This window comes from Chiloscyllium plagiosum, unplaced genomic scaffold, assembly GCF_037043375.1.
Source record: "Chiloscyllium plagiosum isolate Xiang-an unplaced genomic scaffold, Cpla_swu_hap1 HiC_scaffold_46, whole genome shotgun sequence".
Taxonomy (NCBI): Eukaryota; Metazoa; Chordata; class Chondrichthyes; order Orectolobiformes; family Hemiscylliidae; genus Chiloscyllium; species Chiloscyllium plagiosum.
The window spans coordinates 21,011,922-21,084,010 of record NW_028270184.1 but is presented as its reverse complement, the minus strand read 5'-3'; positions in this window follow the sequence as shown (position 1 = coordinate 21,084,010).

Genomic DNA, 72,089 nt, shown 5'->3' with positions numbered 1-72,089 from the left:
CCCAAGTGAGGATTCCTGACAGTAGCTACAGTGATTGTGGGCTCATGTTAAACACAGTGGTGAGGTGGTGGCTGCAACAGTGCTGACAGGATAGGCCCGAGGCAGGAATCCAGGTACCGGCAATATTGTGGACCTGGGACAGATCTATTTGCACTGGCAATGTTGTGGGCCTGGGGCAGGACTCCGGGCACTAGCGATGTTGTGGGTGTGGGGCAGGACTCCTGGCATTGGCGATGTTGTGGGCGTGAGGCTGGATTCCTGGCAGTGAGCCAGTGACAGAGGCTTTGTGGGTTTGGGCTGGATTCCTGGTGATTGTTGTAGCAGTGGAAGCGTGTTGGGTCTTGAGCGGGACACCTAGTGGTGGTGGCTGTGGGGGCAGTGTTGGGAACACAGAACAGATGACGTGGTGGGTCTGTAGCAGGGCTCCTGTCAGTGGCAGGGAGGCAGCTGTTGCATTGGTGGGTCCAGATCCTATACAAAACTCACAGAGCTATGAGGAAGGAACAAATGAACTCTGTCTTAATTATATCTTCTTATACATTCAGTACTGGAGTGTGGTGACAATTAGTACTTTTCATTGCAAGAAGGAAAAATACACTGACAATAAATTATTAATTAATTAATTCATTCATTCAAATTACATCGTTCCAAGGTTTGGTGACCAGAACCCAACACAATTGGTACAATAGCTGTGGCTAAATGATTTCTGATACAGTTACAACATAACCTCCCTGGTTTTGTATGTAATGTCCACATTAAAAAGCTAAGTATCCCATACAATACACTACACAACACACATGCACACACATGCGCGCGCACACACATGCACACACGCGCACACATGCACACGTGCGCATGCACACACAAAAATAGAAGTTTCAGGAAAAGCTTAGCAAGTCGGCAGCATCTATAAAGATAAATCAGAGTTAACATTTCAGATCTGGTGACCCTTCCTCAGAGCAGTATCCCAAAAGCTTTTTCAAACACTTTATCCGCTCTCCTGCTGCCTCCAAGTTTCTGTGGAGGTGAACTCCAAAGTTCCTTTGATCCTCTGTGTTTCCTGGAGTCCTACCATTTATTGTGTACTCCTTGTCAAAACACATTACCTCACATTTTACAGAATTAAATTCCAGTTGCCAATGCTGTGTCTGAGCTACCCATCTATATCATCCTGTAGTCTGAGACATCTTTTTGCCTCACTATTTACCACACCACCAATGTTTGTGTCATCTATAAACTTGCAAATCAAACCTCCTAAATTCATTTCTAGATGATTAATATGCAATTAAAACAGCAAGACACAGGCTTTCTGTCAAGTTTGCGTGCGTGTGTGTGTGTGCGCGCGTGTGTGAATGTGTGTGTGCGCACATGTGTGTGCGTGTGCATGTGTGTTGTGTAGTGTATTGTATGGTATACTTAGCTTTTTAATTTGGACATTACATACAAAACCAGGGAGGTCATGTTGTAACTGTATCGATATCATTTGGCCACAGTTATTGTACCAATTGTGTTGGGTTCTGGTCACCAAATCTAGGAAGGATGTAATTTGAATGAATGAATTAATTAATTAAGCCAAGTTTGGAACCAAATTGCCCTGGATCACATGAAGTGTTGCAGTCCGAAACATTGTCTTTTCTACTCCTCAGATGCTGTCTGACCCATTGTGTTTTCGCGGCTCAACATTTATTGACTCTGACTTCGAGCATCTGCAGTCCTTACTGTCTCCTATGCAAGACCTTGGCAAAAGATTTACCTAATTCTGTGTATATGACATTGACAGCACTACTCTCATTCACAAATCGAGTCACCTCCTTGAAAAACCCAAACAAATGTGCCCGACATGACATTCCCATGACAAAACTATGCTGGATTTAGCATGACCAAATCACCTAACCTGCATATCTTTGGACTGTGGGAGGAAACCAGAGCATCCAGAGGAAACCCATACAGACACAGGGAGAATCTGCAAACTCCACACATACAGTCACCCAAGGAATTGAACCTGGGTCCCTTGTACTGTGAAGCAATAGGGTTAACTACTAAGCTGCCGTGCTGCTGTTGTTAAACATAGGATCAGAGAATCCTTACAGCATGGAAAGAGACCATTCGGCCTATCGAATCTGGATCAACTCTCAGAGTATCCCACCTTGGACTACCCCCAATCCTATTCCCATAACCCCACATCTACCATAGTTAACCCACTAAGATGGTAAGGGGTAGGTTAGCGTGGCCAATCCACCTAATTTGCACGTCTTTGGATTGTTAGAGTAAACTGGAGCACCTGGCAGAAGCCCCCGCAGACTCATGGAGAATGTGTAAACTCCATACTGACAGTGACCCAAGGCTGGAATCGAATTGGGCCCCTGGCACTCAGTGCTAATTACTGAGCCACCGTGCTGCCCATCTTTGAGGGACTTGAAATCTGTGTGGGTAAATGGCCATTCGAATGCACAAGCACGATGTGCTCTCACCACTGAGTGGTTTCCTTTTCGGCAACCAATATATACCTAACAAAGCATATATACCTGCACTGTCACACCGTGCTGTGCTTCCCTTTTCCCTTCTCAAACATTAACAGTGCAGCCTCAGGACTGCTGCCTACTGTTGCTGAGGTTATGGAGTGACAAAGCAATGATCATGAAGGATATAAACATAATTTGAGCTGCCTTTAAAGTTGCATTCCACCCTCCCCCACCCCCGGCCCAGACGCTTAAATCTTGCCATTGGGAATTGGTTAAAAGAATTTAAATATCGGGCCTTTCAATATTAAGGTACACATTCCTCTCCAAATACTGTAAACCTCCAAAGGTCAACCCATGAATACTGTTAAAGAGTAAAATAAAAGACTGGAATAGCCTACTCTCGTAAGGCAATGATGAATGGTGTTAAAGTATTATAGCCCATTGCGTATACATTACTGAGAGATTACATACGCACGTAATTACAGATGTCTGAGAGCAGGAAATAAAAGACACAAATAATTAACTTTCCTCCCTGGAGAAATCTCTAAGGCCTGTGCACAACTGAAAAATGAGTTTAACAGTCACAAAAGAAAAGGAGACTGTGTGTCTAACTCTGATATAAGGGATGTTAAGATATAATCGGGCACATAGGATTTCCAAAGATAGTGACACAATCCCCGTCACAATATTCAAGTAGGGAGACAAGTAAAAATAGCTGTAACTACAAATTTGTCTCCCTGCTGCCTTTCACAGGACCATGCATTGTAAGGATGGTTCTTAATACCTCCTCCCAGTGGCTAAGGACCCTCTTCCAGAGAGGCAAAATAGACGTAATATTCACTATCCAACAAATGGGGGTAGGCAATAGCCTTGTGCCGTTATCACTAGCCTATCAATCCAGAGACCTGGGTAATGTGGCCGGGTCTCGGGTTCAAATCCCCCCATGGCAAAAGGGGAAATTTGAATTCAATAAATATATGGAATTAAGAATCTAATGACTACTATAAATCCATTAGGTGAAAGTGAAGACTGGAGGTTGGAATAGTGCTGGAAAAGCACAGCTGGTCAGGCAGTATCTAAGGAGCAGAAAAAATGTTGTTTCAGGCAGGAGCCCTTCCTCATTCATTTTCTGCTCTTCGGATGCTGCCTGACCCATTATCAATCCATTGCCAAGTGTCAAAAAAACCCATCTGGTTCACTAATGTCCTTTAGGGAAGGAAACTGCCATCCTAACCTGGTCTGGCCTACTTTTGACTCCAGACCCACAGCAATATGGTTGATTCTCAACTGTCCTCTGGGCAATTAGGGATGGGCAATAAATGCTGCCTAGTCAGTAATGCCCTCATCCTGCTAAAGAATAAAGAAAAAGACATTGAACAATAAAGAGAGAAAAGAAAACAACTTCTATACATGTTTTCTTCCCACCTCAGAAAAGCTTACGACTGTCACTGACAATGCTTATGGGTTGCTTGCGTAAAATTGAGTTGCGATCAGAAAGTTTTAATCATCCTCTGTTGACTCCACAATCATCCACTACAAATCCACCTTAATGGAAACTGGGATCAAACAAAGCTGTGTCATTTCACCAGTTCTCTTCTCAATTTACCTCGCTGCAATATTGCAGCCCACCACCAGAAATCTCCCTGAGGTAACAGTGGCTGAAGGACCTGAACTTAAGGGAATTTATATTTGCCAGGATTTGGTGTTGGAGAGACTGTTAGGTCTGAAGGTTGATAAGTCTCCGGGGCCTGATGGCCTGAATCCCAGGGTACTGAAGGAGGTGGCTCGGGAAATCGTGGATGCGTTGGTGATTATTTTCCAGAGTTCAATAGATTCGGGGTCGGTTCCTGAGGATTGGAGGGTGGCTAATGTTATACCACTTTTTAAGAAAGGTGGGCGAGAGAAAGCAGGAAATTATAGACCAGTTAGTCTGACCTCAGTGGTGGGAAAGATGCTGGAGTCTATTATAAAGAATGAAATTACTGCACATCTGGATAGTAGTAACAGGATAGGACAGAGTCAGCATGGATTTATGAAGGGGAAATCAAGCTTGACTAATCTTCTTGAATTTTTTGAGGATGTAACTCTGAAGTTGGACGAGGGAGATCCAGTAGATGTAGTGTACCTGGACTTTCAGAAAGCTTTTGATAAAGTCCCACACAGGAGGTTAGTGAGTAAAATTAGGGCGCATGGTATTGGGGGCAAAGTACTAGATTGGATTGAAAATTGGTTGGCTAATAGGAAACAAAGGGTAGTGATAAACGGCTCCATTTCGGAATGGCAGGCAGTGACCAGTAGGGTACCGCAGGGATCCGTGCTGGGACTGCAGCTTTTTACAATATATGTTAATGATATAGAAGATGGTATCAGCAATAACATTAGCAAATTTGCTGAAGATACAAAGCTGGGTGGCAGGGTGAAATGTGATGAGGATGTTAGGAGATTACAGGATGACCTGGATAAGTTAAGTGAGTGGGCAGATGCATGGCAGATGCAGTTTAATGTGGTTAAATGTATGGTTATCCACTTTGGTGGCAAGAACAGGAAGGCAGACTACTACCTCAATGGAATCAATTTATGTAAAGGGGCAATACAGAGATCTGGGTGTTCTTGTACACCAGTCAATGAAGGCAAGCATGCAGGTACAGCAGGTAGTGAAGAAGGCTAATAGCATGCTGGCCTTCATAACAAGAGGAATTGAGTATAGAAGCAAAGAGGTTCTTCTGCAGCTGTACAGGGCCCTGGTGAGGCCACACCTAGAGCACTGTGTGCAGTTTTGGTCTCCAAATTTGAGAAAAGACATTCTGGCTATTGAGGGAGTGCAGTGTAGGTTCACGAGGTAAATTCCTGGAATGGCAGGATTACCTTACATTGAAAGACTGAAGCGACTGGGCTTGTATACCCTTGAGGTAAGGGGTCATGGTGTTAGAGGGAAGGCGCTAGCAAGGATAGGAGCTTGACTGTCTAGCAGAAAGCAGAGTGAGGAAAAAGGGTCTTTCTCAAACGATGATGGCAGCCAGTGACAAGCAGAGTTCTGCAAGGCTCAGATTTGGGCCCACAACGTGGTACTTTATACATTAACGATTTAGATGAAGGAACCGAGGGCATTCTGGCTAAGTTTGCAAATGATACAAAGATAAGTAGAAGGACAGGTAGCATTGAGAAGATAAGGAGGCTGCAGAAGGATTTAGACAGGTTAGGAAACTGGGCAAAGGAGTGGCAGATAGAGCACAACGTGGGAAAGGGTGAGGTCATACACATTAGTCGGAAGAATGGAGGAATGGGCTATTTTTGAACTAGGGAGATAATTCCGAAGTGAGGAGTGCAAAGAGACTTAGGAGTCCTAGTCAAGTATTCTCTCAATGTAAGCTTGCAGGTTGGGTCAGTAATTAGGAAGGCAAAAGTAATGAAGCCATTTGTTTTGAGAGGACTTGAGTATAAAGGCTGGAATGTACTTCTGAGGCTCTCTTGGGCTCTGGTCAGACCACATTTGGAGCACTGTGTGCAGTTTTGAGCCCCATATCTCGGGAAGGATGTATGGCCCTGGATTGTGTTCAGAGGAGATTCACAAGAATGGTTCCAGGAATGAAATGTTTAACATGGTGGGCGGCACGGTGGCACAGTGGTTAGCACTGCTGCCTCACAGCGCCAAAGACCCGGGTTCAATTCCTGCCTCAGGCGACTGACTGTGTGGAGTTTGCACGTTCTCCCCGTGTCTGCGTGGGTTTCCTCCGGGTGCTCCGGTTTTCTCCCACAGTCCAAAAGATGTGCAGGTCAGGTGAATTGGCCGTGCTAAATTGCCCGTAGTGTTAGGTAAGGGGTAAATGTAGGGGTATGGGTGGGTTACGCTTCGGCAGGTCGGTGTGGACTTGTTGGGCCGAAGGGCCTGTTTCCACACTGTAAGTAGTCTAATCTAATCTAAATCTAATCGGAACATTTGAGGACTCTGGGTTTATACTCGATTGAGTTTACAAGGATGAGGAGGTAACGAATTGAAATTTACAGAATACTGGATGGGCTGGACAGAGTATATTTGGAAAATGTTTCCATTATTCGGAGAGACGAGGACTCAAACGAACAGCCTTAGAGTAAATGAAAGAACTTTTAGAATGGAGGTAAGGAGAAACTTCTTCAGCCAGAGAGTGGTGAATTTTGGAATTCATTGCCACTGAAGGCTGTGGAGGCCTGGCCATTGAGCATATTTAAGACAGATAGGTTCTTGATCGTCAAGGGCATCAAGGTTACAGGGAAAAAGTGGAATAATAGAAACTTATCACCCACGATTGAATGGTTTAGCAGACTCGATGGGCTGAATGGCCTAACTTCTGCTCCAAACAGAATACTGAGACCTCCTTACAAATTTGTTTCTCAATTCTCCACTGACTATTGGGGGTTTAAATTACAATCCCAATAAGGTGATCATTCCTTTCTTATTTCTGAGTTCCACACAAATAAATTCCATGACTGTATTCCAGGAGTATCCTACCTAAGTACTACTGTAGTGTAATCCTTCCTCAAAATCATTACTCTCCCTCCTCTCTTGCCCCCTTCTATCCTTCCTATACCCTGAAACATTAACCTGCCAGTCCTGTCCCTCCCTTAGTCACGTCTAAGGGAGGCACGGTGGCACAGTGGTTAGCACTGCTGCCTCATAGCACCAGAGACCCGGGTTCAATTCCCGACTCAGGTGACTGACTGTGTGGAGTTTGCACATTCTCCCCGTGTCTGCGTGGGTTTCCTCCGGGTGCTCCGGTTTCCTCCCACAGTCCAAAGATGTGCAAGTCAGGTGAATTGGCTATGCTAAATTGCCCGTAGTGTTAGGTAAAAGGGTAAATGTAGGGGTATGGGTGGGTTGCGCTTCGGCGGGTCGGTGTGGACGGGTTGGGCCGAAGGGCCTGTTTCCACACTGTAAGTAATCTAATCTAATCTAATCTAGTCTCTGTAATTGCTATGATATCCCAGTCCCATGTTCCTAACCATGCCCTGCGTTCGTCCAAATTACCTGTTAGGTTTCTTGCATTTAAATGAATGTAGTTCAGTTCATCAGTCCGACCTCGTGATCTGCTTTGTTCCTGCCTGTACTGACTGTTTGACTTACTCCTTTTCCCAACTGTATCAGTTTCAGCCTGCTTTCTTTCCTCACCATCTCCCTCGGTTCCCGTCCCCACTTCCAACCCTCCCACCCTCATTTATTGGTTTAAATCCTCCTGAGCACCGGCAGCAAATCGACCTGCCAGCATATCAATCCCCTTTGAATTAGGTGCAATTTGTCCTTCTGTTCCAGGTCACTTCTACCCCCGAAGAGATTCCAATAATCCAAAGATGTGAATCCTTATCCCCTGCACCAGTTCCTCAGCCATACATTCATCTGCTCTAACCTCCTATACGTACCCTCATTAGTTCGCGGCACTGGGAGTAATCCAGATATTGTAACCCTCATGGACCTCCTTTTTACATTTCTGTGTAATTTCGTATATTCTCTCCTCAGGATTCTGTCCTTATCTCGTCCTATGCCATTAGTTCTAATGTGTACAACAACCTCCTGCTTGTAACAATCTCCTTTGAGAATATTCTGTATCATCTTTGAAATATCCTCCGTCATGGTTCCAGCGATGTAATGTTAAAGTACAGACTTGAGATGGCCCAGAGAATCCCTTATGGACTCAGACCTGTAAGCCTTTCTCTTGGTTCATCCCAGAGATCGTACTGTTTGAAAGTCTGGAATAAAAAAAACCTCTTACAGACAGATTAGTTTCATTTTAGTCATCTCCTTCATTTCCCAATTGCATCACTGTTTCAACATAACACTGATACCGATAAGCTAAACTAAGTAGGTTCTCATAAACTAAGAGAGTGGGGTACCAGCTCTTCAAGTGCCCCAGCAGGGTACTCTGATGTACTGATGCAAAGTGGCTTCCTTTATACAAAAGTTTACAAAAACATTGCACGTTCTTAGTTCGACAGATAACAGTGAAAGACGATAATTTATAAGGAAGAATAGTTAATTTACAGGTCTGTGTATGCTTGACTAATCACTCATACACGCCCTAAGCCATTCATCAGGTGGGAAAACATATCCAGACGAGTTAGGCGCCTGCTAACGAGATAAACTCGTATCATGAAGACGTATCAGTGTGAGCTAATTGGAGAGTTCATAAGGTAACCTTGCACAGCTCACATGTCTCACACAATTGTTTTTCAAAATGGCTTCTTAGCAAGGAGGGCAAACTTTTGACCATAAAACGGCTTCCTGACACATTGTACCAGAATCTCTTCAACGTTAGACTTAGAATAACTATTTTTTTTTAACTCGGAGCAGACTCCTGCTTTTTAAGCACTGAATCATTCTCTACCTGAGGGTGAGATGTTCCCATAAGGTTGCATTTAAACTGGTTCATTGGTCTTTGAATTAAACATGCTTTCATTTCAGGTTTGAGATTCAAATTCAAATAAGATATTTCTACTGGCTTCAGCAGCCTCAGCACTAAGTTGGTCTCTCTCTCTCTCTCTAGTGTCCTTTTGAACTCTCCATTCAGGGTCTTGTAACCGCAAAGATGTTTATTATCTCTGTGTCTGCCCAGCTTTCAAGGGGTAATAAGAACCCATTCTAATTGAAAGATCCTGACTGTCAATTACAAGGCTTTCCATAGTACTGAGTTTCATTTCAGAGTCAGAATCAAACACTGTCATTAATTTCACAAGGGAATGGCCGTGAATGTTATCACTTGGCATCATGTTCACACTGATTCACTGATGCTAAGGCAAATGTTCTTAATTGTCTTAAAGCATCCTGTTATCACTTGGTGAGCACAGATCTTCTGCATTCTTTGAGATTCACCCTTTTTCTGAGCCTTCCTGCTTGTTTATTTTATGGTATTCAGCAAATGTGTTCTATAATTCAGCATTACATTTTAGTCTAAATGTGTAAAGACAAATTTTAAGGCTATAGACTTTCACAGCAACACACTATTCTGATTCCTCTTTGCTGGCCACAGAAATGTCTGTCTGTGCCTCTGACTGGAGAGTTCACTATCACAATAGATCGCTTGCACCCTTTTTTACATTACAGCCAGTCTCGCTACCAGAAATCTGGCTGTCAGTGCTGCATTACCCTGAGAGTCCACCATCCCATACCTTTTCCAAAATAGCATACTTGTTTGAGATGTGGATAGCCACAGGAAAAACATACCCAGCTGAGTTAGGCGCCTGTTAGCGAAATATACTCCTATCATAGAGGTACCAGTCTAATCTAAGGAGCTTGCACAGCTCACATGTCAGATACAATTGTTTTACAAAATGGCTTTTTAGCAAGGAGGGTAAACTTTTGATCATAAAATGGCTTCCTGACACATTGTGCCAGAATATCTTCAATGTTAGGCTTAGAATATCTTTTTGTTTTAGCTAGGAGCAGACTCCTGCTTTGTAAGCACTGAATCATTCTGTACCTGAGGCTGAGATGTTACCGTAAGGTTGCATCTGAACTGATTAATTAGTCTTTGAATTAAACATGCTTTCTTTTCAGGGTTGTGATTAAAATCTGCACTACCTGCCTCCCTCTCCTTTCTTTCCTGGAATTAACCCATCTACCTTACTGTATCTATGGTTTTTCTCCCTGCTTACAGCTGCAATCCATCACACCCCAAGCTCCTGTAAATTCCTCGTTGCCTCTGACTGCTGTTCCAGCTGATCCATGTGATCTGGTAGGATTGGAAACCAAACACATTTCGTGCAGATATAATCATTGGTAATATGGTAATTCTCCCTAATCTTGGACATTGACAGGAAGAGCACATCACTGTTGAAAAGGCCATCTTTGCACTTTAACAATCTACAAACCTAGAAAACAGCAGTCTAACTGCTCCAAAACTCCTGCTCTAGACTAGCTTAGTAGCAATGTTTTTATATTTTTTTAAAGTTTACTCAAGAGACATATCTCAATAACAACATATAATCAAAAGAAAAACAACTCTACTCACTATTGTAGGTTTACAAAAGAAAACCAGTGATCTTATACTTTAAAAAGCTACTTAGCTGCTCCCCTGCTGTGAGCTCACACAGGCTTCTCCAAGGTCAGCTGTAAACTTTGCTCTTTGTTTTATTTTCTTAGAATAAATTCCGATGTCTAGAGGTCCATGAAAACAGATAGCAAAGGCAGCAGCTGTGCAAGTTAATGCTGGGTCAGGCTAGTGTAGGTTTCTTTCTCCATTTGCATCACTTCAAACTTGGTCACTGTCCTTTATCTGTTTTCCTTCTTTTCCTTCAGGGGTGGCACAGTGGCTCAGTGGTTAGCACTGTTGCTTCACGCGCCAGGGACCTGGATTCAATTCCCAACTCGGGTTACTGTCTGTGTGGATTTGAACATTCTCTTTGTGTCTGTGAGGGTTTTCTCCGGGTGCTCCGGTTTCCTCCCACAATTCAAAAAATGCAGGTTAGGTGAATTGGCCATGCTAAATTGCCCATAATGTTCAGGGATGTGTAGGTTAGGTGCATTAGTCAGGGGTAAATGTAGAGGAGTAGGGGAATGAGTCTGGGTGGCTTTGTATCATTGCTTGGTATCAGGATCTCTTTTCATGGGTTCAGTTCAATCCTGAAGATTACGAAGAGACAGGTAGGGAGCCTATTGCCAAAGTTATTAGAGTGTCTAACTCACTCCTGATACCATAACTCTTGTATGGCTGGACCAGGCCATCTTCTTATCAATGGTTGGCCCAGGAAGTTGGCCAACATGCATTCAGAGCTGATTAGCCAATGGGAGATTGGTAGATTTTCACTTTTTGGAGACAATCATTTCCTACCGCTTGTGGGACGCGAATGGTACTTGTCAATTATCAGATGTTATCTCACTGTGTATGAACAAATTCAGAAGTCAAACAACACCGGGTTACAGTACAACAACCGTATTTGAAATCACAAGTTTTCAGAGCACTACTCCTTCATCAAGTAAAGGGGAGGAGCTTTCCTCCACTTCACTTGAAAAGAAGCAACTCTACAAATTCTTGTGATTTCAAATAAACCTGTTGAACCTTAATCTGGTATCGTGGGACTTTTGTTTGTCCACCCTAGTCCAACACCGGCACCTTCACATCACTGTATATGGACACGGACCTCTTCATTATCTAATGAAGTAAATGGGCTGAACATTTCAATTATGATCAAACATCTCCACTTAGGAAATGACAATGGGGGAAGGGCACTGGTGAGGCAGCTGCAGATTTTGAGGCTTAGGACATGACCCTGAAGAATTCCTATGGAGATGTATGGGCGGCACGGTGGCACAGTGGTTAGCACTGCTGCCTCACAGCGCCAGAGACCCGGGTTCAATTCCCGACTCAGGCGACTGACTGTGTGGAGTTTGCACATTCTCCCCGTGTCTGCGTGGGTTTCCTCCGGGTGCTCCGGTTTCCTCCCACAGTCACAAAGATGTGCGGGTCAGGTGAATTGGCCATGCTAAATTGCCCGTAGTGTTAGGTTAAAGGGGTAAATGTAGGGGTATGGGTGGGTTGCGCTTCGGCGGGTCGGTGTGGACTTGTTGGGCCGAAGGGCCTGTTTCCACACTGTAAGTAATCTAATGTATAATGGCTGACGTGATGGCCCTCCAACAGACAGAACCATCTTCATTTGGAGTCAGTATGAAACCAAAGAAAGTTGTAATCTCATTGACTCTTTTCTGAGGGCTCCTTCTTGTGAATATGTGGATATATATAATCTGTAAAAGCTACATATTTCTTTTCAGTCATTAAAATGTGACTGTAAAAGTAGGTGCAACTGGTTGAGGAACAAATAATCAATGTTTCTATGAATGCAATCAAACAATCCGGAGATTGGGGCACGACAGAGTTAACATGTCCTTATGTTGGAAAGTCAGACGCTCCAGTACAATAAAAACAGCAACGCGTGACTGTGTATGGACCTCTGGGTAGGGAAGAGAATGTTTGTCATTCTCACACTAAAATAAGAGAACTGCTCACAATTCTTGAAATGACATAGAGAATGCAGATTCAGGCTGAATTGAATATTTATGATGAAGATAAAATAACTCGTTCATAATTTTTTGTATTTACATTGCCACATCCAAAGGTGTGTGTGTGTATATACATTTTATATATAAAACACATACACACACATACATCTCGAATTTTGCTGAGAGAAATTTGAATACTGTGCTAAAGTTGGGTATGAAATGTCAAAGGATTTTCTGATGCAATGTTACTTCCATGAATGAGAGAGCCAATAATATGGAATGCTTATTCACTGTTCAAAAACGTGGCAACAGAAGAGGCTTGTGTAATATAATAATATATAAAACTTTTGGTATTCTGGACTGTTAATACTATGTAATGCTCTCCAACTCAATTATTAATCATAGTCATAATATTACAGGTACATAAGTTAGTTATTTGATGAAACATTTTATTCATATTACTTATTAGCATTTTCATTTTTATAGATTGCCTTTAAACTGGTTGGCACACATTTCTCATTGAAACGTCTTCCTCCCGTGAAGGATGCATATCACAAAACAAAGAGCAGAAATCACTGAAACATTAGCTATGGAAAAATCAAAAATTATCTATGGACAAACTGATTATCAAAACCTAATCAGGTACAGACTTGAAATAGTGCGACCATGCCCAGTTCAAATCAATCCTTATTAATGTCAAAACAATAAATTAGAGTAACCATGACCCACAGCTTGCCCTAAACTTGCTGGAAGATTAATCAGTCTCAACTATTTGAACAAAAGTAATATGTCTATGGGGCATTTGACTGAATCAACATTGCTGCTCTGCCATTTTCCCTTTATAAAAGTAACCACATCAGTTTATTTCCATTTTGGAAACATAGAACATAAACATAGAACATAGAACACAGAACAATACAGCACAGAACAGGCCCTTCGGCCCACGATGTTGTGCCGAACGTAGGTGAAAAATTTCCCATTTGTACTCCACGATGTTTCTGTGTTCTGGACAAGACGAACATTCCTCTAAAACATATCAGGAAATAGCCTGGACTCTAATTTTTATCTTATTTAAAGGCAAGCGTAAAGTACTGTATTACAAATATGATTTGATTAGTCAAACACTCGGCTTTAAGCAAAACACAATTTTTTTCTTCTACCATAGTTAATGTACAAATCAATAATGAAGAATTGACATAACTTTAACTCTGTCGAAATTCATAACAAATTATTATATGATTTATTTATGACTCATCAACTCTACCAATACAGCAGCATCCCCAAAAGCATATTTGGTGAAGGTAAATTCATGAAAATAGATTTCCCTCATTTGCTATCTCCTCTAATCTCAGAAGGAACGCTGACAGAATGAATCTAGCAGCGGAGAGAGAGCTGTATCCAGAAGCTTCAATCCAAAGCTCAAACTTCAATAACTGTCAGCCCTGTGTGAGACCGACTCTACCCACTCATTTTTCTTTTGTCTACTTAAAAAAAAACTTTCATCTATTTACTCTGCTTCCCATGGAGCAGGTACCTTGGCACCAAATTTCCAAACACCTCTTCAAAAGCAACAGGACACAGCAAATTCCTCTTAAAGGTAGATATCATCACAATTGTCAGCTCCATTAGTGGAAACAACATAATTATCAGTTGGACAACATAAAAGGATAACAGCATGAAAGGTCAAAGTGTGAAACATCCTGTTTGACAAAGTTGTTTGATTCTCTATGGGACAGCTACTGACACAGCACTCCAGATCTCAGCGTTTGGCTTTTGAAGTCTCCACCATAGTACTGTGCATCCTTTGTACAAATAGTACAGCTTACATGACGTTTTGACAATCAAATAATTTCAACAATTTAGGATGAACTGTTCTCACAAATATCATGCCTCCACACATCTATTGATTGTTGAAAACCTGCAAGATCATTGATGCCAGCTGTGCTGATCCTCACCTATCACACCATAACCTGCTGAACCACCAATTGTTGTAGCTGGGCTCCCATTTGGAGCAAGGTGCCTGAGCAAGATGCACCAACAAAATCCCTTTACATCAAGCAATGGGAAACACCAGATATCACTGAGAGGTGGACTGTTACAAAACCCACCTGACCGATAACAGGCTTTGAGCTACCACAGACAGAGCGTGGTCTCGCTAAACACTTCCTTGAGCAGTCAGAGCTGAGGCTCAGACAAACTCTATCAATGTGGCCTCAATGCAAACCCATTCTGCACAGTACAGAGAAACACACAATGTTGAATTTTACTGAAGAGACTCCTAATCAGCAAACTATTCACTTTAAACTCAGAGAGCGAGGGCAATATTGTCTGTCATTGAGATTTGCCTTGCTAAATGGAAATAAAATAATTAGCAATTGTCCAGTGGAAATCAGTATGATTTAGTCCAGTGATTTATACAACTGAAGTTGTTACAAGACTTAGCAGGAACGCCAACAATTTCAAAGATGGTATAGTATATTTTTGCAATTACTTGTCTTGTAAGATACATATTGTTTTTTGTTAAACAACCTTTCCCTTCCTGCTGCTGGCAAACCATTGGAATTAGAGAATTATCTAGAAATTGGACTTTATATTGTGTGGTATCTCCAAAGGGGAAAATTTAAACACACCTGGTTACGACAATAGGTTTAATTTAATGATATGATATCATTGAGATTTACGGCTGTAGTTGAGTACACCAAAGACTGGATTAATCTGATCCTATGAGGTCTAAAATGTGAATTGTAATTTGTCTTCAAACAACAATACTTGCATTGTTTCATGTGCTATCAGCTCAATCTATATATAATTTATTTGATATTCTTTTGAATGATGAACTTCATTTTGCCAGCGATATTCAGTCATTCCATATGTCATGCTGTAGAACTCCATGTGAATTGTTGCACTGTTATACCATTGCTTTCCTCGTTAATTCAGTTTTACAACTCATTTGAGAAATCCTATATGTGAATGAGCACTCTGGTGCAGAGCCTGAATTTGATACTGACCACATCAACAACTGGAATGAACACTGGGTCACATTTTCTCAAAACAAAGACAAAAAAGAATTCAGAACCTTAATTTCAGAATCATAGAATGATTGCATCATAGAGGACAGAGGTGGCCCATAGATCCACTGAGTTTGTAAAATTATGCAAAACGCTACAACAAGTCTCACTTCCCAACATTTTTATAAGATTTCAGTGCTCATCCAAGTGCTTCTTTAAGGTTTTGAGGATTCCCAACTCAGTTACTGTTATGATGGTGTCACTTCACGAAGTTAATTCTGTCCATGTTTAGTTTTTTTGAAGAGAGAGATCATAAAGGCAGACGTTCTGAAGAGATTTAGTTTAACAATAGAAGGGGAACAGCCAGTTCTCTCAGTTCAGGTTCTTTCTAGTTTTAACTTAACTGTAGCAGTCACAAAATGTATGTATGCAGGAGAGTGGCATGCTTCAGTGTGGAGCCACAGGAGGTGGCGGAGATTGAAATAATTATTTTGCATCAGTGTTTGCTGTGGAAAAGGACATGGAAGATATAGAATGTTGGGAAATAGATGGTGGCATCTTGAAACATATCCATATCACAGAGAGGAGTTGCTAGATGTCTTGAAACATATAACAGTAGATAAATACCATCAGTGGCGACCTCCAAGTGAAGCGAAGCTGTTGTCTTCTGCTTTCTCTTTATAAAGCTCCTAAATGGGTTTCCTGGGGTTTGTGGTGATGTCATTTCCTGTTCATTTTCTGAGGGGTTGATAGATGGCATCTAGATATATGTGTTTGTTTATGGCATTGTGGTTGGAGTGCCAGGCCTCGAGGAATTCTCTGGTATGTCTTGGCTTAGCCTGTCCCAGGATAGATGTGTTGTCCCAGTCGAAATGATTTTTTTTTTCATCCGTGTATAGGGAGAGAGGGTCGTGTCTTTTTGTTGCTAGCTGGTGTTCGTTTTCCTGGTGTCTAACGTTCTTCCTGTTTATCCTATGTAGTGTTTGTAGTAGACCTTGCATGGAATTTTGTCGATGACGTTGGTAAAAATTTTTTTGTGAGCAATGGAGGAATGGGACTAGAAAAGGAAACAGTGACACACTCCAACCTCAGTCAGAATAGACATGAGGAGAAATTCTCCAAGTGGGAATTCATTCAAGTGGGAATTCTCTTTCGCAGAAGTTTGTGGTCATTTTATCTTTATATTATATCGATGCTGGCTTCATCTGATTTTCCATGGACAGGTCAGTCAGGACTAATGCTGCATGGAGAAAAAAGTGTAGCTGGGACCACAATGAGATGAGCCACGACCTTAATTACTGGTGGAGTAGTGTCAAAGGGACGACTGGTCTACTTGTGTCCCTCAGCCCGATGTTCTGATGTTCCATTCAGCCCTCCAGATTTGCTACACAGGAGCAGGTCAAGGCCACTTCGCTGGTTAGGTGTATTTTTGGAAAGGTACTTGGAAAATCCAGGCTGAATCAGGAAGTGAGCCCCACCACCCAATCCCTTTTTCCAGGTTCCCCCTCTCTGTAACTCTCTGGGTTAGGGAATTCCAGACTTTCACTACCTTCTGAAAGAAGACATTTATTTGCATTCAGTTTGAAATCGATATACCTTATTCTGTATCAATATCCCTGAGTTCGAGACTCTGCCCTGGGGTCGAAAAACATGCGCAAAATCTACCTTGTCAAGACCCGCCTTTGTCTTGTATGTCACATTAATATCACCCTCATTCATTCCAAACACAATGAATAATCGTCTCACCATTTTAGATGCTTAACCTGTACGTCTTACTCCGTCCAAGTTTATTTTTCACCCTCTAATCTGGGTGTCCGTGCTTACTGTCATCTGCCTGAACTGCTCGCAAATAAAGCTTTCACTGGACTTAGGCACATGTGACAATAAATCTAATAAGTTAATTATTTCTCACCCAGCAGTGTCTCTTTTGCAAATATGTGATCGTCGATAACCCTCACGTTTCATCCTTCCTTGTCTCATAGCACCACATTTTAAATACTCATTTCCATCACTGTCTCCTCGTGGTGTCTTCATCTCATGGGTTATACTGGTAATATTGTTTGAGCTGTGTCTGTGTTAATGAGATCATGCCTTACAAAGGAGATCATACCTGTTCACAACGCCCCAAATACTCTCTTATGAAGGCCCTACAAATACAGGAAGACGGCTTTACTTATGCACTTGAATCATATTACAATGAAGGGCAACATACCATATAAGATGCTCAATACTTAACGTCCTTGGAGGTGCATTTTTTTGTGACTCACGCTCAGAGACATTCAGGTCCTTTTGAAAAACAACACTTCTCAACCTTGTACCATTTCATCAATGCAAAATGAGATACATGCTGCTTAATTCTCGCATCCAAATCATTTCTATGCCTTGCAAATTGTTGTGGTTCAAACACCGAAACATGTGATATCTCATGAGTAACTGCCTTTGGTACATACAGTGCATGAAGCTCAGTATTGCTTCCACTAACCGATCCTCAATCTATGTGGTGCATCTAGCTTCCCGTCCGCAACTTATCAATGTACTCTAATTTTCTTCGATCACTTGTTAGCAACAATGTAAAAAAACATTCTGCAAATTCAAGTACGCCACTCTCACTGGTTCCCTTTTGTGGATGGATCAACTAACACAAACTCCACAGGTTTCCCAACGATGATTTCCGGTTTCTAAATCTAAGCTGACTCGACCAAGTCACACCATGATTTCCCAAGTGTCGAGTTATAAACTTTCTCGCAGAAGGTTCTAATATTTTCCTCAGACGTGACAACAACGTACACGTTCTTTTTTGTTTCCCCCACCACTCCGGTTTTAAATATTTAGGATTGCAATAGCTACTTTCCAGTCTGCAGGAACCATCATTTCCAGAGTCTAAAGAATTTTGAAAGCTAATCAATATTTCTTCCTTGTCATTACAACATTTAAAAGACATTTGGATACGTACATGAAAAGGAAAGGTTTGGAGGGATATGGGCCAAGTGCAGGCAGGTGGGACTAAGTTAGTTTGGATTGGAATGGTCAGCATGGACTGGTTAGATCGAAGGGCCTGTTTCTGTCCTGTATGACTCTATAACTCTTTCACTTGCTGTATTGCCACTTCCCTGAAAACTCTGGGATGGAACTCATTTGGTGCAGTAACTTGCCAACCTTCAATTTACTTAGTGTTTTTGTAGTCTCATCAAGCACGGTTTCTTATTTTGACCAGTCAGTCTGTCCCATAGTATTTCTGGAGATTTTCTGTAACTTCCGTTGTTGAGACAGCATGAAGGTATTACCCTCAGCAGGAGGCAGAGATGCTCCGTCACTGTGTGAATTAATCGGAACAATGCAATTGGGAGATGATGGACGTGACACCCACTCCTGCTCAGAAAGTTCTAGAATCAAAACAGTTCAATGAACTGTCACTTTCTGATCACTGACAGCATAGTCCTCTCTCTCGTGCGAGGTTACAGGTTATGCTGAAACAGATGATGCAAAGCTGTGACTAACTCATTTTAGAATCAAACTGACTTCACACCGTGCCCCTGGCATTGGGCAGGTCGAGGGGAGAAAAAGTTTGCAATCAAAATATGTGTAACAAGAAGAGTTGCCAGAAGAGAATTGTAACTGGAAAGGTGTGGATGATGGTTTATTCAGAAACAGGGTTGAGGCAGAGTTGGGATATTGTGAAGGTGGGAGTGAACAGGTTTTGTGGTAGACGGAATTTGAGATAGAAATCAGCTCAGGACAAAATGGGGTAATCGTAATTATGAACAGACCACAAGCAGTGCATTGATCTGTAAACTAGGAGAAGTTACCCTTCCAGCATGTAGAGCTGTGTACACCACCCCAGTGCATTAATCAGTAAACCAGGAGGAGTTACCCTCCGAGCATGCAGAGCTGTGACCACCATCCCAGTGCATTTGTCTGTAAACCAGGAGAAGTTACCCTCCAGCATGTAGAGCTGTGTCCATCACACTAGTGCATTGATCTGCAAACCAGGTGCAGTTACCCAGCCAGCATGTAGGACTGTGTACACCACCCAAGGGCATTTCTCAGTAACACTGTGTTACATCAATGACCTGCTTTGGTAAATTTGTAGTCCATGCTGGAGGTGACGGGATGTGCAGCTCCCATGCATTTACAGCTCCATATATACATTGTGCCATGACAAGGGGGTGCTGTGGGTCTGAACATCACCGCCAGAGAGAGAGACGGCGGGGGAATCAGTTTAAATACTAACAAAGAAAGGATTTAGGGAAAAAGAGAAAGTGAGATGAGACAATTTCATGGAAAATCACAGGTTTCAGAATGCTGAAATGAATATATTTCCACAGAACACTGCAACATGAGCCAGTATTCTCAGGAATGAATTGTAAATGGGATATTGGAGTGAGTTCAAACGATGGAGTTTTGGATGAACATTTGTCCTGCAGCTTTGTGACTAGGAGCGAAGTCATCAGATTCTTCACCTCATTGGGCTGAATCTAACAATAATTTGTCTCAGTTACATTTTCATTGAGTGTGACAGAGGGATCGTCTGCACGAGGCCGAACTAGTTTCCTTGTGCTATCTTATCGAACTCACCTCATTAACTACCCTCCACCCCATGGTGTCCCTCTCTTTCAATGCCAGCCGATTCTCCCAACCATCATGGTTGGAGATGCTAAATATTGCCCGGATGCACCTGGAAATTCAATAATCCCGGGCAATGGTGCCAGCTTTAAAAGGCCAATAGGCACACGGTTGAGCTTTCTCCGTTCAGAGCTGCCCTGCACAGTTTACCCTGAGCATGGCAGATATGGAGAAATTACACCACGATTTGCCGAAAGCAGCACGAAGATCCTGGTGGATGGCCTATTAGAGAGGGGGACCATTCTCTTCCCAGAGTGGGCCACACCAACAGACCCACCACGCATGGTCTGAGCTTACCACCCAGCTCAGTCTGAAGAAATGACCTGCAATAGTGGGCAAGCATCAATAACCTTCCCCACTCTGTCAGGACAAGTGTCACTGTATTCTCTCTGCTCCCTCACATTCACTGTATATCTGTTATAGCACCGACCTCCGAACAAGGTTCATGCTCCACCACTCTTACAACTCTCTCTCTCTCTCGTTCTCTCTCTCTCTCGCTTTCACAACACCCCCACACAATGATAGAATGTTGTGAATAATGCCGATTATGGAATATTCCAGATAAGGTTCCAAATAATACCCAATTTCAGGCAATTTTCAATGCCCCGGTATACACCAAAAAAGGGGAAGGAGTTGATATGTAATTTCATTGTCTCAGAGCTTCACAATGTCAGCACGAGATACACCAGGGAGCCATTAACCAAGGCCAGGTAAAGATGCAGAGGGACAGAGAGATTCATTTTTAAGACAGAAACAGACAGTTTAATTAACTGAGGACATGTTGCAGAAATCTGGAGAAAAAGACTGGGTAGTGGGTCTAACTGGAGGATTAAACCTTTAGAGTACAAAATTATAAGAATGAGAACATTGAATAAAGGTATTTTCAGATCAGCTGAAATGGTTTGTTACATCAAATTCTGAATCGGTTTCACAGAACACTTCAAACAACAGAAATTGGGACAACACCAGCATAGAGAGCTGTGCAGGCCATGCTAGTGTATTACTCAGTAAACTGGATAATCTGCCCAGCATGAGGAGTATTGCAAAACTTTACTATCATATGGGAACGATACACACATCAAATACACACAGTAGGGGACGATTTCTATTTCCATTGGACCTGTATAAGTGTGTGTGTGTGTGTGTGTGTGTGTGTGTGTGTGTGTGTGTGTGTGTGTGTGTGTGTGTGTGTGTGTGTGTGTGTGTGTGTGTGTGTGTGTGTGTGTGTGTGTGTGTGTGTGTGTGTGTGTGTGTGTGTGTGTGTGTGTGTGTGTGTGTGTGTTTGGGGAGCGTGTATTTAAGTTGGTTGAATGTGAAAATCATTGCTTGAGAGAAAATATACTTAAAGGAAACGAGGTTAAATATGACCAACTGGCAGGGATTTGGATAATTGAGATAGAGAGACTGAGGGAAGTTTCATGGACAGATGAGTTAAAGTGTTTGAGAATATTAAAATAAAGGCATTGCCACACACAATAGCGATGTAGATCAGTGTGCACACATGGAGGACAGATGGATGGGATTTTGGTCTGAGTTCGAATCAGATTTGGTTCGGCAGGTTTCAACCCGAGAGTGTCAGCAGCAGATTGTTGTCATCATTAATTCTGTATTTCACAGCTCGAGGTTCAAACAACAGATGGGTTAAGCCAGTGAAGGACATTCTGGAGCAGTGAGTCGTTAAACTTAATAATGGTCAGGGCATGGTGTCAGGAATCAGCTCATGGCCAAAGGGATCACTAAAGTTGTGATTCGTCTGTGTCAAACAACACCTGCAAGATCACTTCCGAGCCACTCACCACCATGAGTTTGAAATATACCGCTGTTCCTTCACAGTCGTTGGGTCAGAATCCTGGAAGTCCCTCCCTTACTGCATTGTGAGTCATTCCACTGCATCTGGACTGAGGCAGGAAGGAAGGAAGCTCACCTTCCCAAGGGCAAATAGAGCTTGGGTGTGAATACTGACCAGCCAGCGATGCCCAAATCACCGAAATTAATTTAAAAGAAAAAATATTGGCCAGAGATGGGATGGTGTCCCGAGAATGAAGTGTAGTTTATAAAGATCATAGAGTACAATGACCTCCACGCTCCCAATATTTAAATAACAAGGGTGAGAGACAATGATTCACATCTGAAAGTGAGTATGTCAACGTGGAGACCCATGGGTAACACTGCCAGAGGAAGAGACAGTAAGGGAACAAGTTCCTTGATGCAGTTAGTAGTTGTCTGCAGAGTGAATATCTGGATTCGGAGTCTCAACATGAACAATAATAGTGGCAAGATGTGAAGACGATATGAAAGAACAGTAATACAGTCATAACTGGTTTACTGAGAAAAAAAACTCTGAACAGTGAGACTTACCAGGGATAGATAGATAGGAGAGGATAAAAAATACATTGAATGATGAGAAATGCTTAACTGATCCGCGATGATAATGGCAACCAATCAACATATGTCGAAAGAGACTAAACATATCTGGATAAACTTCTGTCCTTTGTTATAACATTCCAGTCCAATATTTTCAGATTCTGATCAATTGTTGGAACATTCCAGTCTAATGTTCTCGGATTCTCATCGCTCCTCCCCCTCTCTCTGGAGCTTCGGTTCCCTATTAGTTCAGATCGGGATCATGTACTGAATCTTCCAACCCTTCTGGGATCACCAGCAGCTTTTGAGTGCTGCCACTAAAAACAAAACGAGAAGACCTGTTCTGGGAGGGCTGGCCACTGCCCTTCCATTGTTAACACGGTTTTAATAAAACCTGAAGGCCTCCTCAGTTATTTACGTCTGCCATTTCCAGGCGGCAGTTCGGCATGTATGTCTTTAAGACCTCTGTTCAAAAAAAGCCCCACGAGAAAATAACCTTTTTAAAGTGACAGGATAGTCATAACCCCCCTTTGAAAAAAATTGAACCATCAATATACAACGATAGCCTCATTTTAAACCCTTTATTCTTATTGTTACAGTGGACTGCAATACAAACATATTGCATTGACACTAAACATGCAAACATTCACAACTCCATTCTATTTCAGTCAGTTTACTCCAGTCACAAAATGCCACCGCCTTTCTTCATCCAAGTCTTGACACCATATCAGCAAGTACGGTTTCTCTTCCTGTCACCTGTATAACTTCTACATTGAATGGCAACAACAATAAATGCTATCTGAACAGACTGGAAGTTTTCTCCTTAAATTTCTCCAAACATATTTAGGTGTTATGATCAGTATTTCGATTTGTCTCAGACAAGTTGTTGGCAACTTAAATACTGAAATGTTGTAATGCCAACACCAAGCTCAAGGCCTTCTTCCCAATTGTGAAAAAATTCTGTTGATGGTCTCAACGACACGTTACATAATTGAGCAATCATCTCTCCAATCGTCCTTGTGAATGACATATCTCCTCATGTCTCAGCTTAAAAGGTTTACATGTTTATGTATGCCTTAATGCTGTAACCTCAATGTGCGTTTAACCAGGGACGCGAGTTTAGATTCCTAAAACGCTGTCTGTGGGCTTCTGGCCCAAGCGCATATACATTTCAGATATGTTTCTTCACCGCCTCATTCTGATCAGATTCCGCCTCTGATAGTGATGCAAATACCTCACTCCTTATATCTCCCAGCTTTGTTTGGATCAACGAAATTGATATGGTCATTGGTCAGTGCATTCGTTTAGCCACTTTCTCAAATGAAATTAAAAAGGCTTTCGCATCCTTCTCATCAAATGTAGACAATGCCTACATGTATTTAACCAGATCAACATCAGACCTTTGGCTACCATAGGTTTGCTCCTCCTCACTATCCTCCCGTGTCAGCCTACCATCGACCTTCACCTCTGCCTTCTAAGTCGACTTTCCTGTCAAATTGTTAACTTTTGACGTTGAAAGTCTCTCTCTTTCTACTTTTCTTCTTTTTTCCTGTCTTTCTTCTTCCTCTCCTTTTCTTTTAATTCTACTTTTAATCATATTTCAAACTGTTTCAATTCCTATTAGTGTTCAAGCTGCTTCATCTGCAATTGAATTCTACCCATTTCCAAAGATTCTGATGGTGTTTCCACAAACATTAAAATGCTAAGCTGAAGCTGTATCATCTCTCCTTTTCTCACAGAGGGTTGTTGTGGATTGATGGGCCAAATGGCCTATTTCCACACTGTAGGAATTAACGTTCTGAACCCAATTTGCAATTGTCAATTTCGAATCAGGCAAGAGTGCCCAGTTTGCTATGAATCAGACCAGACAGCCTTAAAATACTTTAAGATGGTAGCCTGGACGCTAATCTTGTCTTATAGTGAAGGTAGATGTGAAACGGGTGTTCCAGATGTGATTCGGCTGGTCAAAGCACACAGGTTAAAACAAAACATAATTTATTTAAGCACTCGAATAAAAGCACATACAAAAAAGAAGAGGGATGTGGATTAACTTAACTACTGGAAATCTTAACAGAATCATAGATACAGTACCTTCTACTAATGAACTGTTCCAATGTACTAACATCCCATAAACTCATCCCTTGGCAAAAAGACACGTCCAAGGTCAGTCAGACTTGCATGCAGTTCTCCAATCCAGGAGGAAACAGCATCAAGACAGATTTCAGAGAGAATAGCAGCTCGGGATCATTTGCTGAAGCATCCAACCCTGCTCCCACTCCAGGCACCTGGTGATTGTTACAACTCAGAAAAACTGGAAAGCCTGATCTGTGCGAGCTGACCATTCTTATCACGATTTAAAACTGAATCCTAAAAGCATCCTATGTTATTTAGTTCAGCAGGTTGCAGTAGGCAGTTCGACCATTAAGATCTCCCTTAAAAGAAAAGGAGCAAATACCCTTTCTAAAGTGACAGCATTGTCAGAGATGTAAGACACCTGGTCCTTTAAATTAATACTCAAGGGGCTTCCTCGTGTTACTGACCACACGATCAACTCAGAGGGACAAACACAGACTTCATACGTTCAGTGGACAGGCACAGATCATCTATCAAAGACGTGAGTCAATAATGCCGAAACCCCAATCAAACATGGAGCATCACTTGGGACATAGCGGGATGTATGTGATCCTCACAAAGCGCAGCCCTCCACTCCCTCCACTCCAACCCCAACCTCACCATCAAACCGGCAGACAAGGGAGGCACAATGGTAATTTGGCGCCTCCATCTTTACACCGCTGAAGCAAGACGCCAACTCGCGGAGACCTCCTCCTACTGCCCCCTTGACCATGACCCCACCTCCCACCACCAAACCATCATTTTCCAGACCATCCATAACCTCATCACGTCAGGGGGTCTCCCATCCACCGCCTCCAATTTCATAGACCCACAACCCCGTACTGCCCGTTTCTAAATCCTTCCCAAAATCCACAAACCCGACTGCCCGGAACGATCCATTGTCTCAGCCTGCTCCTGCCCCACCGAACTCATTCCTGCATACCTCTACACTGTCCTGTCCCTCTTCGTCCAAGAGCACCCCACCTACATTCGGAACACCTCCCACGCCTTCCACCTCCTCCACGATTTTTGCTTCCCCGGTCCCCAACGCTTTATCTTCACGATGGACATCGAGTCCGTATACACTTCCATCCGCCATCACGAAGGCCTCCAAGCCATCAGCTTCTTCCTCTCCCGCCGACCTAACCAGTACTCTTCCACTGATGTCCTCCTTCGACTGACTAAACTGGTTCTCACTCTTAACAACTTCTCCTTCCAATCCTCCCACTTCTTCCAAACCTAAGGAGGAGCCATGGGCACCCGCATGGGCCCCAGCTATGCCTGCCTCTTCGTTGGATATGTGGATCAGTCCATCCTCTGCAGCTACACTGTCACCAACACCCACCTTTAACTCCGCGACATTGATGATTGTATTGGCGCTAACTCGTGCTCCCACGAGGAGGCTGAACAGTGCACCACTTTACTAACACCTTCAGCCCCGACCTTAAATTTACCTGGACCGTCTCAGAATCCACTCTCCCCTTCCGAGACCTCTCCATTTCTATCTCGGGCATTCGACTCAACACAGATATTTACTACAAACCGACCGACTCCCACAGCTAACTAGATTACACCTCCTCCCACCCTGCCCCCTAAAAAAACACCATTCCATACTCCCAATTTCTTCGCCTCCGCCGCATTTGCGCCCAGGAGGACCAATTCCACTACAGAATAGCCCAAATGGCCTCCTTCTTCAAAGACCACAATTTCACCTCGACGATACTCTCCACCGCATCTCGTCCACTTCCCGCACCTCCGCCCTTGAACCCCGCCCCTCCAATCGCCACCAGGACAGAACACCACTGGTCCTCGTTTCCCACCCCAACAGATACATCGTACCATCCTCCGTCATTTCCACCACCTCCAAACAGACCCCACCACCAAGGATATATTTCCCTCTCTACCCCTATCAGAGTTCTGGAGAGACAACTCCTTCTGCAACTCCCTCGTCAGGTCACCCCCACCAACCCAACGTCCACTCCCGTCCACGCTTTTCCAGCACCACACTTTTCAACTCTGGTCTCCAGCATCTGCAGTCCTCACTTTCTCCTGGTTGATCACACACCGGGAAATGAACAACAGCCCAACATGCACAGCCCTGTCAATGGAGCACCACATGGGACTCTTCAGGAAGTGAACAGCAGCCTCACACATACCATTTCATTGTCTCTGAGCTTCACAATGTCAGCACGAGATACACTAGGGAGCCAATAACCAAGGCCAGGGAAAGATGCGGAGGGACAGAGAGATTCATTTTAAAGACAGAAACAGACAGTTTAATTAACTGAGGACGTGTTGCAGAAATCTGGAGAAAAAGACTGGGTAGTGGGTCTAACTGGAGGATTAAACCTTTAGAGTACAAAATTATAAGAATGAGAATAAAGGTATTTTCAGATCAGCTGAAATGGTTTGTGACATCAAATTCTGAATCAGCTTCACAGAACACTTCAAACAACAGAAATTGGGACAAGACCAGCATAGAGAGCTGTGCAGGCCAAGCGAGTGTATTACTCAGTAAACTGGATAATCTGCCCAGCATGAGGAGTATAGCAAAACTTTACTATCATATGGGAAAGATACACACATCAAATACACACAGTAGGGGAAGATTTCTATTTCCATTGGACCAGTGTATGTGTGTGTGTGTGTGTGTGTGTGTGTGTGTGTGTGTGTGTGTGTGTGTGTGTGTGTGTGTGTGTGTGTGTGTGTGTGTGTGTGTGTGTGTGTGTGTGTGTGTGTGTGTGTGTGTGTGTGTGTGTGTGTGTGTGTGTGTGTGTGTGTGTGTGTGTGTGTGTGTGTGTGTGTGTGTTTGGGGAGCATGTATTTAAGTTGGTTGAATGTGAAAATCATTGCTTGAGAGAAAATATACTTAAAGGAAACGAGGTTAAATATGACCAACTGGCAGGGATTTGGATAATTGAGACAGAGAGACTGAGGGAAGTTTCATGGACAGATGAGTTAAAGTGTTTGAGAATATTAAAATAAAGGCATTGCCACACACAATAGCGATGTAGATCAGTGTGCACACATGGAGGACAGATGGATGGGATTTTGGTCTGAGTTCGAATCAGATTTGGTTCGGCAGGTTTCAACCCGAGAGTGTCAGCAGCAGATTGTTGTCATCATTAATTCTGTATTTCACAGCTCAAGGTTCAAACAATAGATGGGTTAAGCCAGTGAAGGACATTCTGGAGCAGTGAGTAGTTAAACTTAATAATGGTCAGGGCATGGTGTCAGGAATCAGCTCATGGCCAAAGGGATCATTAAAGTTGTGATTCGTCTGTGTCAAACACCACCTGCAAGATGACTTCCGAGCCATTCACCACCCTGAGTTGGAAATATACCGCTGTTCCTTCACAGTCGTTGGGTCAGAATCCTGGAAGTCCCTCCCTTACGGCATTGTGGGTCATCCCACTGCATCTGGACAGAGGCAGGAAGGAAGGAAGCTCACCATTACATTCCCAAGGGCAAATAGAGCTTGGGTGTGAATACTGACCAGCCAGCGATGCCCAAGTCACCGAAATTAATTTAAAAGAAAAAATATTGGCCAGGGATGGGATGGTGTCCCGAGAATGAAGTGTAGTTTATAAAGATAATAGAGTACAATGACCTCCACGCTCCCAATATTTAAATAACAAGGGTGAGAGACAATGGTTCACATCTGAAACTGAGTAGGTCAACGTGGAGACCCATGAATAACACTGCCAGAGGAAGAGACAGTAAGTGAACAAGTTCCTTGATGCAGTTAGTCGTTGTCTGCAGAGTGAATATCTGGATTCGGAGTCTCAACATGAACAATAATAGTGGCAAGATGTGAAGACGATATGAAAGAACAGTAATACAGTCATAACTGGTTTACTGAGAAAAAAAACTCTGAACAGTGAGACTTACCAGGGACACCAACGATAGATAGGAGAGGATAAAAAATACATTGAATAATGAGAAGTGCTTAACTGATCCGCGATGATAATGGCAACCAATCAACATGTGTCGAAAGAGACCAAACATATCTGGATAAACTTCTGTCCTTTGTTATAACATTCCAGTCCAATATTTTCAGATTCTGATCAATTGTTGGAACATTCCAGTCTAATTTTCTCGGATTCTCATCGCTCCTCCCCCTCTCTCTGGAGCTTCAGTTCCCTGTTAGTTCTGTCAGTGATGCTCCCGCTCATACTATGGCATACATTGAATGGTGCCCATTTATCATTAGAAGATACCTTTCATTGGGATAATTACAAAACATGGAGACTGACATGAATCACAATCACTGAACAAACAGGTTCAGTTAACTCTTTCTTTACATAACATTTCATATCACAATAAAATGGAATATTTACTCAGCGTGGATGGAATGGATGAGGATTACTGACGGATGGACTATAAATCTTCCTATTTTTAACTTTATCCTTGTATGTGAGGGTATTGCCAGAACACTGCAGGGCTGTATATGTCCCACTCTGTGTATAAAGGAGTCAGGGATAAAATAACAGACCACCTGCAAAAGATGCCTGGTGGGGAAATTTCTGGATACATTAACAAAAGAGAGAAAATGAGGATTGCAGACGATGGAGATCACAGTCAAGATTGTGGTGCTGAAAAAGCACAGCAGGTCAGACAGTATCAGAGGAGCTTAGACATTTCTTGCTTAAGCCCTTCATAAGGAACCACGCTTGTGGCTGAAGGATGCTGAGAGTTAAATTGGGCGGGGATGGGGTTGGAGCAAGGTAGATGAGAATGTGATAAGTAGATGAATTTGGGGTTAGAGGTGATATCTCAAAGAGGAGGGTGGAGTGGATAGATGGGAAGGAAGATGGACAGGTAGGACACATCATGAGGGTGGTTCGGAGTTGGAAGATTGGATCTGGGATAAGATAGTATGGCGGAAATTAGAAAACTGGTGAAATCCACAATGATCCCATGTGGTTACAGGGTCCCATGGCAGAAGATGAGTGTTGGAGGAGCGCCAGGACCTACATGTTCATGACGGAGAGGGAGGGTGAGTTAAAGTGCTCAGCCACGGGGTGGTGGGGTTGGTTGTTGTGGGTGTCCCAGAGATATTCTCTGAAGTGTTCCACAGGTTGACGTCCTGTCTCCCCAATGTAGAGGAGACCTTGGGAGCAACGGATACTGTAGACGACGTGTGTGAAAGTGCAAGTAAAACTCCGAAGGATGTAGAGGGATCCACTGGGGGCTCGGATGGAGGTGAGGGGGTAGGTGAGGGTGCAGGTTTTCCAATTCTTGCGGTAGCAGGGGAAGGTGCCAGGAGTGGAGGGTGGGCTGGTCGCTGGCGTGGACCCAACATGGGAGCCGCGCCGGGAATGTTCTTAATTGAACACAGATCGGGGTGGGGAGGGATATATATCCCTGGTCGTGGAGTCTGTTTGTAGGTGGCGCAAAGGGGGAGGATATCTGGATGTTTTGTAGGGTGGAAAGTGAGCAGCAGTGGTGTACTTTCCCTGTTGCATTGCTAGGGGCGGGATTTGAAGAAGAAGGTGTGGGAAGCAGTTACGATGCTCTGGAGGGCACCGTCGACCACGTGGGAGGGGAAATTGCGTTTTGGCAAAAGGATACCATCTGGGTTATATGCTGCGTTCAGGGTGTGGTGCTGGAAAAGCACAGCAGGTCAGGCAGCATCCAAGGAGCAAGAAATTTGGACATTTCATGCAAAAACCCTTCATCTGGAATCGGTCTTTTGCCTGAAACATCCGTTCTGCTGCTCCTCCGATGCTGCCTGACCTGCTGTGCTTTTCCAGAACCACACTCTCGACTCTCATCTCCCACATCAGCAATACTCACTTTCGCCTACACACTCGGTTCAGCTACTTCTGTAATACCTCCTTTAATTCTGTTCTCACTGCTATAGGAAAGCTGTTGTTCAATTTTAAATGTTGTAGAAATTATTTACAAGTATGTTGACGGTGTTCGGGGCAGGGGCGAATGATGTTGAGCTACACAGAGAGTATGAATGGACTGGGCTATATTCCCTGGAGCATTGAGTCTGAGGAGTGATCTTACTGAGGTTTTTAGCAGCGAATCCCGATTCTCCAGGGTGAGAAATGCCGAAGGCCAGGGAAATAGATAAGACAGTTTTACTCACATTAAAACTGGACAATTACTCACGAGACAACATTTTGCCGAACTATGGAGGGAGATGAAAGAATGGGACTGGTTGAAGGAGTCAGAATTTGGAGGATCAATCACATGAATGAGAACAATAATAAAGGCATTGCCAGATCAGCTGAAATGATTAGTTATATCACATTCCCAATACACCTGGCAAAACCAGGCCAGACACCACAAACCCAGAGGAGATATCTGTTGAGCATGGAGCACTGTGTAGACCAGGCTCGTTTACTGCTGAACACAACCCTGCAATTGTTCCAGAGTGGAACACTGTGCAAACCAGGCTGGTGTCATGTACAATTCAACACACAATCTATCCAGAGCGGAAAGGAATACAGACCACAAGCAGTGCATTGATCTGTAAACCAGGAGAAGTTACCCTTCCAGCATGTAGAGCTGTGTACACCTCCCCAGTGCATTGATCTGTAAACCAGGAGCAGTTACCCTCCGAGCATGCTGAGCTGTGACCACCATCCCAGTGCATTTGTCTGTAAACCAGGAGCAGTTACCCTCCAGCATGTAGAGCTGTGTCCATCACACCAGTGCATTGATCTGTAAACCAGGTGCAGTTACCCAGCCAGCATGTAGGACTGTGTACACCACCCTAGGGCATTTCTCAGTAACACTGTGTTACATCAATGACCTGCTTTGGTAAATTTGTAGTCCATGCTGGAACTGACGGGATGTGCAGCTCTCATGCAATTACAGCTCCATATCTACATTGTGCCATGACAAGGGGGTGCTGTGGGTCTGAACATCACCGCCAGAGAGAGAGACGGCGGGGGAATCAGTTTAAATACCAACAACAAAAAGGATTTTGGGAAAAAGATAAAGGGAGATGAGACAATTTCATGGAAAATCACAGGTTTCAGAATGCTGAAATGAAGATATTTCCACAGAACCCTGCAACATGAGCCAGTATTCTCAGGAATGAATTGTGAATGGGATATTGGAGTGAGTTCAAACGATGGAGTTTTGGATGAACATTTGTCCTGCAGCTTTGTGACTAGGAGCGAAGTCATCAGATTCTTCACCTCATTGGGCTGAATCTAACACTAATTTGTCTCAGTTACATTTTCATTGAGTGTGACAGAGGGATCGTCTGCACGAGTCCGAACTAGTTTCCTGGTGCTATCTTATCGAACTCACCTCATTAACTACCCTCCACCCCATGGTGTCCCTCTCTTTGAATGCCAGCCGATTCTCCCCACCATCATGGTTGGAGGTGCTAAATATTGCCCGGATGCACCTGGAAATTCAATAATCCCGGGCAATGGTGCCAGCTTTAAAAGGTCAATAGGCACACGGTTGAGCTTTCTCAGTTCAGAGCTGCCCTGCACAGTTTACCCTGAGCATGGCAGATATGGAGAAATTATACCACGATTTGCCGAAAGCAGCACGAAGATCCTGGTGGATGGCCTATTAGAGAGGGGGGCCATTATCTTCCCAGAGTGGGCCACACCACCAGACCCACCGCGCATGGTCTGAGCTCATCACCCAGCTCAGTGCAGTGTCTGCGGTCTGAAGAAATGTCCTGCAATAGTGGGCAAGCATCAATAACCTGTGTAAGAACCTTTATTTTGTGATACCTTGTGGAAAATCTCTGGAAAGCCTCGTGTCTACCATCCCCCCTTCATCACGTCCGCACGTTGCATTCTCAGGGATCTCCAGACTGGTTTCCTTTTGTGGATGCATCAACTAACACAAACTCCACATGTTTACCAACGATGATTTCCGGTTTCTAAATCTAAGCTGACTGTCCCAAGTCACACCATGATTTCCCAAGTGTCGAGTTATAAACTTTCTCGCAGAAGGTTCAAAAATAGTTTCACTTTCACAAAACCATGTTGTTTCTTCATCATCTGATTATGCACTTAGAAAACTAGTGCCTACGAATAAACCTGTTGGATTATAACCTGGAGGTGTATGATGTTTAACCTTTTCATTTGTGGTAATCAAAGACGGGACAACTGTGAATATGGAGGGGGTGGGGAGAGAGTGATAAATCAATTTGTGTTTGACACAACAAATGGCCGAGTGGTTGGCAGTGAGGAGGAAGGTGTTAAGTATAGACTGTAAATAACTCTTGCCATCGGACTGATATTTGTGGTACTCCAGTTATTTTTACTCCAGTACATTTTATCACAAAGATCAATTCATCCTGACTCTCGAATTTCGATGTGTTAACTAACCATCATCCCATGCTAATATATTACCAGTCATATTATGGGCTTCCTTCTTGTGTAAGAACCTTTATTTTGGAACACCTTGCGGAAAATCTCTGGAAAGCCTCGTGTCCAACAGTTCCCTTTATCAAGTCTGCTTGTTACATTCTCAATGATCTGCAAAAAGACTTTGCATGATTTTACAGGGAAAAATATAGTTTCCATTTCACAAATCGACACTGACTCTGCGTGAAACTTTTCTAAATGCCCTGTAATTCCTTTCTAAATAACAGACTCTTGCAGATTCCCAGCAATAATGGTGAGGCTAAATGGTTCCTGCATTCGTCTCGCTCCTTTCTTGAAGACAGTTGCCACATTGGAGATTCTTCAGTTTGGCTGGAACTCTCCTGTAACCCTGTTATATTACACACAGTTCCACCAGTCACTCTGTACCCACTTCTTTTAAAACCAGCTACGAATTACTGCTGACCTGCCTACCCTTAGTCTTATCTGTTTGTTTAAAAGCGTGTTCCTTTTGTTAGAGACAGTTCAAGAACTTCCCGCCTATTACCATCTTGTTTATATTATTGAAATACTTACAGTGCCTTCCCCTGTGAGGAATAATGTAAAATACTGGTGTAAATTATCTGCCTGTCCCCCGTAGCCAGTTTCCCAGTCACACTCTCCAAATTTCCTTAATATACTTTCCTCACTTTCTTTCTTCCAAAGGTCACACATTCATCTTGAACTCTCTTCATATACTCGGAATAGCTCGAGATGCTTGTTTTTATATTTCTTGCCAATTTACTTACATCATGACTTTTCTTCCCTTTCTCTCACTTTCTAGATTCATACAGGCATATCACACACAAACAGACCCTTTGACTCAACTTGTCCATGCTGACCAGGTTTCCCAAAGTAAACTAGTCCCATTTGCTTGCACGTGCCCCATATGCCTCTAAACATTTCTTATTCATATGCTTGTACAAATGTCTTTGTAATGTTTTAGCTGTACTTGCATCTACCACAATTCCTCTGGCAGCTCATTCCAGACACACATCATTCTCTGTGAGAAAACATTGGCCATTTGTCACTTTTAAATCTTCCACCTTTGACCTGAATGCTATGTACTCATGTTTGAACTCCCCTATCCTGTGGAAAAGACCTTGGGGTAATTCACTGTATCCATGCCTCTCATGATTGTATAAACTTATATAATGTAACCCCCCAGCCTCCTACAATCCACTTGATACTAATCTCAAGAACAAGCATTTAAAGGGAAGCACTGCAAATTTGAAACAGTATTCAAAACGACAAGTAAGCAATCTTCATACTGTGATTTGTTTTTCTCCATGTTACAATACTAAGGCAGCATGAAACTCTTACTAGTGCCAATAAGAAATCAAACACCTGAATTTGTTTGTCTAAAGTGGGTGATGATCTCGACAGTGAAAACATATCTCTGGCCAGATCTGTGTCAGAAACAAAATTATAATACCACACGGACAGCATGCAGTTGCCTTCAGCAGAGTGAGATGAAGGCTGAGTATACACTTGGAAATTTTAATGAACTGTGAGTTCAGTGCGAAGGGGGAGAGGTGTTATCTATAAGGTTTACAACAAGACGGAAACTTTCCGGAATGAGATGTGAGTGGGAAGTGTAAAATGGCATAAATGGAGAACCCGAGCCGCACTGAGACTAGTACATGCCTGGTTTTTCTTCAATTATTCAGAGGGAATATGTGGCTGAACACATGAAAAATGAAGGCTGAATCCATTCTCCCAGTTTCTCCGTCTCTGTTGTTTCTGTTCAATGATGTCACATTCCAGTGAGCAGCCTGTGGCGTGACCTCCTTTTCCTTCAAACCAGAAATCCCCTAACTACGGTGGACAGGGCCTTCAGCTGTGAATATCCCATCTCCCGAAGCATCACCCTCACTCCGTCCCCTCCTTCCCAGAACAATTATAGACCTCCCCTTGTCCTCACTTCCTATTGCACTAGAATCCACATTCACAGAATCATCCTCCACCGCTTCCACCACCTCAGTGGGACTGCACCATCAAACACATCTTCCGCTCCCGTCCAATGTCAGTATCTCACAGAGACCATCCCCTCTGTGACACCCTCCATCATCCCGAACACTTCCCCACTCCCCAATTACACCTTCCCATGCAAATGCAGAAACTGCAACACTTGCCCATTCACCTCTTCCCTCCTCACTTTCCAAGGCCCCAAACACACCTCCCAGGTGAAGCAGCATTTCATTTGCACACTTTCAATCCAGTGTCCTGTCATTGCTGCTCACAGTGCAGTCTCCTTTACACTGGGGAGATTAAAGAGACTGCATTGAGGAAAACTCCCGCTCTGGAGGAATAATCCTGACCGTTTCACTGCTTCCCATTTCAATAATCTGCCTTGCTTTCATGCTAACATTTCGGTCATGAGCTGCTGCAGTGTCTCAATGAAGCATAACCCAAGCTTGAGTAACATCTCACCTTACACTTTGGTACTTTAGAGCCTGTAGGCGTTAGTATTCAATTCCATAACTTCACAGCCTAAACACCATTACGGCTGCTCTCCAATTTTCATGCATTTTCCCTCCTGGCCTCCCTATGACCTTGTGTGTTTATGCCTTCTTTATTTTGCACTCAATAGAGAGAAACCCTTTCCCCATTCATATCTTAATTTAAAGCTATTTCACATCGTCTGCTCGTTCACCACTGCTAAAAGCCCATTTTATCTTTTTGCCATGCCCTCTTTTCCCCGTCATCCACCCCCTCACCTCTGTCAAGGGATTAAAAAGCCCAATTTCCAATCCTTTTCAGTTCTGAAGAATTGTCACACGAGACTTATAACGCTAATTCTGTTTCTCTGTCTCTGCAGATGCTGCCACACCTGTTGAGTTTCGCCAGAAATGAATAGGTACTGAATAAATTTTCAATTAAACAAATAACTATGGATACTGGAAATAAAAGTGCAAATATTACGGGAAAAACTGGGAGCTTTGTGGAAGGGTCACTGGACCTGGAAGATCAACTTTACAGTCATTCGACAATATGTTGCCAGACCTGGTTAATTTCTTCAGCAATTTCTGTGTTTGAACAAGTTCCACAGACGTCTGTCAAAGTTGCTCGAACGCCCTGTCCTACATGAAGCACCGTACACCGGGAAGTGGACAATAACACAAGGTGCACACGTTTATTGGCTCTGAAACTACATAAGTCTGGGATCACTGACACTACAAAGCTCTAACCCATGGCCAGGGAGAGTGAAAGACACTCACATCAAACACAGATGATGATATAATCGGAATGGAAAAAAATCAGGTGAATATGTTAAAGGGTTTAAGAGAGGTAATAAATCGGAGGGAATGACATTAACGAGAGACCCTCAGCGGAATGAGAATATGGAAATGGAAGTGGTACCACAGCAGAAACCAGAGTAGGTCACAGAGTACGGGGCTGATGTGTGAATGAGGCCTGGTGTGAACTGGGGGACAGTCAGTAGAATTGAATTGCAGATATTGCAACTCAAAAGGGGCATTCATGTGGTTCTGTAGGCCACAGCTGCAGCAGAATTATATTCAATCATAATTTGTAACTTTTCCCTCAGGATAATCCCCCAGACTACAATTACCGTCAAACTGATCTATGGTTCAGTGACGAGTGGGTGAACATGCCAGGGTCAAAACCATGTGCAGCTAAAGCTGATGACAACCCAAAGTCCTGTACAGTTACAGTGACACACCCTTATTCCTGTACACAAATCCTTCAAAAATGAAGGTCAACACACTATCTTCCTAACTGGTTTTTCTTCCACAACGAAGCAATCACAGAAGCATAGACTCTGTTCCGTCAAAAAAAAAACCCAGCATGATCTACATTAGTCCTACTTTCTTTATTAAGATCCATAGCCACAAATGTTATGGTACTTCAAGTGATGGTCCAATTATTATTTAATGGTTGTGAGGTTTCCTGGCACAACTAACCTGTCCTGAAGTTTATTCCTGACCCCAACACCCTCTGGGTGAAAAGCAACCTTCAAATCCTCTCTAAACCACAAACCCTTCACTTTAAAAGTCTGCCTCATCTTCTTGGTCCTTTGACTAAAAGGAACAGCTACCGTCTATCCACTCTGTCCATGCCCCTCGTAATCTTATCCTACTGAACCACGTCCCCTCAGCCTTCTCTGCTCCAAAGTAAACAACCTGCGTTTATCCAGCCTCTCTCCATAGCTGATATGCTCCATTCCAGGGAACATCCTGGTGAATTTCCACTGCACCCCTCCAGTGCAATCACATCTTTCCTGTCATGTGGCTCGCAGAACTGTACACAGTATTCCATCTTGGTCTACCCACAATCCTGTATAACTCTTACAATCTCTGTCTCGATTAAAAGATTTGTATCTGCCGCAGATACAAATCACTATAAATGCCGGAGGAAACATCACAGAAGCGCTTCACAGGAGGCTCCCAAACACTGAGGATGTCACCTAGACAGGGGACGAAACGTCAGCAACACAAATTCCCAGCTCGGCGAACAGAACCACAACATTATATCTGGATTTTGAGAAGCAATTGCAAAACGTGCCTCAAAAAAGATGAATATGCAAGACAAGAGCACATTGTGTGAGGACAAAAAGTGCTCGGAGAGAGGATTGGCAAGCTTTCAAAAGCCATGATGTGAAGGTGCTGGTTTTGGACTGAGTTGGACAAGGATAAAATCCAAACGGCACCAGATTATAGTCCAATAGCTTGACTTGAAAACACTTGCTTTTGTGAGCTGCTTCTTCAACAGGTGGTAGGGAGAGACGAAGAACTTAGAGACAGGATTTATAAGCATCCCCTCTCTGCAGCCTCTGCTCCATTTGTTGTTCATGTTGCAGAACCAGATGCTGTAACTGCAGTTCCCATGCTCTGTTCAGAATTGGGTCACCATATCCTCAGGTCTCCCTGAATGTCTGAGACTGCTCACAGCACAACCTCCAGCAAACCATCCCCAAACCAAACTTTTCAATAACAGGAGTCAGTCAGAAGTTCCCTGTTGCAAGTGTTTAAAGAAGGCAGCCTAAACCCTAACGTTTCCTTATTTTAAATGTAGACATGAATTGGATGATCGAGATGTGTTGTGACTAGTCCAACCACTCAACTTTGAGCAAAATGTAATCCAATCAAACGCTCTAGTTAAAACACAATCAAAGAGAAGATCAATTGGGGATAGCTTAACTATTGGAACACTTGTGCAAACAATACGTATAGTGTCTTCTACTAATTAACTGTGCTAATACAGGAACATGCCATAAACATGCCCCATGGCGAAAACGTAAATTCCAACACAAAATCTTACGTGCAGTTCTCCAATCAAGGAGCAAGCGCTTCAAGGGAGTTTTCAGAGAGAATAGCAGCTGGGGATCATGTATTGAAACTTCCAACCCTTCTGGGAACCGTAGCAGCTAAAAACAAAACGAGAAAGCCTGGTGTGGGAGAGCTGGCCAGTGCCGTTTCATTGTTACCACTGTTTTAATAAAATCTAAAAGCCTCCTCAGCGATTTACTTTAGCCGCCTTAAGGTGGCAGTTCGGCTTCTCTGCCTCTAAGACCTCTCTTCAAAAAAACCTCAAGAGAAAATAATCTTTTAGAAGTGACAGTATTGTCACAACTCCCCCTTTGAAAAAAAATAAACCATCAATATACAAAGACGGCCTCATTTTAAACCCTTTATTCCCACTGTTTTAGTAGACTACAATACATATATATTGCATTGACACTAAGCACGCAAAGATTCACAACTCCATTCTATTTCAGTCAGTTTCCTCCGGCCACAGAACACCTCCATCTTTCTTCATCCAAGTCTTGACAACTTTTCAGCAAGAACGGTTTGTGATCCTGTCATCTGTATAACTTCCAAATTGAATGCCAACAATAATAACTATATCTGAACAGATTATTAGTTTTCTCCCTAAATTTCGCCAAACGCTTTAAGAACGTACCTCGACGCCAAAGGACTTTTTGCAGCAGAGAGCGGCGGGTGCTGGGCGGAAGTGAACATAGAACATAGAACATAGAAGAATACAGCGCAGTACAGGCCCTTTGGCCCTCGATGTTGCGCCGATCCAAGCCCACCTAACCTATACTAACCCACTATCCTCCATATACCTATCCAATGCCCGCTTAAATGCCCATAAAGAGGGAGAGTCCACCACTGCTACTGGCAGGGCATTCCATGAACTTACGACTCGCTGAGTGAAGAACCTACCCCTAACTTCAGTCCTATATCTACCCCCCTTAATTTAAAGCTATGCCCCCTTGTAATACCCGACTCCATACGCGGGAAAAGGTTCACACTGTCAACCCTATCTAACCCCCTAATTATCTTGTACACCTCAATCAAGTCACCCCTAAACCTTCTTTTCTCTAATGAAAACAGCCCCAAGTGTCTCAGTCTTTCCTCATACGATCTTCCTTCCATACCAGGCAACATCCTGGTAAACCTCCTCTGCACCCGTTCCAGTGCCTCCACATCCTTCCTATAGTATGGCGACCAAAACTGCACACAATATTCCAGATGCGGCCGCACCAGAGTCTTATACAACTGCATCATGACCTCAGGACTCCGGAACTCAATTCCTCTACCAATAAAAGCCAGTACGCCATATGCCTTCCTCACCGCACTATTTACCTGGGTGGCAACTTTCAGAGATCTGTGTACATGGACACCAAGGTCCCTCTGCTCATCCACACTACCAAGTATCCGACCATTAGCCCAGTACCCCATCTTTTTGTTATTCTTCCCAAAGTGAATCACCTCACACTGAGCAACATTGAATTCCATTTGCCACCTTTCTGCCCAGTTCTGCAGCTTCTCTATATCCCGCTATAACCTGCCACATCCTTCCTCACTGTCAACCACTCCGACTTTCGTATCATCCGCAAACTTGCTCACCCAACCTTCTAACCCCTCTTCCAGGTCATTTATAAAAATGACAAACAGCAAAGGTCCCAAAACAGATCCTTGCGGAACACCGCTAGTGACGGCACTCCATGAAGAAACTTTGCCATCAACTACTACCCTCTGTCTTCTTCCATCCAGCCAATTCCTAATCCAAACCTCCAACTCACCCTCAATGCCATATCTCCGTATTTTCTGCAGTAGCCTACCATGGGGAACCTTATCAAACGCCTTACTAAAATCCATATATACCACATCTACCGCTTTCCCCTCATCAACCTCCTTCGTCACCTTTTCAAAGAATTCAATAAGGTTTGTGAGGCATGACCTGCCCTTCACAAAACCATGCTGACTATCCTTGATCACATTATTCCTATCCAGATGTGCATAAATCCTATCCCTTACAATTCTCTCTAAGATTTTGCCTACAACAGAAGTGAAACTCACCGGCCTATAGTTACTAGGGTTATCCCTCCTCCCCTTTTTGAACAAGGGAACCACATTTGCTATCCTCCAGTCTTCTGGCACTACTCCTGCAGACAAAGAGGACATAAAAATCAAGGCCAATGGCTCTGCAATCTCCTCCCTTGCTTCCCAGAGAATCCTAGGATAAATGCCATCAGGCCCAGGGGACTTATCTATTTTCACCTTTTCCAGGATTTCCAACACCTCTTCTCTACATACCTCAAAGCCATCCATTCTACTTATTTGTGACTCAGTATTCACATCGACGACAATGCCCTGTTCCTGAGTAAATACTGAAGAAAAGTATTCATTCAGTGTCTCCCCAATCTCTTCCGCCTCCACACGCAACTTCCCACTACTATCCTTGACTGGACCTATTCCTACCCTAGTCATTCTTTTATTCCTAACATACCTATAGAAAGCCTTAGGGTTTTCCCTAATCCTACCGACTAAGGACCTTTCATGTCCCCTCCTTGCTGCTCTTAGCTCTCTCTTCAGGTCCTTCCTGGCTACCCTATAACTCTCAATCGCCCCAATTGAACCTTCACGTCTCATCTTGAGATAGGCCGCCCTCTTCAATTTAACAAGGGATTCCAATTCCTTATTAAACCACGGCTCCCTCGCACGACCCTTTCCTCCCTGCCTGACAGGTACATAATTATCAAGGACACTCAATAGTTGCTCCTTGAACAAGCTCCACATATCATTTACACTCTTGCCTTGGAGTGTACTTTTCCAAGCCACACATCCTAAGTCATGCCTCACCGCATCATAATTTCCCTGACACCAGCTATAACTCTTGCCCTGTAGTACACACTTATCCCTCTCCATCACGAGAGTAAAAATCACCGAAGCCGGTCGGGAAGATAAGTGATTGTTATTTGAGTGGGAGTGTTCTAGACCACAGGTCCTACAAAGGAGGGCCTCCTCTAACCTAAATTAAAAGTCCACAGACTTGCCCCAAAATGAGGGTCCAAGGAAGTTCCTGTGGAGTGAAGAGTGAGGCTTTAACTCAGGAGTCTTTGACAAGGAGGTTGACTGACGCCACAGTTGAAGAGGGTGAAGACATGACTGCCCAGCTGGCTCAGTGTGCTATGTGCTTGATGTGGGAGGTCAACGACTCTGGTGTGTCTGGCTCGTATAAGTGTGGAAAGTGTATGCACGTTCAGCTACTGACAGAGAATATTGCAGCACTGATGAAAGAACTCGAGGTCCTTAGGCTCATCCGAGAGTACGAGATCTTTCTGGACAAGACCTTCAGCGAGGTTATGACACCGACCATACCAGAAGAGAGCAGAAGTGAACAGACGATGAGGAAAGCAGAGAGGAGACAGGTGCAAGAGACCCCGAGGGAAGTACCTGTCAGGAACAAGCAGAATCTTTTGGAAACACTACCGGCAGATGACACTGCTAGTCCGCGAGGCGGCCAGGTCTGTCAATCAACAGTTGAGGTAGAGGCAAAGCGGAAGCGTCAGACATCGCACAAAGCCGTGGTAATAGGGGACTCCATAGTGAGAGGAACTGACCGTGGTTTTTGTGGCAGCAGGCGGGACTTAAGGATGGCGTGTTGCCGTCCTAGTGCCAGGGTTAAAGACATCACAGACAGAGTGCAGGAAATCCTCAAGGACGAAGGTGAAGAGCCAGAGGTGGTGGTACATGTCGGCACAAATGATGTCGGGAAGAAGAGGAGGAACGTACTACAGCGGGACTTTGGAGAACTAGGAAGAAGGCTGAAAAGCAGGACGTCCAGGGTGGTTATCTCCGGTTTGCTTCCAGTTCCTCGGGTTGGTGAGGCCAGAAACAGGGAGATAATGGGCTTGAACGTGTCGCTGGGGAACTGGTGCAAGAAGCAAGTATTTAAATTCTTGGATCACTGGGGTATGTTTTGTGGTAAGCTTAAATTATACAAGAGAGACGATTTGCACCTTAAGAGGTTGGGGACCAGCATTCTGGCAGGCAGATTTGCTACAGCAACACATTTGCATTTAAATTAAGTAGCGAGGGGAGGGGACAAACTGGATGTTTAAGAAGAAAATTGAAGGGAAAGTTAGAACAAGGGAAGTCAAGAAAGACAAGAAGCAGAAAACTCAAAAAGGGATCATGCTGTAACGTTGAGTGAAATAGGAGTTGATTGGGAGGGTGAGGGCAGTAACAAATTAAAAATACTGTACATGAATGCACGAAGCATTAGACATAAGATGGATGAGCTTGAGGCTCTTTTGGAAATTGGCAGATACGATATTTTGGGCATAACTGTGACGTGGCTTCAAAGTGGACAGGGCCTGGGAAATGAATATTCAAGGCTGCACGTGCTATCGTAAGGACAGACTGATGGGCAGAGGAGATAGGATGGCCATGTTGGTAAGGGATGATATTCAGTTCCTTGCGCGGGGGTCCTAGAATCAGTGGATGTAGAGTCAGTATGGATAGAGCTGAGAAATTCTAAGGGTAAAAAGACCCTCTTGAGAGTTATCTACAGGTCCCCAAACAGTAGTCTGGATGTCAGATGTAAGTTGAATCAGGAGCTGAAATTGGCCTGTCGCAAAGATGTTACTCCAGTTGTTATGGGGGATTTCAACATGCAGGTAGACTGGGAGAATCAGGATGGTATTGGACCTCAAGAAAGAGACTTTGTGGAGTGCCTCCGAAATGGATTATTAGAATAGCTGATGCTGGAGCCTACCAGGGAGAAAGCAATTCTGGATCTGGTGTTGTGCAACGAACCAGAATTGGTCAGGGACCTCGAAGTGAAGGAGCCATTGGGAAGAAGTGACCATAATACAATAAGCTTCAATCTGCAATTTGAAAGGGAGAAGGTACAATCGGAAGTGACATTTCAAGTGAATAAAGGGAACTATAGAGATATGAGGGAGCAGCTGGCCAAAGTTCAATGGTGCAATACCTTAGCAGGGATGACAGTGGAGGAACAATAGCAGATATTTATGTGTATAATGCAGAAGTTGCAGGATCAGTGCATTTCAAAAAGGAAAAAAAATCCTAGGAGGAGGCATGGGTGGCCATGGCTGACGAAGGAAGTTAAGAAACATATTAAGAAAGTTAAAAGAGAAAAGACATAACATAGCAAAGATAAGTGGGAAAACGGAGGACTGGGAAGCTTTTAAAGAACAACAGAGGATTACTAAGAAGGAAATACGCAGAGAAAAAATGAGGTACGAAGGTAAACAGGCCAAAATCATAAAGGAGGATAGTAAAAGCTTTTTTAGGTATGTAAAAGGCAAAAAAAAATGGTTAAGACTAAAATTGTGCCCTTGAAGACAGAAACGGGAATATATTACGGGGAAAAAAGAAATGGCGGAAGAATTGAATTGGTACTTCAGATGTGTGTTTACTGGAGAAGACACAGACAATCTCCCAGAGGTAACAGTGGCTGAAGGACTTGAACTGAAGGGAATTTATATTTGCCAGGAATTGGTGTTGGAAAAACTGTTAGATCTGATAAGTCCCCGAGGCCTGACGGTCTACAACCCAGGGTACTGAAGGAGGTGGCTCGAGAAATTGTGGATGTGTTGGTGATTATTTTCCAGATTCGGGATCAGATTCTGCGGGTTGGAGGGTGGCTAATGTTGTACCACTTTTTAAGAAAGGTGGGAGAGAGAAAATAGGAAATTATAGATCAGTTAGTCTTTTTGCATTCAAGCTTCCTCATCTGCAAATGAATTCCAGCCATTTCCAAAGATTCTGATGGTGTTTCCACCAAAATTTAAATGCCAAGCTATAGCTGTAATTATCTCTCCTTTTCTCACAGAAAAACACAAACCCAACTCCCACTTTTCTGTTAATTCTAACAGCTTTGCCTTGCTCACCTTTTGGAAAATCTCCAAGTTCACTTCTTCCACACCTGGAGAACTCTTCGAGACAGAACGAAACATTACTACACAAAGCACTGTTCAAAATAACCGAATTCAACACCCAGAACAAAGGACGCTAACAACTACCAAACGCTGCCTTTGACCCCAACATTTTCCCTGTGCACATTCTCCCCGTCCCTACGTAGGTTTACTCTGGGTGCTCAGTTTTCCTCCCACAGCCCAAGGATATGCAGGTTAGGTGAATTGGCCATGTTAAATTGCCAGTACTGTTCATAGATCTGTAGGTTAGTTACATGCATCAGGGGTAAATATGGAATAATTGGATAGGGGAATGAGTCTGGGTGGATTACTCTTCGGAGGTTTGGTTCGGACTTGTTGGGCCAAATGGCCTGTTTCTGCACTGTAGGGATTCTAAACCTGAAACCAATTTGGAATTATCGATTTCAAAATGGACAAAATGGACCAGGCTGCCTTAAAATACTAAAATATGGTAGCCTGGGTGCCAACCTTGTCTTATTGCAAACGTAAATATGAAATGGGTGTTCCAGATGTGATACGGGTGGTCAAACCACTCAACATTAAGCAAAACGCAACTTATTTAAACACTCTAATAAAAACACATTCAAAAGGAAGAGGAGTTTAGCTATTGGAAATCGTAACAGAATAATAGATAGAGTTCCTTCCACCAATGAATTGTTCCAATGCACGAACTTCCCATCAACTCGCCCCTTCACAAAAAGACACATCCAAGGCCATTCAGTCTCGAATGCAATTCGCCAATCCAGGAGGAAACAACATCAAGGCTGAGTTCAGAGAGAATAGCAGCTAGGGATCATTCACTGAAACATCGAACCCTTCTCCCACTCCAGGTAAAGGAGCAAATAACCTTTTCTAAAGTGACAGCATTGTCAGAGATGTTACGTGCCTGGTCCTTTATAATAATACTCAAGGAGCTTTCTCGTGTTGCTGACCACACGAACAGCTTTAGTGGACAGCCAAAGATCAAGTTTCAAAGACGTGAGTCAAAGCTGCTGAAACCCCTATCCAACCAGGAGCACCACTTGGGATACGCCGGGGACTGAACAACAGCCTGATACAAACCCCCTCCCCCCGCGAACATGGAACATCACATGGGACACAGCGAAAAGTGAACAACAGCCCGACACACACCACTCCCCCGTCCATGGAACTCTACATGGGACACACTGGAAGTGAACAGCAGCCTGAGACACGCAATTTCATTGTTTCTGAGCTTCACAATGCCAGCACTCGATACACTAGGGAGCAGAAACGCAAGACCAGGGACAGTGAGTTTCACATTAAAGACAGAAACAGACAGTTAATTAATTGAGAACATATTGTGGAAATATGGAGAAAAGGATTGGGTATTGTGACGAACTGGAGGATTGAACTTTTAGAGAGCAACATTACATGAATGAGAACATTGAATAAAAGTATTTTCTGATAAGCTGAAGTGGTTTGTTTGAGAGAAATACACCAGAAGGAAACTAGGTTAAATATCAACAACTGGCAATGATTTGGATAATCAACATAGAGAAACTGAGGGAGGGTTCATGGACAGATGAGTTACAGTCCTTGAGAATGTTAAATAAAGGCATTTGCTAGACACAATAGTGATATAGATGAGCGTGCACATCAATATCAGATGAATGGGATTTTGGTGTGAGTTCGAATCAGATTTGTCCCTGCAGGTTTCAACCCGAGAGTGTCAGCAGCAGATTGTTGTCATCATTAAGTTTATATTTCACAGCTAAAGGTTCACGCAGCAGATAAGTTAAGCCACTGAAGTATGTTCTGGAGCAGTAAGTATGTAAAGTTAATAATGGTCAGGGCATGGTGTCAGGAATCAGCTCATGGCCAAAGGGATCACCAATGTTGTGATTCGAATGTGTCAAACACCACCTGCAAGTTCCCCTCCAAGCCAGTCACTACCCTGACTTGGAATTATACCGGTGTTCCTTCACAGTCGTTGGGTCAGAATCCTGGAATGCACTCCCTAACGTCATTGTGGGTCGACCCACAGAATGGACTGCAGCGATTCAAGAAGGCAGTTCACAACCACCTTCTCAAGAGCAACTAGGAATAGCGTATTACTGCTGACCAGTCAACGTCCCAGAAATGAATAAGAAAAAGATATTAGCCATGGATGGGATGGAGCCCCAGGAAGGAAAATGAGTTTGTAATCATAATAGAGGGCAATGATCTCCACATTCCCAATATTTAAATAACAAGGACAGAGAGACAATGATTCACATCTGAGAGTGAGTAGGTCAATATAGAGACCCATGAGTAACACTGGCAGAAGCACAGCGGGAGACAGTAATTGAACAAATTCCCTGAAGTAGTCAGTAGTGGTCTGCAGAGTGACTATCTGAATTCAGATTCTCAACATGAACAATAATAGTGGCAGGAAGTGAAGACTATATGAAAGAACAGTAATGCAGTCATAACTGGTTGATAGAAAAACATATCTGGACGATGAGACGACCAGGGACCAACGATGGACAGGAGAGGATAATAAAAATGTTGAATAATGTGAAGAGCAGAATGGATCCGCCATGAGAATGACAACCAATCATAATATATAGAAAGAGACAAAAGATAATCGGATAAACCCCTATCCGTTGTTGGAACATTCTAGTCTAATGTTCCCAGATTCTGATCCATTGTTGGAATATTCCAGTCTATTGTTCGAAGATTATGATCTCTCCTCCCCTTCTCCATCATGAGCTGCTGATCCCTGTTAGTGCTGTCAGTGATGCTCCCGCTCATACTATGGGATAACATATTGAACGGTGCTCATTTATCATTAAAAGATGGGAAGTCGCCACTGGGATAATTAGAATCCATGGAGACTGATATTAATCACAGTCACCGAACAAGCAAGCAAAGTTAAACCCTTCCTTACATAACATTTCATATCGTAATAAAAAGGAATATTTACTCACCCTCGATGGAATGGATGAGGGTGACTGAAGGACGGACTTTAAATCTTTCCTTTTTAAAAACATTTTCGTTCTATGTGGGATTATTGCCAGAGCAGGGCTGTATTTGTCCCAGTCTGTTTATAAAGTAGACAGGATCAAATAACAGACCAGCTGCATAAAATGTCTGGTGGGGAAATTTCTGGATACATTAACTCAAGGGGGAAAGTGAGGATTGAAGATGCTAGAGGTCAGATTTGAGAATGTGGTGCTGGAAAAGCACAGCCGGTCAGGCAGCATCAGAAGAGCATCGAAATTTCTTGTGTAAGACCTTCATCAGGAATGAGGCTTGTGTCCCAAGTGTACTGAGAGATACCTGGGAAGGGGATGGGGTTGGGGAAGGTAGCTGAGAATGTGATAGGTAGATGAAGCTGGGTTTGGAGGTGATATGTCGGAGAGGAGGGTGGGACAGATAGACGGGAAGGACGATGGAAAAGCAGGACAGGTCATGGCTGTGGTGCTGATTTGGAAGGTTGGATCTGGGAAAAGTTAGGGTAGGGGCAATGAGAAAACTGGTGAACTCCACATTGATCCCATGTGGTTACAGGGTCCCAAGGCAGATGAGTCTTTCTTCCTACAGGCGTTGGGTGGTTAAAGGTTGGCGGAGGAGGCCCAGGACCTGCATGTCCATGGCTGAATGGAAGGGGGAATTAAAGTATTCAGCCACGAGGTGGTGGGGTTGATTGGTGCGGGTGTCCCAGAAGTGTTGTCTGAAGTGTTCCGGACATTGGCGTCCAGTCTCCCCAATGTCAAGGAGCAACAGATACTGTAGCCGACGTGAAGACAAAACTCCAAAGGATGTGGAAGGATCCTTCGGGGTCTTGGACGGAGGTGAGGGAGGAGGTGAAGGTGCCGGTTTTCCAATTCTTGCAGTACAGGGGAAGGTGCCAGGAGTGGAGGGTCAGTTTGTGGTTGGCGTGGACTGATAAAGGAGTCACGCCGTGAATGTTTTCTTTGGAACACAGATCGAGGTGGGGAGGGAAATATATACCTGGTGGTGGGGTGTGTTTGTAGGTGGCGCAAATGGGGGAGGATAATGCGTTGTATCTGGAGATTTGGTGGGGTGGAAGGTGAGGAAAAGGAGTATTCTTTCCCTGTTGCATTGCAAAGGGTGGGATTCGAAGGCGGAGGTGAGATGCTCTGGATGGCATCATCGACCATGTGGAAGGGGAAATTGCTGTCTTGAAGAAGGAGGCCATTTGGGATTTACAATGAGTTCAGAGTTTGGTGCTGAAAAAGCACAGCAGGGCCGGCAGCATCCGAGAAGCAGGAAAAATCGACGTTTTGGGCAAAAGCCCTTCATCAGGATTCGGGATTTTTCCTGAAAAATCGATTCTCCTGCTCCTCGGATGCTGCCTGACCTGCTGTGCTTTTCCAGCACCACACTCTTGACTCTAATCTCCCGCATCTGCAATACTCACTTTCGCCTACACGCTCGGTTCAGCCACTTCTGAAATATTGCCTTTTATTCTGTTCTCACTGCTGTAGGAAAGATGTTGTTTAACTTGAAAGCGTGCAGAAAAGATTTCCAATATTGGCAGTGTTGGGTAGTGTCGTGGTGGCAGTGATATTGAGCTACACGGTGAGTGTGAATGGGCTGGGGCTATGTTCCCTGAGCGTTGGTTCTGAGGAGTGACCTTACTGTCGTTTATCACAGTGAATCCCGATGCTCCAGGGTGAGCAAGCCAAAGCCAGGGAAATAGACAGAACATTTATTCACATGGAAACTGGACAAGTACTCATGGTACAACAACTTGCTGAATGATTGAGGTGGACTCAAGAATGGGACTGATAGGAGGAGTCAGAATGTGGAGGTCCAATCACATGATTGAGAACAAAAATAAAGGCATTGCCATATCAACTGAAATGCTTAGCTATACCACATGCTCAATCCACTTCACAGAATCAGACCAGGCACCATATGAGATATGTGTTCAGCATGGAACACTGCACAGACCAGGCTAGTGTACTGCTGAACACCACGCTGCAATCAGTCCAGAGTGGAACACTGTGCAGACCTCAGCAGTGCATTGATCTATAAACCCAGATGAGACATGTGTTCAGCAGGGAGCACCGTGCAGACCAGACTGGTGTTCTGTACAATAGAACCTACAATCTACCCAGAGTGGAAAGGTATGCAGACCACAGCAGTGAATTGATTTATAAACCCAGATGAGATATATAAACAGGTTGGGTTCATCATCCCAGTGCATTGCTCAGTAACATTGTGTGAATTCACTGCCCAACATAGGGAAGCTTGCAGCCCATGCTGGAAGCTACAGGATGTGCAGCTCCTATCCATTTACAGCTCCAAATCTCCATTGTGCCATGACGCAGGGGTGCTGTGGGTGTGAACATCACTGCCAGAGAGAGATGGTGAGGGAATCAGTTTAAGTATCAACAAGAAGGAGGGGTTTGGGGAATAGACATAGGGGGAGACTGAGAGACAATGTCATGGAAGGAGGTGTTCCCGGTTTCCAGAATGGTGAAATGAAGACATTTCAACAGTATCCTGCAACATAAGCCAGTGTTTCCAAGAATGATGGGTGAACAGGGTATTGGTGTGAGTTAAGATGATGGAGAGTATAAGATGAGCATTTGTTCTGCGGCTTTCTAACTGGCAGTAGGGTCAGCAGAGTCTTCGACTCATTGGGTTGAATCTAACAATAACTTGTCTCAGTAACATTTTCATTGAGTGTGACGGAAGCATTGTTTGTATGAGACTGAGCTAGTTTCTTGGTGCCTTCTTATCAAACTCACCTCATTAACCACCCACCCCAACCCAGAGTCCCTCTCATTCAATACCAGCACGATTCTCCCGCCCATCATGGCTGGAGGTACTCACGAACGCCAACATGACCCCAGATATTCCGTGATTCCAGGCACTCGTGCCATCTTTAAAAGGCCAATGGGCACACGGTTGAGCTTTCTCAGTTAGGAACTGCCCTGCACAGTTTACCCTAAACACGGCAGATAAGAGGCAATTACACCACAGTTTGTCAACAGAGTCACGGAGATCCTGGTGAATGAGCTAGTACGAGGCGGGGGGCACTCTCTTCCCAGAGTAGGCCACAATACTACACCCATTGATCATGGTCCGAGCTCGCCACCTAGCTCAGTGCAGTATCTGCGGTCTGAAGAAGTGTCCAGCAATACAGAACAAGCATCAATAACCATCACCCCCCAGGATAAGGCTCACTATATTCTCCCTGCTCCCTCACACTCACTGTGCATCTGTTATCGCACCTAACCACAAACAAGACTCATGCTTCACCACTCCCACTCCTGCAGGCAACACCTTCCCCCTCTCTTTCTCTTTCTCTCTCTCCCATAGAGTCATAGGAACATAGAGATATACGGCATGGAAACAGACACTTCGGCGCAACCCGTCCATGCTGACCAGATATCCCAATCCAATCTTGTCCTACCTGCCAGCACTCGTCCCATATCCCTCCAAACCCTTCCTATTCATATTCCCATCCAAATGCCTCTTAAATGTTGCAATTGTACCAGTCTCCACCACTTCCTCTGGCAGCTCTTTCCATACACGTACTACCCTCTGTATGAAAAAGGTGCCCCTTCGGTCACTTTTATGTCTTTCCCCTCTCACCCTAAACCTATGTCCTCTCATTCTGGCCTCCCCCACCCCAGGAAAAAGACCTTGCCTATTTATCCTACCCATGCCCCTCATAATTTTGTAAACCTCTATAAGGTCACCCCTCAGTCTCCGATGCTCCAGGAAAAACAGTCCCAGCCTGTTAAGCCTCTCTCTATAGCTCAAATCCTCCAACCCAGGCAACATCCGTGTAATTTCTTTCTGAACTCTTTCAAGTTTCACAACATCGTTCCGATAGGAAGGAGACCAGAATTGAATGCAATATTCCAACAGTGGTCTAACCAAAGTCTTGCACAGCTGCAACATGGCCTCCCACCTCCTCTACCCAATATTCTGTCCAATAAAGGAAAGCATACCAAACGCCTTCTTCACTATCCTATCGACCTGCGACTCCACTTTCAAGGAGCTATGAAACTACACTCCAAGGTCTCTTTGTTCAGCAACACTCCCTCGGACCTTAACCTTAAGTGTATAAGTCCTGCTAAGATTTGCTTTCCCAAAATGCAGCACCTCGCATTTATCTGAATTAAACTCCATCTGCCACTTCTCAGCCCGTTGGTCCATCTAGTTCAGATCCTGTTGTAATCTGAGGTAACCCTCTTCGCTGTCCACTACACCTCGAATTTTGGTGTCACCTGCAAACTTACTAACTGCATCTCTTATGCTCGCATCCAAATCATTTATGTAAATGACAAAAAGTAGAGGACCCAGCACCGATCCTTGTGATACTTCACTGTGCACAGGCCTCCAGTCTGAAAAACAACCCTCCACCACCACCCTCTGTCTTCTACCTTTGAGCCAGTTCTGTACCCAAATGGCTAGTTCTCCCTGTATTCCATGAGATCTAACCTTGCTGATCAGTCTCCCATGGGGAATCTTGTCGAACGCCTTACTGAAGTCCATATAGATCACATCTACTGCTCTGCCCTCTTTGTCACTTCTTCAAAAAACTCAATAGTTTGTGGGACATGATTTCCCACGCACAAAGCCTTGTTAACTATCCTTAATCAGTCCTTGCTTTTCCAAACACATGTATATCCTGTCCGTCAGGATTCCCTCCCACAACTTGCCCACCCCATGAGGTCAGGCTCACCGTTCTATAGTTCCCTGGCATGTCTTTACTGCTCTTCTTTAACAGTGGCACCACCAATGTTCCAGCACCTCACCTGTGCCTATCGATGACACAAATATCTCAGCAAGAGCCCCGGCAATCACTTCTCTGTCTTCCCACAGAGTTCTCGGGTACACCTGATCAGGTCCTGGGGATTTATCCACCTTTACCCGTTTCAAGATATCCAGTACTTCATCCTCTGTAATCTGGATATTTTGCAAGATGCTTCCTTCTTTTTCTTAACCAAACCCTCAATTTCTTTAGTCATCCAGCATTCCATATACCTACCAGCATTCCATATACCTACCAGCCTTTCCTTTCACCCTGACAGGAATATACTTTCTCTGAATTGTTGTCATCTAATTCCTGAAGGCCTCTCATTTTCCAGCCAAGCTGGTACAAATGGAATGCCCACAGTCTCAGTGGGTAAGAGGGTGGGCTCACAACACATCGTCTCCAGCACCTCCCAGGAAGGGAGCACGGAGAATGCCTCCTACACCTCCTCCTGTAAACAGCTCAGATACTGAAACTAATCTGTGAGATTCACTGCTCTCCCCACTTGTCATGACATCTTCAATAATATGCATTTATATACACGCAGCGCTCTCTGCTCCAACAGCCCTTTTTAATAGTACAGAAGGTTTTATATTTATTTTCAGAGTTATTCCTTCAAAGCAGATACACATCAGACAGAATGATTGAAATATTGACAAAATTACCATGGATCAAGAGAAATACTAATAGGCACTCCATGTCTGTATTAGCTTCTGTGTATTAATGAGTGTCTCTCAGACTCTGTATTAGTGTGTGTCTATCAGCGTGTATCAATGTGGAGCGAGTCTGGCATTCTCCATTTTGCTTAAAGTGATGTAATATCCCCCTGACATGAGACTGAAGAATGGTCCTTTCATTTCTGTCCACATATGCTGTCAGACCTGTTGAGCTTTCTGTTGCTGTCAGTCTCTGCTGGCCTCCACACCCCACTGTATAGTAGGGGTGTAGGGAGAAAATCGTCAGGGATTCTTTTTGGGAGGGACAGAGGGAGAGCAGCAGTTCACGCACCATCAACACACGCACACAAACACACACAGAGACACAGACACACACGTAAACACACAGGCACAGACGCACACACCCCCCACAGTCACACACACAGACTCACACGCAGATACAAAAAGACACACACAGACACACACACACTCAGACACACACCCACAGTCACATACACACGAACACACACACACAGATACGCACAAGCACTCACAGAAACAGACACATACAGACGCAGGCACAAATAGACACACACACTCAGAGGAACAGACACACATGCATACACACATACAGCTACACTCACACACACATACTCACAGAAATCCCACACCCACAAGGATTAATCCACACAGATACACCCACACACACACACAAACCCAGAGGCAGAGCGACACGCAGAGATACAAACAGACGCACAGAGACGTGCACACGCCAACCGACACACCTTTCACCAGTTTCCTCTTTTCCCTTCTCCCCTCCTTATTCCAGATCCAACCCTCCAACTCGGCACCTCCTTCTTGAACTGTGCTACCTGTCCATCTTCCTTACCGCCAATCCACTCCACCCTCCGCTTCAACCTATCACTTTCACCCCACCTTCATTTAACAATTGCCTTCCCAGCTGCCTCCCCCCACCCCCCCGCCCCAGCACCCTTGGCCCCTAAGTCTCGTTCCTAATGAAGGGATGATGTTCTATATTTCGACTCTCCTGTTCCTTGGATGCTGCCTGAACGGTTGTGCTTTTTCAGCACCACACTCTTTCAACACAGGTACACATACGCACACACGCAGACACAGAAACACACACAGTCAGACACAGACAGGCAGAGACACACACATACCGACACACGCACAAACACACAGATAGCCATACTTCCCTCCCACGCAGGCATCCACACTCCCCCTGACACACACAGACACCCATACACGCCACACATGCACACATACGCTCTCACACAGGCACACACACAGACTCTCACACACACACGCACACACACACAGATGCCCACAACCACCCATACACAGACACCCACATTCCCCACACACATGCACACGCATGCACAGACACAGAGGTATACAGACACACAGGCACATACACACACAGACAAGGACACACACTAACACACACAGACACTCACAGACAAACAGAGACATGCACACGCACACAGACGCACATACATACACAGCTGCACATACACATACATACAAATACATAGACACACACATTGGCACACGCACACACATTGGCACACGTACACACACACATCCTGTAAAATGCCATGTTTAGTAACTTACCCTTACAAATATTCTTACATGTAAGAAAGGATTGAAAAGTCCGAAAACACATCAGCAGAGCATTGTATTGTATCACTTTCAGCAAAATAGGGAGAGGGAGGAAGGGAGGCTTTGAACCCCATTCAATGATTCACCCCAAAACAAATCAGTTCCCATTGCCCACAGATGCAGAGATAGAGATATAAACATACCTACACACATTAATGCAGAACACACAGGGAGATAGAAACACATAGATACACATATAGACACACACAAATCGGCAAGCCCGGACAGACATTTGCAGATACAAACTTGGACATACGAAGACACATGGAACCATAGGGTTATACATGGGGTTTGAAAACACACCTATCAGCCCATACACTCAATGCTTGAACGATATTCTCAAACTAAACTCCGTTTGGACAATATCTTTCCAAACATTCTCTTATTCTTGTACTTAATAAAATGTCTTTTAAACATAGCAACTTTACCCACGTCTATCACTTCTGAGGACGTTCATGCCATACACGAACCAAATGATGTGTAATAAAAATGCACTTCATAGATCCTGATCAGGTACACACAAGAAATTTGTGGGAAGCTCGAGAGGTAATTGCTGGAAATCTTAATGAAATGTTCTTATCATCAACAGGTGAGGTGCTGGAAAACATGAGGCTCTCAAAAGTGGTGCCATTATTAAACAAACTGGCAAAGAAAAGCCAGGGAACAATAGACCAGTGAGCCTGACATCGGAGGTGGGCAAGTTGTTGGAGAGAATCCTAACGACAGGATTTACATGTATTTGGAAACGCAAGGAATGATAAAGGAAAGTCAACGTGGCTTTGTGCATCGGAGATCATGTCTCACGAACTGGATTTTTTTTCTCTTGAAGAAGAAACAAAAGGCATTGATGAAGGCAGACCAGCGGACCTGATCTATATCGACTTCAGCAAGGCATTCGACAAGGTTCCCCTTGAAAGACTGGTTTGCAAGGTGAGATCTCATGTAATACAAGGAGATCCAGCCATTTGGATACAGAACTCGCTCAAAGGTAGAAGACAGAGAGTCGTGGTGTAGGGTTGTTTTTCAGACTGGAGGCCTATGACCAGTGGCATGTGACACTGATTGGTGCTGGTTCCACTGCTGTTCATCATTTACATAAATTATTTGGATGTGAACACAGGATGCATGATTAGTGATTTCATATTTGACACCAAAATTGAAGGTGCAGTGGACAGAGAAAATGATTACCTCAGAGTATAACGGGATCTTGATCAGATGGACCAATGGGCTGCCGAGTGGCAGATTGAGTGTATTCTCGATAAATGTGAAGTGCTGCATTTTGGAAAGGAAAGTCAAGGCTTGGCTTATACATTTAATGCTAAGTCCCTGGGGAGTGTTGCTAAACAAAGAGACCTTGGAGTGCAGGTTCATAATACTTTGAAAGTGGATTTGCAGGTATGCAGGATAGTGAAGAAGATGTTTGTAATGCTTGTCGTTGTTGGACAGTGCATTGAATGCAGGAGTTGAACGGTAATTTTGTGGCTGTACAGGAAATTGGTTAGGACACTATTGAATACTTCGTGCATTTGCGGTCTCGCTCTTTGAGGAAGGATGTGTGAAGCCTGAAATGATTCAGGAAAGATTTAAAATGATATTGCCAGGATTGGATGTTTGAGATTTATAGAGAGGCTGAATATGCCGGGGTTATTTTCCCTGGAGCATCAGCGGTTGAGAGGTGATCATGGAGATTTATATACTCATAGAATATAACGGGATCTTGATCAGATGGACCAATGGGCTGACGAGTTGCAAATGGAGTTTAAATTCGATAACTGTGAAGTGCTGCATTTTGGAAAGGAAAATCAAGGCTTGGCGTATACATTTAATGTTAAGTCCCTGGGATGTGTTGCTAAAAAAGGAGACCTTGGAGTGCAGGTTCATTGTACTTTGAAAGTGGAGCCGCAGGTATATAGGATAGTGAAGAAGGTGTTTGATATACTTGTCATTTGATAGTGCATTGAATGTAGGAGTTGGAAGGTCATATTGCGGCTGCACACGACATTGGTTAGGCCATATTGAAAACTTCGTACAATTACGGTTTCGCTCTTCGAGGAAGGATGTGTGAAACTTGAACGGATTCAGAAAAGAATTACAAATATATTGCCAGAGTTGGATATTTTGAGATTTATGGAGAGGCTGAATATGCCGGGGTTATTTTCCCTCGAGCATCAGCGGTTGAGAGGTGATCATAGAGGTTCATATACTCACAAGTGGAATGGATAGTGTCAATAGCCAAGGTCTTTTCCCCATGGTAGCACTTTCCAAAGCTAGAGGATCTAGGTTGAAGGTCAGAGGCGAAAGACTTAAAAGGGATCTAAGGGACAATGCGATCAAAGAGAGGGTTTTTTTTTTACATGTAACGAGCTGCCAGAGGAAGTTGTGGGGTCAGGGACAATTACAACACTTAAAAGGCATCTGGATGGGCACATGAATTGGAAGTGTTTAGGGGGATATGGGCCAAATGCTGGAAATGGAACTACATTAATGTAGGGCACCTGTTTGGCACTGTCCAGTTGGATAGAAGGGTCGGTTTCCATCATGGACAGCTCTATGACACTCTATCCTCTGCAAAACTTTCTCCTGTCATCTTAAAATTATCCCTTATATTGAAATCCACCACTCTAAGGAAATGACAACTGCCATTCAACATTATCTATAGCCCTCATTGTTTTATAAACTTCTATAAGGTTGATAAGGTCTCAAACGTCTATACTGCAATGGAACAGGTCTCCGTCCATCAAGCATGTCCTTATAACGTAAACACTCCATTCCCAGGTAAAACGTGATAAATCTTATCTGAACCCTCTCCAGTTTAATATTATCCTCAATGTAACTGGTTGACCAGAACTGCACACAGTACTTCAGGAGAGACCTCACACGTGTTCAGCACAACCTAAAGATAATGTTCTAGCTCCTGTACTCAAAGGTCTGAGCAATGAAGGTCAGCAAGCCAAAAGCCTTCATGACCATCCTGCCGACACATGATGCACACTTCAAAGAAATATATCAGAACCCCTAGATCTCTCTGTTCTACAACTCTACCAATTGCTCAACATTTAATTGTGTATGTTCTCTCCTTGTTTGTTTCACCAATTTGTGATACATTGATTTATTGAAATTAAACTCGATTTGCCACTCCTCAGCCCAGTGAGTGAAAATACTGGGGAAGAAAGGCTGGACAGCAAACAGCTGACTTGGACCATTTCGTGGTTTTATGAAGAGGGCAGTCACACGTTACAGGCGGGAAAGAGTGATTAGCGTTTTTGTTCCAGAAAGTATGCTCTTTCTTCGTCTCTGGTGTTCAGTAATAAATATCTATTCCAGATCCTTTATAGTGCAAAGTGTGTCTGTACATGTCTTTCCCTCGTATTGCAGATGTCAGATAAAAGCCACTTAAGGTGGAAATCATAGTCAAGCAATTAAAGATTTTCATAATCTATCTCGAAGGCAAAGCACATAAACTCAACATCCTATAATTGAGGTGGGTACCTTTAATCTGTTTAACAATGTGATTCTTTTAACTGTGTAATTCAGTAAAGTTAACCAAACCACATCGAGCTGAAAGCTGACATTCAAAATGTGAACCAAAATCTGGGCATGGTTTCAGTCTTGTGTAGTGGGTAACGCCCATGCTCTAAGCCAGAGCTCTGGGTTATATTCCAATACTTGTACTTGCGTGGTATTGTCTCTCACTCTGGGCCAGAAGGTCTGGATTCAAGTTCTGTCTGCCAAGGAGGTAGGTCACTGTATATCAAAATAGGCTGATGAACAAACACACAGGAGAATAATGTTGCAGCTTTAGGGATTGTTGAGAAGTGGTGGTTGTGTCCCTACCTCTGAGCCCAAAAGTCTAGATAAAAATCCCACAGAGGTGTTTCATAATGTGGCTGAACACGTTGGTAAAATAATTTTAGAATTGTGGTGTGATGAAGAAGGAAGAGGAGTCAGTATTGAATTTCAGAGTTTGGGCCCAGGTTTACTGAAAACACAGCCATTCGTGTTGATTGGAGTCAAATTTGTGCATTCTATTCGTTTATAAAATCATGAAGACCATGGATAGGGTGAATAGTCAGGGTCTTTACCCCAGTGTAGGGAAGTCCACAACTAGTGGACATAGAATTAAGGTGAGATGGACAAGATTTAAATGGGGCCTAAGGGGACCATTTTCATACAGAAGGTGGTTAGTGTATGTAGTGAGCTGCCGGACAAAGTGGTGGAGGATGGTACAATTACAACGTTTAAAACGCATCTAGATGGGGTCATGAATTGGAATGGTTTAGAGGGATATGGTACAAATGCTGGAAAATGAAACTAAGTTAATTTACGACATCTGGTTGGCAAGAATGAGTTTGATTGAAGGGTCCTTTTCTGTGCTGTACGTTTCTATGATTCATTGATCCTATTACAAAAATTATCTCTTTGTAATGTTATGTAACCTTCTTCACTTTCCACAATATAACTAAACTTGATGTCATCTGTAAACTTGCTCGACATACATTGCATAATTCTCATCTAAGTCACTAATATAAATGACAACCAAAAGTGGATCCAGCACCAATCCCTGTGGAACGCCGCTGGTCAGGGGCCTCCTGTCCCAAAGACAAGCATCCTCCACCACCCTCTGCCTCCTGCCAACAAGCTGAAACACTCACACGCATACAGACATAGAGACAGAGATACATTTCTGTCTTTAAGTTACGTTTTACTTGATAAGGGGATCAAGGTTACAGTGAGAAGGCAGGATAATGTTTTTCAGAAACATTTCAGCCATGATTGAAAGCAGATCATACTTGATGGACCAAACAGTCTAGTTCTGCACCAATTTCATACGCTGTATGGTTTACGCTATCAGAAATGTCTACCCAAGAGAGGAGAGGAGGCTGAATTTGATAAATACTTTACTGAACAGAGTCAGTAGGAATATAGGGTAGGTTTGAGGGGCTGAATGGACTATGTCTTTCCTATTGGTTGTGCCCTCAGTTTTAAAATGGGGAGCTGACTGGCTGTGAGGTTCGTACACTTTTAAATTTCGAGGTTCTACTATTGAGATAAGGATGTTCTGATCTCCTTAGCGTTGAGCTGTCCGTGGTATTCTCATCCCCAGGAAACAGTGAAGACTGGGCCATACAGTCATAGAGTCCGAGATATGTGCAGCACCGAAACAGACCTTTTGGTCCAACTCAACCATGCTGACGACATATCCCAACTCAATCTATTCCCACCTGTCATTTCCCTCCAAACACCTCCTATTCATATTCACATCCAGATGCCTTTTAAATGTTGCAATTGAATCAGCCTCCACCACTTCCTCTGGCAGCTCATTCATACACATACCACCCTCTGCATGAAAGAGTTGCCCTTTAGGTCTCTTTTATATATTTCCCCTTTCACCCTAAACCTATGCCCTCTAATTATGGACTCCCTTACCTCAGGGAAAATACCTTGCCTATTTACCATATCCATGTTCCTCATGATTTTATAAACCTCTATAAGGTCTCCTCTCAAAGACAGTTGCTTATTTTAATGCGTAGTGACTATAGCAATTTTAAACACAACAGCCAAAAATGAAACTAATAATGGAGATTATTGGTTGTGTTGTTAAGGGGACGCATGTTCATCAGGCTAATGGGAACTCTTCCCCTCTCCTCAGTGTCTGAAGATCATAATTGAGCACATGACTGACATTGCAGATGGTTCTATCATTGCATCAGACAGACAGCATTTTTGACCAGATAGCGATTCCCCCAAATGTTAGTCTATATTCTGTGCTCATGTTTTAAACCCTCAGGGATCTGGATCATTAACAGTACGAACTCCACCTGATCATCTAACCACAAATGGCCTAAATTGAGGATCACTGAAATCAGAAACAAACCGACGATCAGCTATACAGCATAGCAAAAGGCCATGCAAACTTTGTAGGTTTTAAACAGGAACAGGAAAGCCCTGGTCCGCTACCAGGAAATACAGAGTCGAGATAATTACTTATTTTCAGGTTGGAAAGCTGTAACTAGTGGAATTCCTCAGGAATCAGTGTGAGGTCATCAACAGTTTACAATGATTTGGATGACGGGGCTGAATGGATTGGAGCTCAGTTTGCTCATACACCAGGATAGTCATTCAGAAAGATTTCATGTGGAGGCAGAACATCTGCAATGGAATACAGACAGGGAAGGGCAGAGCGTCTTCCATGGAATACAGACAGGGAAGGGCAGAGCGTCTGCCACGGGATACAGACAGGGAAGGGCAGAGCGTCTGCCATGGGATACAGACAGGGGAGGGCAGAGCGTCTGCCATGGGATACAGACAGGAAAGGGCAGAGCGTCTGCCATGGGATACAGACAGGGAAGGGCAGAGCGTCTGCCATGGGATGCAGACAGAGAAGGGCAGTGCGTCTGCCATGGGATACAGACAGGGGAGGGTAGAGCGTCTGCCATGGAATACAGACAGGGAAGGGCAGAGCGTCTGCCAAGGGATACAGACAGGGAAGGGCAGAGCGTCTGCCATGGGATACAGACAGGGGAGGGCAGAGCGTCTGCCATGGGATAGAGGTAGGGGAGGGCAGAGCGTCTGCCATGGGATACAGACAGGGGAGGGCAGAGCGTCTGCCATCGGACACATACAGGGGAGGGCAGAGCGTCTGCCATGGGATACAGACAGGGAAGGGCAGAGAGTAAATCTTCGCCAAAAAAATGCAGTACAATGTGGGCGATGGGAAGTTTCTGTTTGTGAAGAAGCATAAAACTATCGTAAATTATATAACTGGAGGCAGAAAGCAGAACTCTGTGGTACAAAGGGATTCGTGCTACATAAATCGCATGAAGCTAGTCTGTACAGGCAACACGTGACTGGAAAATTAAATGAAATTATAATTTTTCTTGCAAAGAGAATTGGGGCTGATCTTAAGGATGTTTTACTGCATCTGTACAGGCCGTTGCTGAGATCACATCTGGCGTACTGTCTATGGTTGTAATTCCACTGAAGTGAAAAACAAATTGCTTTTGAAATGTTTCAAAGGTGTTTCTCTTTACTCGTTATTGCAATAAAGGCATTGAACGATTAAAAGTTTAGGCCTGAGAATGAGAAGTGCTCTTAATAACCATATAATGTTTTGAGCTGGTGAATACCTGATGAATATTTTATCTTCTATGGGAGAATAAGACCGGGGAGCTAATTTAAGAATAAGATGCATTCATTAAAATGCAGATATTGTGAAGATATTACAAGTTGTATTATAAAAGTATATGGGAACATATAAACACATCTTCGAAACTTTGTTCTGAAAGAAATGGCTGGGTGTCCAGTAACAGTGGTGTACCTACATGGAGCAGGAAATGTGCTGCAGTCCTACAGTTCAGACACTGTTCAAACAGACTTCATTTGGTTCATTTTGGGGCCGGATATCGTTATTGTGTGATTCAACTCAGAGACGGAGAAAATGCATCCGTCCTGAGAAAGAACAGCCTGTTGCTCCCTCTCTCTTTTCTGTGTTCCTCTTCCCAGCAATGTGTGTGAGCTGAAAACTCCTCAGTCATCTTTACCACTCATGGAGGATTCCTGTCGAGGATTGATTGGAATCGCCCCACTGCCTGAAGGCAGTAAAGGCAATCCAACTAAATCCACCTGTTCTCGGAGGTGATCCCATTACCAGTAGCTTGTAAGAGCAGAACAGCTATATAAGTTGAATGATATTTGGAACTATCCCTCATGTTTCCTTTCGTCATGAGTTCAATTAATATTTGGGCACAGTTCTTTCAAGTTAACGTTCTGCCGAGATTATATTTTACAGTTTGTCATCAAACGTGTGCATGTGTCAGTATTTTTAGAGAGGGAAACATCGGCGCGCAGATTTGCAATAGTCAAACTGTTTGTCATTCATCTTTCCATCCTAGTTTGAGTAATTTTGTTTCGGTCATAAACCTGTTAATTTGAGCAGATTAAAGAATCCTGCCTGACTTGTTCCTAATCCTCCCACAGTCTGAGACCTATATTATTGATCATATCACCAACCCGGTTACATTAACATTTGCAATGAGCAGCGGAAGCATGGGACGAGGAAAGTGAATAATGCCCTGAACTATAGATCAGTGAGCCTGAAGTCATTGGTGACCATGTTGTTGGCGAGCATTGAGAGCAGCAGGATTTACATGTATTTGCAAATGCACAACTGATGAAGGATAATCAACATGGCTTTGTGCATGGGAAATCATTTCTAACAAAGTTGATTGCAGTTTGTGAAGAGGTGACAAAGGTGATGGCAGTGTGGTAGACGCTGTCCATATAGACTTCAGCAAGGCATTCAACATGAGTCCACATTGCAGACATGTTAGTAAGGTTAGGTCATAAATAGATACAAGATAAGCTAGCCAAATGACTACAAAATTAGAGTGAAGGTAGGAGACAGAGGGTGGTAGAGGACTGCTTTTCAGACTGGGGGCCTATGACCAGTAATGTGCCACAAGGAGCCATGCTGAATCCACTGCTTTTCATTATTTATATAAATGATTAGAATGTGAACATTTGCCTGTTTATTATATTTACAGATGACATTAAAATTGGAAGTGCAGTGGCACTTCCTCAGAGTCCAATGAGACCTTGATGAGATGGGCCAATGGGCCAAGGATAAGAACAGATGGAGATCAATTTAGATAAATGTGAAGTATTGCATTTTGGTAAGATAAAATAGGGCAGGACATATGCAATTAATGGTGAGGTCCTGGGGAGCGTTGTTGAACAAAAGGGCGCAGGATCACAGATTCTTGAAATGATGTCGCAGGTAGATAGGGTGTTGAAAGAGGGGTTTGGTATGCTTGCCTTTATTGATCAGTGCATTGACTATGCGAGTTGGGAGATCGTGTTGCGACTGGGCAGATTGTTGGTGAGGCCAGATTTAGAATACTGTGTTTAATTCAGTTCGCTCTGCTACAGGTAGGATGTTGTTCAACTTGAGAGGGTGCAGAAAAGATGTACAAGGATATTGCTGGGCTTGGAGAGATTAGGCTGCAGGGAGAGGCTGGACAGACTGGGGCTTGTTTACTCTGGAGCATTGGAGGCTGAGGCGTGACATTATAGAGGTTTATAAAATCACGAGGAACATGGATAATCTGAATAGCCAAAGTCTTTTTGCTCCCACGTTAGGGAAGTCCAAAGCTATAGGACAAAGGCTTAAGGTGAGAGGAGAAAAATACTAAAGGGTCAATGCTTTCATGCAGGTTGTGGTGTGTGTATGGAATGCGCTCTCAGAGAAAGCGATGGAGGCTGGTACAGTTACAACATTTAAAAGGCATCTGGATATTACAGATGTAATCTAATGTAATCTAATCTCATCTTTACAGTGTGGAAACAGGCCCTTCAGCCCAACAAGTCCACACTGACCCGCCGAAGTTCAACCCACCCATACCCCTACATTTACCCCTTACCTAACACTACGGGAAATTTAGCATGGCCAATTCACCTGACCTGCACATCTTTGGACTGTGGGAGGAAACCGGAGCACCCGGAAGAAACCCACGCAGACACGGGGAGAACGTGCAAACTCCACACAGTCAGTCGCCTGAGGCGGGAATTGAACCCGGGTCTCTGGCGCTGTGAGGCAGCAGTGCTAACCACTGGGCCACCGTGGCCACCGCCCACTAATGCATATTAATAGGAAGGATTTAGAGGAATATAGGTCTAATGCTGGAAAATAAGACCAGATCAGATTGGGATCTGAATTATGTGGACAGGTCTCTGTGCTGCATGACACTGTAAGGGAGATGAGGAGAAATTCTAAAAGGAGCATTTAAGTGGGAATTTTCTTCTCCAGAGGTATCTGGTGCCTCTTTGTTCATATTTATCCAAAGCTGAGTTAGTTAAATATTTGACAGAGAAGTGAGTCACAGATGATGGGATACAGAGAGGAAAGTGGGGCTGAGACCACAACCTGATCAGTCACAACCTGAGTGCCTGGTGGAGAAGGTTCATAGTGTCTAACGATCTAACCCTGCAACTTGCTAGACAGGTGCAGTTTGTGGCCACTTACTGCTATAGCTCCCTAACTCTCTGGAATAGAGAATTCCTGGCATTCACCACCCCCTGTTTGAAGAAATCACTGCCTGCTCCTACACGATGACCTATTGATATGAGCAATAGAGGTGAATACAAGGACTTAGCAAAGAGCGAATGTCCCTAATATCAAGGCAGTATTTAACTGAGGATGACATCAAGGAGCCTGAGCAAAATTTCACTTCATCAGAATCCATTGCAAACTCTCCAGTGTTTGGAATCATCCACAGCACAATGGAACATGTTTATCATCGGTGGGCATCAATCATCTCAGCCGTGGGACAGCTCTGCAGGGAATCCTCAGGGTAGCTACCTCAGCCCAGGCATCCCCAGTTTTTCAGCAAGGAATCCCTGAATATTCAGAAAGCTTCGTCATCCTTGACCTCCTGATTCAGTCTGTGTCCATGTGCAACAAGACTGAGACAACGTTCAAGCCTGTGCTGTTAAACTGTCGGCAACATTCATGAAACAGCGCTGCACGTTTCCACAGTAAACGGAGGAATTCACTCACTACCTCAATCTGTCTTCACAGGAATATGGGAAAGTCAATCAGCCCATCAAAACGACTGGACAAGAAGAAGGACAGCCTATTCAGTCCCTCCTGCCGTTACACAGGAAGACAAGGAGTCTGCTCACGCCCACACATTACTTACACGGGATCAGAAAGTGAACATTTCACACATGGAGTCACTTACAAAGGAACAGGAAGAGGGCATTCAAATTCTCAAGTTACTAACACTGGAACAGGAAAGTGTCAGAGATGCTTCAGCATAACAAACAAATGGAGCAGGAACTGCACAGATGGACTGTTCCATGGTATTCCTCGTGGCTTCATTATTCGTAGTGCATCAGGGTTATGTTAGCATGCTTTTCTGGCAGTGGGAATGAAGCCATTTTTTAACGAGTCTCAAAGGCATCTTGCGTTGCTGAGAGAGCAGACCTATGTTCTCTCTGGAATTCAGAAGCTGGTGGGGAATGGCTAACTGTTTCAGAATGAAGGTATTGTGGCTGCTAACAGGATTATGGAAAATGTGATGTTGAGTGGTGGATCACGCGGTAATTGTGCATTACAGTGTTCAGCGTTCATTCAGAGCCTGTACCTCTCTGTAAATCGAAATGAGGTCTATGCACTGGCACTAAACAATTGGGAATCGAGCATCGTATGGAAAGTACGAAAATTCTCACTTTATCATTGGCTGCTTTGGACAAAATGAGTGTCCGTCCATAACCGTCAAGTTTCACCTTCGTATTCTCTCACAGTGCTACAGGTTAACCACATAGTTAGCGCTCTCTCTCCTGATGGTACCATCATGCCAGGCTTGAGTCTGGTGAAACTCTTTTGCACTGTCTCGGTGACGTGGCGATCATTATTTATGAAGTAGACTCAGTCTGTACATAATATCCAAATTCTCTTTCAACAAAACACTACCATTGAGTAAGGTATATTTACTGTGGTACTCAAGTATTTTGCATGAAAGACCAGATATCATTTCCAGTTATAATTACTTACTGTCCCATCTGAATTCTGTTAGTGACTTATAACCAAGGACACCCAGGTCCTCTTCAACAACAGAACTCCCCAACCTCTCACCATTTAATAAACTTAAAAGAGAATCATTTTATTTGTTGTTCCCATTCAATCATGTTATACCTTGCGAACATCTATTGCCCAAGCACTGATCCTTCTGATACCCCACAAGCCTTCCACCCAGAGAAAAACACTACTCTCTTCATTTTGCCCATTGTCCAATTTTTGATCCATTCCTACACATGGACTCCAACATTTCCCACCCACCAGTATTCAACAGTGTCAAACATTTTCTGAAAAATCAAACCCCCTACACCCACTGGTTGTCAATTTTCTATATCACAACGGACAAGCTCCACAAACTACAGCAGGTTTATCAAAGATCCTTTCCCTTTCCTGAATCTCAGCTGACTCTACCAAATCATATCATTATTTTCCAAGTGTCTAGTTGTCACATTCCTTATAAAAGGTTACAATATTTTTCTTACAGCTGACATCAAGCTATTTAGTTTTTCTGTTTGCCCTCTCCGTCCTGTTTTAAATGTTTAGGTTTACGATAGCTGTTTTCCAGTCTGCAGGATGCTTTCCAGAATCGCACCAGGTTTGACGAATTGTCCGTAATTTTTTCACTAGCTCTGTTGCCACCTCCTCAATATTCGGGGATGTAGCTCATCAGTTCTAGCAACATTACAATCTTCAATTCGATTAGATTTTCAAACATATAGTCTTCATTAATTCTACTTTCGTGCAGCCCCTCATTTTCACCAGGGCCCCTGTTCCCTAGCATTTCTTAAAGTTAGTTTCTGCACCTTCTTCTGTGGAGACACAACCAATGTATTCCTCTCAGCAGGCAGGTGGCTTCTGTCAGCTCGTGATATATCGGAGGACTGCACTTCGGATATGTCGCTCTCTCCTGCCTGGAAAGTTCCAGAATCAGTCCAATACACTTCATGGTGATGGATATATCACCCACTCTGCCTGGAAAGTTCCAGAATCAATCCAGTTCACTTCATGGTGAGTGTCAGCACAGTCCTGTCCCTGGTGTGAGTTTGAAGGAGGGGACACAGCCCAGTGACCACTTCAATTTTGAATGACGCTGGTTTCACATTTTACACTTGGAATGGGTCCAGCTTTGACAAATGTTCCTGGAAATTCCTGGGAGGATCATGCAATGCCCTGCCCCTTCCTGTGTACAGAGCTTCCCTTCTGTGTAGCCACGACTCCATGTGTTTACCATGGACCCAGAACACTCTGTAAATGCAGTGCTCATATCTCGTCCAGAGTGGGGTCATCATACCCTTGGCTCTCTCTGATTGGACGCAGCAGTTCATAACACAAACCCGTGAAAAACGTCCACAGAACATCCCTTTACTCTGTAATGACAGCATCAAGTCACATTTTCACACACATGGTGCACCAATTCCGTGTTGAAAATGTTTCTGTTCTTAGCGGGAAAAAAACAGTTACACCTCTGCATAGCCCTACAGTTACAATTCCCTTCTCCAAAAAATATCAGTTGACAATGTGGCATTCCGTTTCTTTGTTCTCAGCAACAATAAGGGCGGCACCAATATTGCCTATTGAGTTGATCATCACAGTCACAGGAGAAAGACAGATGGAATATAACTCAATGTAAACAGGGACACATCTAAATTTACATGATATTCAGGAATATGGGAAAAGGGGATATTTTAGAATAAACTCCCGTGTTACTTTCTTTTTGGTTCATCATCAGCAGTTCCTATGTTTGCTTTTCATTTCTCTCTCTCTCTCTTTCTCGCTGGGCTTTTCTACATCCATTCAACTAACCTCTCCCTCACACATCCGACCATTCCTGATATAAATAACATTACTTCCCAGTTGCGTTCAGTTGTGATATAATGTCACTAGATTCTAAACTTTATCTGTTTTTCTCCTGACAGAGGCTGCTATACTTGCTGAGAGTCTCCAATATTTTCAGACGCTGGAGAATTTTATTTCAGATCTCCATCATCCGTAGTTCCTTGGTTTATTTCACCTTTAATTCTGTTGTTTCACGAGATGTCAGCATCACTGGCAACGCCAGCATTTGTCATCCATCACTAGTTGTGGTTGACTGCGAGACCATTTTTCAAGACAATATGGAGCCAACCTTTTTTTGTCACACTTGGTTTCTTTACCAAAGGTTATCAGTGAAATAATAAAATAAATCCTGATGGTTTATCGTTGCCGTTTGTAAAATGAGGTTTCTTTCCAATTGTTGCCATTTGAATTTAAGTTCTATCATTGGTTCTGGTAGAATTTGAAACAATGCATTTTCACGGCTAGTGACATTATTATTTTGATATGAGGTCCCTATTATGAAATAACTGGAGAGACAAGTACAAGGTTGTAGTAAAAATATTTGTAACTGGAAGAGTGGTCAGAAAAGCCATGAAATCTGAAATTAACAAGAGGGCAGATGATAGCTTATTTTGCAACAGCACTGAGGTACAGCTGGAGACTGGGGATATTATAGTGGTGGGTGTAGGCAGGGTTGATAAAAGAGAGAATATAGAGACATAAAACATTTCAGGGCAAAAGGAAAACTCAAGGGTCTGAACAGACTTGTTCCTTCTTAGATGTTTATGAGTGAGGATTCGGAAATTGATAGAAATGAAATGGAATTGGTGACTGAAGATAACAAGTTATGTATTTGTTAAATATAAATAACAGAAATATCAATAACCTTCACTATCGCTAATAGAATTGACAGAGATAGGCTTACCAGGAACACCAATAATAGCGAGGATAGGATGGCGACCTGCCTGAATAATCATCAGTACGGCTCGTATCCGCAACTCTAACCATGCCCAATCCTGAGAAAGCAAGTATAGACCCAAGGATAAACGACTGTCCATTGTTGGAACATTCCAGTCTAATGCTCTCAGATTCTGATCCATTGTCGCAACATTCAAATCTGTTGTTCTAAGATTCTCTTCCTCTCCCTGTAGCTGCTGAGCCCAATCATCTTGAGGATGACGCTGCCGCTGATACTATGGAATAACAGGTTGAAGGAAGCCCCTTACTAATAGAAGAGGGAAACCCTTCAATGACACAGTTAGTATCCACGGAGACTGACATCAATCAAAGTCACTGTACAAACAGCTCCAGCTTACTCTTTCACTACAATCCTTATACGTCACAATAATACTTGGTCTGGTTGGGATGTTGATATCGCTGACTATTGGGCTAATAGCATCATCTCCACTTGTAAGGTTAGAGGTGAAGGCAGAGAGATGATGCTTTCTATTCACTGGCTCGATGATCCTACTATGGTTTGGCAGGGTCGGAATTGTTGGGCTCCCAGGGCCGGCTGTGTCTGATAAACAGGCCTGCTGCATCCTTTTGTTTTATTTATTTATATTTAACTTTGACATTTATCTTACCATCATTTAACGGCTTAGGTGGGGTTAGAAATTTCTGAGAGGCTCCTACAGTTCCATAAACAGTGTAGATACAGTCCATTCCTTGTGGTCTTTGCAGTTGCGGCCTAGTCCTGAGGAGTGACGGTCAAGCTGTCACAGACCAGAATTCTTCGTTTTACCTTTCCCCAGTTATTGCTGGGGTCTCAGCAGGATTGTAAGGCTGGAAATCTCTCCCAGCTGCTACACTCTCTCTGAGATTTCTCTTAGAATTGTCTTTTGATGTTCTTTCCTCCTGGATTGGAGAACTGCATGTGAGACAATCTGTTTCCTGAATTTGTTCTTTGACAAGTGTGTGTTTATAGGATGTTACCATATTGGAACAGTTATTGTTTAGTAGTTATTTAATTTATTACTCTGATTTTTTTTTGTGTTTTGTCGACAGTGGTTGAATGAATTGTGTTTTGCTTAATGTCGAATATTTTAACCAAGTGAATTGCATCTGAAAGACAGTACCTCACATTTTTATTTAAAATAAGAAAATGTTCCGGTCAAGACTACCTTCATCATATATTTTGAGATGTGTCTGTTCAGTTGCATAACAAAAAAGACAGATATTCACGTTTTAATTGGTTAATTACTTAATGAACAACATGTTGCAGAAACACAGGATTGGACAGCGGAATTCGCCATGCTGGAGGAGTGATAACTCTATCAGGAATTATATCGCATTGTTAATCCACCTCACAGATCCAGCCCAGACCGTATAAGCCCAGATGAGATATCTACTCAACATGGAACACTGTGCAGACCAGGTTCAGTACAACCCAGCAATCAGTCCAGGATGGAATATAGCACAGGTCTCTCCAATCAACTAGCTATCTGTCCAACACATGGAGCAGTACAGTACACACTGATGCATTGATTCAGAAACACTGATGAAACGGTCTATCCAGCATGGGGTGATATGCAGCCCACACCAAAGTCTTGGTCTATAGATGTGGACAAGGCATCTGTACAGTATGGAGAACTTTGTAGTGAATGGATCTGTAAACCTGGAACAGTTACCGTCAAAGCAGCTGTTTTCACTACCCCAGTACATTGCTCAGTAACACTGTGTTACATCACTGCCCAGAGTCAGGAAACTTGCAGCCCATGCTGAAATTGACAGGATGTGCAGCTCCCATCCATTTCCAGCCCCATATGTCCATTGTGCCATAACAAGGGGGTGCTGTGGGTGTGAACATCACTGCCAGATAGAGATGGCAGTGGAATCAATTTAAATATCAACAAACAAAATAATTTTGGGGAAAAAAGCGAACGGGAGATTGCGAGACAATTTCATGGAAGATCACAGGTTTCAGAATGCTGAAATGAAGATATTTTGACAGCATTCTGCAACGTGAGCCAGTATTCCCAAGAATGATGGGTCAATGGGATATTGGTGTGAGTTCGGATGATGGAATGTTTGGGGTGAGCATTTGTTCTTCAACTTTGTAACTGGGAGTGGAGTCAGCAGATTCTTCAACTCATTGGGCAGAAACTAATAATAATTTATCTCAGTGCCATTTTGACTGAGTGTGACTGAGGGACTTTTTTGTACGTGTAGTATGTGATCCCTGGCACTGGCACCATCTTGAAAAGGCCAATTGGCAAACGGTTGAGCTTTCTCAGTTTGGAGCTGCCCTGCACAGTGCTGGCAGCTCACCACCCAACTCAGTGCAGGATCTGCGGTCTGAAGAAATGTCCAACAATACAGGACAGGCATTAATAACCTTCCCCATTCTGCCAGGATAAGGTTCACCGTCTTCTCTCTGCTCCCACACACTATTGAAATCTGTTATAGCATCTACCCCCCAACAATGTTCATGCTCCACCACTCTCACGTCTGCACGCAGTGCCTTTCCTCTTTCTCTCTTTCTCTCTCGCCTTTCCAATACCCTCACACGGTGATAGAACATTGTGGAGAATGCCGATTATGGGATGTTCCAGAAAATGTTCCAAGCAATTTCCGTTTTCAGGAAAATGTCAAGCACCAGTATGTAACATATAAAGGGAAGGAGTAGAGATGTATGTTATTCAAACCACACACAATTAAAATCGATTATGAGGTCAATCAACCCTTCAAATGTGCTCTAGCATATAATAAGATTGCGGCTTATTTGATGGTTTTCTCACCTCCATGTCATAGCAACTTTCAGTTATTCAACCCCCTGGGTTCCTGTCACTGACCAGATGACACTCATGCACTTTTACCCCGGTTTTCTTCAAGCGCCTTTTTGAGGGCATTTCCCATGGGGACGGACAATCCAAACAATATATTCCATCAGTTGTATACTTTTATGTAATGATAACCTCATTTTCCACAGACTGACCAATATCTACACTTATTTTATGGTTATCGGTAAGCAATAATAATTAGTATTCTGGTTATTTCACTTGTCTCACCTTATTTTATTCAGCCAAAGACAGCTTCTAAATACTTGTCTCGTTATAAAATACAATATCGAGCCGAGAACATTTTTATCCTCAGCCGTTATCTTGACTGTTATCTGAATTGTACCTTTTCCCCTTGTTATGAAAGTTTCTATTGTCCTTTGTGTGTGACTGTTTCTGTCTGTAACAGTTACACAATCTCCCATTCATTTGGCTGGATGGCTGGTTTGTGAAGCAGAGGGAGGACACCAGCGCAGGTTCAATTCCCCCACACTGACAGAGGTTACCGTGAAGAGGACGCTCTCTCAACCTCACCCCAACACCTTAGGTGTTGAATCACCACGAGTGGTCTCTCTCTCATGACAGAGCAGCCCCATGGTCCTTTGGAACCATATTCTATCACTTTTGCATTCATTTTTTAAAATATACGTTAACATTTGTTTTGCATTATGTTCCTGGGTGTTTTGGATCAGTGTCATTTTGTACTACTGCCAGCATTTCCCCCACACT